Source organism: Rhinopithecus roxellana, chromosome 17 (assembly GCF_007565055.1).
Source record: "Rhinopithecus roxellana isolate Shanxi Qingling chromosome 17, ASM756505v1, whole genome shotgun sequence".
NCBI classification, from domain to species: Eukaryota; Metazoa; Chordata; class Mammalia; order Primates; family Cercopithecidae; genus Rhinopithecus; species Rhinopithecus roxellana.
The window spans coordinates 19,994,393-20,055,340 of NC_044565.1; the positions used below are offsets into that span (position 1 = coordinate 19,994,393).

A 60,948-nucleotide genomic window follows, 5' to 3' on the forward strand; every position below is an offset into this window, starting at 1 on the left:
CTCTCGTTCTAAAGTCTGCATTTTCCCCATATTTTAACATTTAACATCTAATTTTAACACTTTAACATCTAATGTGGTCATGTTTTTTGCTTCTCTAAAAAAGAAAAAGTTATATATCCTTAAATCTATGGTGCTGTTGCAGTGACAGCACTTTGGGACTAAGCAAATAAACCAATCACACAAATCGCTTTAAATGGAAATATAAGTCATTTAAAAGATAGTTTTTAATGATAAAACTTGCCAGGAGGCACTAAAAAGCAGAAGGTGAAAGGCCTGTGAACTTTTAAGAAAATGAAAGAGAGGTCAAAAAACAATGCTTTCCTATGTGGGCCACTGCATATCACACCCTGGCCTGAGTCCCTTCCCTCTCCCTTGCCCTTGGCCATGCTGCAGGGAAGAAGTCCAAGGATGGCTGCCTGACACCACCACCTGGGATTCACCTACCCAGAGGGAGACTGCCTGGGAAAAAAAATTAATGGCCGGTTGCAGTGGCTCACGCCTGTAATCCCAGCACTTTGGGAGGCCGAGGTGGGCAGATCACCTGAGGTCAGGAGTTTGAGACCAGCCTGGACAACATGGTGAAACCCCATCTCTACTAAAAATACAAAAATTAACCAGGCGTGGTGCCGGGCACCTGTAATCCCAGCTACTCAGGAGGCTGAGACAGGAGAATCACTTGAACCTGGGAGGTGGAAGTTGCAGTGAGCCGAGATTGCGCCACTGCACTCCAGCCTGGGCAACAAGAGTGAAACTCCGTCTCAGAAAATAATAATAATAATAATAAATTAAAGATTGGCAAGGCAGGGGTGTCCCACGTGACACAGGAACCTCATGGCCCTTTGGTGACACACCTGTGTCCACAATGCCTGTGGGGTGAGCACAAGTGAAGACCACCAGGCTGCTGGGGGCAAATGGAGTACTGCAGCCATGCCTGCCCTTCCCCTTCCAACTCCACTCCCCTCTGGGCCAATCTCGGGTGAGGACAGAGCTTCAGGGACCACACAGGTTGTCAGCCAAAAATGAGTCCACTTTGTCAAGGAGTTACCTCACCCAGCCAGACTCACTTCAAACTTTTGCAGGAAAAATATGGCTAGGAGGAGAGCTGGAATCCCACTGGAATAATCCTGGCTGGTATAAGCCTGAGACCCTCAGTCCATGTCTTTAAAGAAGGACGCATCTGAGCTGGTGCAAGCTCTCTTGTCACTCTTGGGGACAAAGGGTCGTGGCAGCTGTGGGCCCAGCCCAGAGTGGGTAGGCAAAGCTGGCTCTCATGCCATCTGGCTTTGCCAGGTCCTGAGCCCACCGACCCTCACTCTGGACCTCATAACGACCTCTTAACCCCACCATCTCTCACCGTCTTCCTGAGCCCAGGTTGGGCCTGCCTCAGCTATCCCAGCCCACACCCTGCCTGGGACTCAGAGGCAAACCTCATAATTTCGAGAACATTTGACATTACTTCAGCATCTAATATTTTTCAGCCTGGGACCGTTTACCCAACATCCCTCTAGACCAAACTTCTCAGCCTCTTCCTGTGCCTCAGCTCACATGAAGGATGGCATTTGCAGACAGCTGCACACCTTGGGCCACCTCTAAGCCAAACCCCCGGCTTCTAATGCTGCCCCACTTTCTCCCACTTGGTGCTGCCTCCGAATCTCAGATACCGTCTATTTATTGCACTTTGCACCGCGTACTTCGGTTGCTTATTTAGGTGCCAGTCTCCGTTGGGGGCAAGTCCTGGGTTTTCTAGAGGATTTTTTTTTTTTTTAATCCCCGTGGCCCCAGTGACCAGCCCAGCATCTAACACACTGCCCGCAGGAAGCCTGTGTCCCTGAACCCCTTCTCCCGGGCCAGGATAGGACCTGTTTGAGGAAGACGGAAAAAGTGCTCCATGAGCAGGATTATGAAACGACAGGGATGACGTGAGGGACTTTCGAAACCCTGGGAAGGAAGATGCCCACGTGAATGACAGCCCCTTGCTATTCTCGGCCACCAGAGGTTCAGGTTTTAACTCAGGACAGCTGCCCGGAGCCTGCAGTCAGCCGGGGACAGAGCCTCCCGCCAGCGCAGCAGACTTCTGCTGCCCCCTAGTGGTCCCGGGGCCTCAGCCAAGTGGGGTCTCCAAGGGCTCCAGCTTCTGTTCTCTGGGAAACTTCTCAGCCGCAAGGCTGAAGACAGAGATGTCCACCTCGCAGCTGCCTGGGGAACGCCTCTTTGCAACCGGGAACCAGGAGGAGCTAAGAGCAGGGCCTTAGGGGGTTTTCCATTTACAGCTTTGCAGTTGAACTCACAGTGTGACTTTCAGTGACCTCCTTCACCGTTCTAAGCCTCAGTTTTCTCATCTGTAAAACAGAGATTTTAATATGAATCCTCCCTCTTATGGGTTTTGTACAGATCAAGGGAGATAATAAATGAAAATTGTTTAACACATAGTAAAAACCTGGCACATACAAGGACCCAGAGGGGTAGCTATTGCTATTATTATAACGAGGAGAATCTGGGTGACCCTCTCGTCCACCCTTCTATTCCCAGGACCTGGGGGCTGCTCTAAGTGTCTGCTGAATGAGTGAATGTATTACAGGTGCTTTTGACTTTCTTCTTTCTACTTTCCTGTATATTCTAAAATTTCTACCATAAACATCTTTATTTTTACAATCACAATAAATTGAAAAGCTTTAAACAAGGAAACGTGTAAAGAAAAGGGAAAATGGAAGGAGTACAGAAGGTTTATGCTCATACTTACCTGGCAGAGGAGATACCATGATCACAAAGGTGGTTTTCCCAGGGTGAAGCTCACAATTGCACCCCGGAGGTGCAGACCCCTGTGTTTTCCCCAAATGAAAAAAAGAAAAGAAAGAAAAGTTTGTCCTCCCTTGGATTGACTCCATTCTCCTCCTCCAGGTGGTGATGGCAACGAGCAACAGGAACACACTCCTTCCCCAAACACCTCACCCTCCACCTTCTCAAATTGGCCCAAGTTTGGGCGGAAATGTTAGGCCACCCCAGGCGCAAAGCCCTGGCACCAGGCTGATTTCCTGGAGTGGGTGGATCTGGTTTGGTGGGGACTGTGACAGTTCCATTCTGCCACCCTGGGCCAGGTTTGGAGCATTGTGCTTGTCACAGACTTTGGTCTTGCGGGTGTCGAGGCCACCATGGGCCTCATAATTATTTCCTTGAGTGCAGATTCTTTGCCAGCACAGAGAGGTGGTAGCAGGCCTGGGGTGGGGTTGGGGAGATGGACTGATGCAGACAGGGTCACTCACAGCCACCATCAGGAGGAGGGGAGTGGAGTCAATTCAGAGGAGGATACATTTTTTTGCACCCTCCCACTTTCCCATATTTTCCCTTTTCTTTACCCATTTCCTCATTTAAAGTTTTAAAAGTTATTATGATTATAAAAGCAAACATGTTTATGGTAGAAATTTTGGAATATACAGGAAAGTCAAAAGAAGAAAGTCAAAAGCATCTGTAATACATTCACTCATTCAAGAGCTACTTAGAGCAGCCCCCAGGTCCTGGGAATAGAATGGTGAACGAGAGACCCCATCTCAACCCTCCCAGAAATCATGCTTAGGTAGGGGAATCCCATTCCCCTGAGACAACCACTTACAATAGTTTCATCAATAGTTTCATATGCTTCCTTTAAGATTTTTTCCATAAATATATCTAACCTATATTTAGTTATTTCAGAGCTCACTGAGCTCATACTTATCTGCACCAATATATGCTATTTATCAAAAATATTCTATCACATGTATTGTTTTAATGACTGAGTGTTCCAACATAGAAATGTAAAATAATCCATTTAACGCATCTCGGGCTTTCAGTTACTAGCTTGCTTGCTTGTTTCCAATCGTTTTGTGATTCTAAATTACCATGTGATTAAAACATTTTAGATAATTTATCTGATCTGCTTTGATTATTTTTCTACAGAATAAAATAAATAAATAAAAATTTATTTTCCTAGAAAATAAATTATTAAATCAAATGGAATAAATATTAGAAGCAACACAAAAAAACCACTGAATGCTGATTATAAAGTAATACAAGCATTCTGGAAAATATTTAACAAAATAGAGAAAAGTACAAAGAACAAAATAATGCTCACCTAGAATTCCACTACCTCCAGGTAACTACTATTAATATTCTTTATACATAGTTTTCTCGTTTTTTTTATCTGCATATAAGGGCACTAAAATACAGTCTGGGCCTGGCACGATGGCTCATGCCTATAATCCCAGCACGTTGGGAGGCTGAGGCAGGTGGATCACCTGAGGTCAGGAGACCAGCCTGGCCAACATGGTGAAATCCCGTCTGTACTAAAACTACAAAAAAATTCGCCAGGCATGGTGGCAGGGGCCTGTAATCCTAGCTTCTAGGAAAGCTGAGGCAGGAGAATCGTTTGAACCTGGGAGGTGGAGGTTGCAGTGAGCCGAGATCGCACCATTGCACATGGGCGACAAGAGCAAAACTCCATCTCAAAAAACAAAATAAAATCCAGTCTGACAGTCTTTGTATTTTAATTGGAGTTGTACATTTTTCTATGCATATTTTTCCAAAATGAGATTTTACTATAAATATTTTAATTCTGTACTCTAATTTTTGATGATAAACTGTAATTTTCTATTATTATTATTATTATTATTATTTTTATTATTATTATTTTGAGACAGAGTCTCACTCAGTCACCCAGGTTGGAGTACAGTGGTGCAGTCATGGCTCACTGCAGCCTCGATCTCCCAGGCTCAAGTGATTCTCCAGCCTCAGCTTCCTAAGTAGCTAGAACTACAGGTGTATGCCACCATGCCCAACTAATTTTTTTTTTTCAGTAGAGACAAGGTCTCACTATGTTGCCCAAGCTGGTCTCAAACTCCTGGGCTCAAGAAATCCTTCCACCTCAGCCTCCCAAAGTGCTGAAACTATAGGCGTGAGCCACCACACCCGGCCCCATTTGTATACATTCATTTCTATCACCTCTTTTTTTTAAGCAATAGGGTCTGGCTCTGTTGCCCAGGCTGGTCTCAAACTCCTGGGCCCAAGCAATCCTCCTGCCTCAGCCTCCAAAGTAGCTGGCACTACAATCCAGCTATGGGCACACACCACCACACCCAGCTTCTACCACCTCGCTTTGAATGACTGCACGGTATTCCACTGTACTTATATACTATAATTTATTCAAGTGTTCCTTTATTCTTAGACTTCTCAGTTGTATACATCTTCTACTATTAGAAGCCATGTTGTGATAAACATTCTTGTATGTGCATCTTTATGTGTCTTTGCTTTTTTAAAAGATTACTTGTCCCTCCAGTTCTCTGGTTATCCATTTCCAGAATAAAACCATATGTACTGACCATCCCATAAATAAGTTGTTGGTACTGTACATGTTTGAAGTGTTCCTCTAGTTCCCTGCTTTTATTTCCCTGGAGCTTGTTCTGCTTTTGTTTGGCTTGGCTTTTTCTCTTGATGTTCACATACATGCTTTCCTCAATCATTCACTGATCTTTGGCTGTTATCTTCTATTTAAGGGGATAATACTAAAAAGCTAATTGGGAGTTTCCAGGTCAAGATGCCAGGTTGAGCCTACACATTCAACTTTTCTCCCTTCTGAAACCCCACCAGCATTATAGTAAAGAGATTGAGAAAATGCACATATAAACAAAAGGATGGGGAAAACATGAGAGAGGCCATTGCAGCCAAACTTTGGAAGCTGGAAAACAGATGAACGCATGGGGACTAATTTAACAGAACCCGGGAAGAGCTGATGCTGAGGTGGGGAAAGCTGAGAAGCATACAGATCCGCACTGCAGAATCCTCAGGAGCTCAGGAACTGGCAGCCCCTGGAACTTCTAAGGTCAAGGCAAAGGGGGCCTGAACGGAGGAGGGTGAGGGAAAGCTGTGTGGCAGGCCTCCAGCACCCCAGACGCTCTCCCTTCCCCAGCAACACCAGGCAGCTGTCCTCCCCACCCAGCTGAGACCCAACCTGTCTTCTCTGGGAAGGAGGAAATTGAGAGTCTCCACGGCTGGAGGTCAGCTGGCACAGGTAAGGGTGTGAGCTACAGAATAGAAACAAGGGGTTTTGCTGCTTGCTGCCTGCTGAGCCACCCAGGGCAACAGCAGCCAGGTCCTTGCCTCCAGGCAGGAGATGAGGAAGCTCTGGGAAAGCCCAGCATACTGGAAAGTGCGCTTGGACAAACCGAAGTGTAGCTTAACCCAAAGCATCCGGCTTACACCCCTGAGAAGCCCAAGAAGAAAGCTCTAAAGCCCTTGACATCTGGCTTTCCTGCAGTAAGCGGCCCAGTGGCCCAGCATTGCCCTGCCTTGGACTTGAAGCTAACAACCCCCCTCCTCAGGCTCAGAGGCTGATCCTCACTCTAATTGCCAGCAGATGGCCGAGGGCTACCTAGCACCAGTGGAATACCTCTCGTCAGAGCCAGAGACACCAACGAACAGAACGAGAAACACCCAGGAGCAGACAATATGTATGAGAGAGACAGGAGGACGGTTACTAATGTTGATAATATTTATTTACTATCAACAGAGATAGGAGAAAAGCTACTGTCTCCACCAAATAGGAGCAAGATGCTCTTTTTAAAGGCTCACTGAGAGAATGTCTTCAACCTTTTAACAGTGGCGGGGGTGGGGGGGGAATGACAGCAGCAATGAAAAACTCGACAGCAAGTGTGGAAGGTAAAATTGAGTAAATTTCCCTGAAGATGTATAGCAAAAAGACAAAAAGATGGAAAATCAGAGAAACCGAAATAGGAAGTCCAACATCCAAATTGCTCTTTCTGAAGAGCGATTTCGGGGAGATCAGAAAAAGAAAAAGGAAGGAACTAATAAACAATTTAAGAAAATTCCTCAGAACTGAAAGATGTACATTTCCAGATTGAAAGGGCCTGCATGTGCCCAGAAGAACAGATGAAATCCCTACAGCAAGGAACATCATTGTGAAATGTCATTGAGAGCACTGAGGAGCAAGCGGGTGGGCCTGTGTGTGTCAAGGTTCATGGCTGAAGACAACAGAATCCAAAAGAGAAAGGGATATAGTTAAAATTATTAGAAAGCTCAGGAAACCAGGAGGCTGAGGCAGGAAGATCACTTAAGGCCAAGAGTTGGAGACCAGCCTGGGCAAGAAAGTGAGACCCCCATCTCCACTTTAAAGTAGTCAGGTGTGGTTGTGCACACCTGTAGTCTCAGCTACTCAGGAGGGAGGTGGGAGGATTGCTTGAGCCCAGGAGTTTGAGGCTGCAGTGAACTGTGATCACACCACTGCATGCCAGCCTAGCCAATAGAGTGAGACCCTGTCTCATAAAAGCAAACAAAGAAACAAAGAAAGTGAGCTCAAAAATCATTAGACAGCTGGAGAAATAGGCTTTAGGTAGGCTTCCAGGAGCCTCCTATGACCCCACTGAACTGGCCTGATATAGAGCTGGTCTTGCTGGCACCCCAAAATCTCAGTTACCCTGGCTTCCCCATGTTAGCAAAATCACCACCCCAAGCCCCATCTCTGCTTCATACCCACTCTTGAGTCAAAATCTCAAACATGAATGAACATAAACCTAAACCCTGTGAGTAGCCAGAGAAACTGGGAAACGTAGATTTCTAGATTCTACACAAAGAAGGCAACAGTCACAATGTGGGAAGTTACATGGGGTGTTCAACAGGTTTGGCTGGCCGCAGATGAAAATGGCTTCCCAAAGCTATGCACATACTCTATGGCTCTGTCTCCTTTGAGATGTGACACAGTCTGTGGCAATCAGATTCCCCCTCCAAGACTGTGGAATATTGACCTGAGAGCAAAGACTTGGAGGTGAGCTTGCTTTTAGCAATGCTCTAGGGTGAACAGTGCTGCCCCAAGTGTTGTCTCAAGCTGGGGAAGATGCTGAAGTGTTTGTCGTCATCGTTCAACCAGGTAAGCACAGAAATTGAGTAAGCTTTTAGAAACTCTCACAGCAATTTGACAAAGTAACTTTATGTCTGTTAGACTCAATAATTAAAAATGGGGTCTTGTGTATGTTTCTTAATTTCTTGTTTCTAGTCATTGAACTTTATGGCATCTCCAAAAGCACTAGAATGCAACATTTGAAGTTTTTAAAGACTTGGTCCTTCAACCACAGAATCTGAGCAACCCAGCTCTGCAGGGGAAACCCATGAATCTGCTGCTGACCGCCTGGATCTGGCCTTTCGGGACCTGCTGAAGTTAGGTGGCCCTGCCCTGCCTCAGAAGCCATGAGCTACCCCCAGGCCCTTCTAATAAAGGCCCAGTAAGCTAGCCAGAGGTCATTCTGGTAATTGCCGCTAAAAAGACTTTAATTAATACAATCATGACCCCACTCTGCAGCTATGGAAAACAAGGCTCACAGAGGCTAGGTAACTTGCACACTAGAAGGCCCAAAACTAGAAACAAGCAGAAGCCAGGATTGCAGCCAAAGTCAGCCTGCTTCCGAGTCTCTGCCCTTCCACTGTGCTGCACTGCACTTTAGAGCACTAGCCACAAGGATTCAGAAATATTTTTCTTTTCTTTTTTTTTTTTTTTTTTTTTTGAGATGGAGTCTTCCTCTGCCACCAAGGCTGGGGTACAGTAGCATGATCTAGGCTCACTCCAGCCTCCACCTTCCAGGTTCAAGTGATTCTCCTGCCTCAGCCTCCCAAGAAGCTGGGATTACAGGTATGCACCACCATGCCACATTAATTTTTGTATCTTTAGTAGAGGAGGGCTTTCGCCATGTTGGTCAGGCTGGTCTCAAATGCCTGTCCTTGGGTGATCCACTTGCCTTGGCCTCCCACGCCCAGCCAGAAAGATTTTTCAGGATTAGTGAAGGATGGGAAAATAGGACTCTTAAATATTGTTGGTGGAAATGCATAGTGGTAAAAAAAAAAAAAAAAGTTTTGGGAGGAAATATTGTATTAGTCAGGGTTCTCCAGAGAAACAGAATCAACAGGACACACACATATATTACATACATGTAAGGAAATTTATTATAGGAAGAGGCTCATGTGATTATGGAGGCCAAAGAGTCCCACCATCTGCTGTCCATAAGCTGGAGAGCCAGAAAAGTCAGTGGTGTAATTCAGCCCGAGTTCAAAGGATGGACAACCAGGGAAGCCCGTGGTGTAAGTTTCAGTCTGAATTCTAAGGCCCAATTCCTAAAGCGCTCATCACTATCTCTATTTGATGACACCCAAATTTGTACCTCCAGCCCAAACCCCCTTTCCCAAACTCCAGATTTGTATAATCCAGTTGCCACACTGGAGTATGTCCAGCTCCACGCTTTTCATTCCAGTCCCTGCTCTAGCAAATGGGACCACCAAGCAGCAGGCCCTGAGGAACCTGGAATCATCAGACTCTCCTAGCTCCTCCCCTGGCTCTACATACAACTCATCAGGAAGGCCTGTCACTTTTACTTCTGAGAAATAAAAATGAAATCCAGCCCCAAACTAAGTGAATAGATCCCTTCTTGGTCTAAAGGACCTCAGAGAAACCTTGGAAACTGAATTCCCACCCACGATGCAATCAGAGGTGAGACAGGCTTCCTTATCTGCCCTTCTTCACTAACCACCACGAGGCTTTCCTCCCTAAGGACTAAACAGTAACCAGCCCTTTCAAAAGACTTGCCATGCCCCTAAATTCAACCAGCCTAGTTGAAACCAACCTGTGAGGATACACAGTGAGGGTTTTCATGTCCTCTGCTTTACCTTTTGACACCAGAGAACCGAAAACTCTACCCTTGGATCATGCTAATGCTACCATTTTTTTTAAACATGAGACCCACAGAGCAGCATGATGCTCAGTTGCACATGACATGCTTATATTTGGCCATCCCACTCAGCATAAATCCCTGTCTTAGTCTTCCCACTCTCAAAGTGCCTGTTCTCAGCTTCTGACCCAAGGCTATGCTTCCCAGCTTGTCAGAATGGACACACTGCAAGCTACAATTCTTTAGGAGAAATAAGGTTATCCTCTCTAAATGTATGACCCTTGTAATTCTTCAGCTGACACTTCCAAAATGTGCCTTGGATTCATTTGCTTCTCTCCGTCTTCACTCTCCTGGCCTGTGGCGGTCATTAGTGTGATACAGTTTTTCTGGGTTTGTGGCATGATGGCACTCTCCCACTTCATCTGAAGTTAGGCTTGCCTCTGTGACCTGCTTGGTCAATGACATGTGAAGAGACATCTGTGACTTCTGGTGGGAATTTAAAGAACTAATATACTTCCTGTCTCCTTTCATGGGGATTATGGACATCATGTCCATATGAGACCAACACCTGGATTTCTGAGTGATTAAGATCAACAGAGCCCTTCTGCTGACGCATGACAGAGAAATAAATCTTTGCTATGTTAAGGCATTGAGATGGGGGCTGCCTGTTACTGCAGCACAACCTAGCCTATCCTGTCTGCCACATTACCATAGTATAAGTCACCCAAACTACTTCAGGGGCTTCCTACTTCTATTCTTCTGTTTTTCCACAGAGCAAAGTAACCTTTCACTGCAAATTAGATGCCATCACTCTCTCCTTAAAACCCTTTACCATTTCCCATTGTACTTGGAAGACAATCCCAGCTCCTTCCCCTGGCCTAAAAGGCCCTGCCCTATTTGACTCCTGCCTGTCTCTCTGACTGGTCTCGACACTCTGTCTTCTTCACTCATTACAGTGCAGTCCCCCTCACCTCCTTGGTATCTCTGAGCCCCCTCCTACCTTGAAGCTTTTGCATGTGTTGTTCCCTCTGCCTGGAACACCTTCTCATCCCCCTGCTGTTCACTTAACTGGCCCCTTCTTATCCTTCGAGCCTCAGTTTCAATGATATCTCTCCAGAGAGCCCCTTCCCTGACCACCTGACCACATTGCACCCAGTTCACTTCCTTATGAGCTCTTACCACAAGTCAGAATTATATATTTTTTTATGTTTATTTACTTGTTGATGCACTAAGTTGTAAGCTCCATGAGGGCCACATCGGCCCTTACTACGAATTTGTTGAATGGAGAAGTGACTTGATGAGAAGGCTATTGCAAAGGGTAATTAATGCCTGAAGCAATTGTAAAGTTGTGGTGGTGATGGGGCTAGGAAATATTGACCAATTCAGACTCCCCAGTGAGACGGCTTCTTCCAGGCTACTGTGGACTAAACTTGCAAGGCTTTCTCCTCCCTTCAGAAGCTAAAGTGCCTCTGAGATACTGCGGGTTCTCCAGCGGGCTCAGCCTGGGTTCTGTCCTACCTTGGCTCTGAAAGCTCACCCGGTGACAGCTCAGCCTGGAGCGGGTCCAGCCAGAGCCAAGGAGCAGGCAGCCAGCCCCAAAGGAGAGACAGCCAGCTGCTGCCATCATGAGAGAGGCCTGGCCAGCTCTCTAGAAATAGCCCAAGGTCAAGGCGGGGTTCTTCTGACCCCTACAGATGGCAAAACCTGGAGATACTCTGTTCTCAAATCTCTCCCCCACTCCACTGCCAGGATCCCTACCCCTGGCCTGGAGCATCCCGATTTTCAACCACCCCTTCATAGACCCCTCCATTCATCACTGCTCACAAGGAACCCCCAGGACTCTAACCCTTTCTCCTCTCAACACACTTCCGGGGTGCTGAGGATGGGTGTTATCCTCAACTTGCAGTAAAGGGCTCTGTGGCTCAGGGAGGTGCAGGGTCTCTTCCAAGGTCATGTGGTGAGTTTACTGCTGAACTGAAATTCAAATTTAGAGCCCCATTCCAGGTTCAGTGTTTCACCCCGTCAATATCTGCCACACGTGGGATGTGCCTAAGTCCCACAGCCCCACTCGAGTATCTGACCTAATCTATGTGTCACTTGCTGGGAGGGTGGGGGCAAGGTCCTTGCTTTGTGGACTTTGATCCCCTTCCCTGGACTTAGGAGAACCTTTTAGTCTCTTAAGCTGCCAGCCCTAGCTGATTTTCCTAGGAGCCAGCTCTTGTGTGCCCAAATCCATGGCTTTCATCTTCACCTCTGGTTACTCTGCCTGCTTGACCAGCTCACTCACCAGACTTCACTGCTGACCCTACTCCTGAGCCCACTGTCCCCACACCCACAGGACACCCCCTCCATGAACAAGGAAGGCCGAGGATGCTGGGGACCCAGCCACAGCTTCATAGGCCACTTTTTCTGAGCAGGGCTCTCCGTCTCCCTTCTCTTGGAGGTTCCCACAGCCTGGGGAGAAAGGAGGAGAGATGCAAATCAGGGGACCATAAGGACTGTCCAGGAGCAGATTTGGGGAGGAAAGCCACCTCAAGGGACCAGGACAGGGCAGGCAGCTGGGAGAGGAAGAAGAGAAGTCCACAGATGTAGGTGGCTGTCCCTATGAATAAGACAGGACAGGCAGCTAGTAGGATTTCTACCAATCAGATGATGACAGCAGACAGAGGAGAGAAAGGAATTAAGAGAGAATAAAAAGTGGAAATTTTTTGGAGAATAGTGTTTGTCATTAAAGGACATTCAATAGATCGAAATAAAAGCTGATAGAATGTCAATCATCAGACAACCCCCAGAACATGAACCACCCGTGGTATGTCTTTCAAAATACGGAGATGCCCGTAGGTGTCACAAGTGCACTGCAAGCTCTAGCAGCCCCTTCACATGGTCGTGATGGGGAATTTGAACATCTATGACTGTTCTCTGGCAAGTGGTGGTCGGGTGTCTAAAGCGGGAAGGGTATCTTTTCTGAATCTGTTGGGCTACTGACAGGGCTTCAAACAGGTACTTCTAGGAAGTTTGAAATCAATGTTTGCTCTTCCAAAGTGAAAAGACTTCTAGTGCACACTGGCCTGCTGGACTCATTTGCATGGCAGCCCTTTCTTCCTAGAGCATGGAAAGTTTGAAATGGATTCACATCTGTTCTTAATTACAGAGGCCAAGACAGATGTTATCTTACATGCTGGGGAGGGGTACTCACCAACACTGTGCTGTCAACAGCAATGATAACTCCCAGGCCTTTTGTCCAATATATTAATTTGGAAATTATTGACAACTCCTATCTTGCATGACATAATGTGGTGAGTGTACTCAACTTCTTCTTGAGTTGTTTTCTTTACTAGCCAGCCTCATGGCTCCTTTCTCCCTGTGTCTATACTTCCCAAGACAGCATCTCTGCTCCTCCCATTGAATTGCACATTGGCATTGAAGAAGCCATTCACCTCCAACACTGCAGGCTGTCATAGACATGCTCTGAAAAAACGTGTTTTTAGAGTCTTTAATATACTCATGTACACCACAAATCACCAAAAACAAAGGAGGCAATGTTTCCTGTATCTATTTGACCACTGGTAAGATAAGGGCCTACCATGAGCTGAAGGGAAGCTTTCTATATAACAGGGATTAAAGCATTAAACAAAAGAGTGACTGAGGAGGGCTCAGAGCCATGAGGGAGGCTGCCGGGGGAGCCCTGTGACACCACCCATGGAGACTTTCTGATTCCTGACCAGCAGTTTTAAAATGTGTATGTATATGTAGTGTGCATGCATGTGTGTACTGTATTTTTAATTGACAAATGAGAAATGATATATTTATAGTTCACAAAATGATACTTTGATATATGTATACACTGTGGAATGAGTAAACCAAACATATTTGTCATCCCACATACTTAACCATTTTTTGTGGTGAGAACATTTAAAATCTACTGTCTTTGACTAGCTTATTAAAGTGGGGTGAAAACACTAAGAAAATAAATAAATAAATAAATAATAATGTTTAGAATCTACTCTCAGCAATTTTCACATATATGATATATTATTATTAACTACAGTCTCCATGCCGTACAAGAAAACTCCAGAACTTATCCTCTGACCAGCAGTTTCTGGTTGACACAAAGACCTATTTCCAGAAGTTTCTTGAAGATATCTTCTGGAAAGTAAATAGCAAATAGGATGCTTTGCTCTGTCATCATAGAAAGTAAAGATTGAACATCTCTCGGATGACCCAGCCATCAGCTGTAGTTCCTTGGCCTTATTCATTGGGAAGTCCGAAGCGGAGCCCCCATGTGTCAACACGTCACCACTACCACGTCTACCTAGGGCTGGAAACTGCTCCCCCCCATCCTCTTCCTCATGCTCCCAGGTTAGAGTTTGCCAACAGGAGGATCTTGCACAGGACTTGGAAGGCAGAAGGGAAGCAGAAGTCATTGTTCTCAGGGGTTAGTAAGAACGGACATGGCGCTTCATCAGATGGAAGTACATGGCTGATTTCTAAGAACTCCCATGCCTGTCACTTCTTCCCTCACACCCAGGCTTCAGGCTGAGGCCGTCAAGATGCAGAATGGCTTCTGTGTCCTGACATCCTCTGACCCATGCGGCTGCATAGGAGCTCTCTGCTCTCTCTGGCCCTGAGCTCCAGCTTCCACTCAGCCCCCAGCCTCACATGGGCCTCTCCTTACTCAATCCCCACCACCTGCTCAGCACGGAACCATGCTGGAAAACTGACCCCCTTTTTAGGGCTCCTTAAGGCTTTTGTGTGTTCAGTGGACTTCACAGGAGGCTTAGAAGTTACCAGAAGAGTTTTGTCACACACCAACACAAATGATATGATTACACGTTAGACACATGATTCTTAAAAGCTGCTCAGTCCTGTTTCTCCACCATTCCTCAGTATCAGGCCTGCTTCCTGAGCTCTGCTAAAACAAAAGCCATCTGCTCTAGGCTGTAAGCACCAGCGGAGTGAAGCACTGCCAGGCGCCTTGAAGCTTGCATCTTTCCTTTCTCCATTCCCCACCAGTCTCCATAAACAGAAACAATTAGTAGGGAGTAATTTTCCTACCCCTCCAAACTTACTCTTCCTTAGAAGGAAAATGTTGCTACACCTTCTATTCTTTTCATTCATATTCTCCCACTATACTTGAGTTTGTGGATGTCATTGACTCTGAAAGATTATCTTTTAGGCTGAGTGTAGTGGCTCACGCCTGTAATCCCAGCACTTTGGGAGGCCGAGGCAGGCAGATCATGAGGTCAGGAGATCAAGACCATCCTGGCTAACATGGCGAAACCCCATCTCTACTAAAAATACAAAAAATTAACGTGGCGTGGCGGGAGCCTGTAGTCCCAGCTATTTGGGAGGCTGAGGCAGGAGAATGACATGAACCCGGGAGGTGGAGCTTTCAGTGAGCCAAGATCGCACCACTGCACTCCAGCCTGGGCGACAGAACGAGACTCCGTTTCAAAAAAAAAAAAAAAAATTGTATTTTAGGGTGGTGTGTGTATTCATTATCAATTGCTGTGTAACAAACTGCCCCAAAACTTAGCTGCCTAAAACAATAAACTATTATTTTTTTTTCTCTGTTTCTGTGGGTCAAGAATTATAATTAAGAGTGACTTAGTTGAATGATTCTGGCTCAGGGATTCCCATGAGATTGCAGTCAAGACGTCAGCCAAGACTGCAGTCCTCCAAAGGCCTGCCTGGGTTGAAAGGGTCTGCTTCCAAGATGGTGCCCCCTCGAAGCTGCTGGAGAGAGGCCTGAGCTCATCACCACATGAGCCTCTCCACAAGTCCACGAGTGTCAGCTGACTTTCCCCAGAGTGAATGACACAAGAGAGAAAACAAGGCAGAAGCTACAATGCCATTTAGGATTTAATCTCTGAAGTCACATACCATCACTTCCCTTGTATTCTGTCTTTAGAAGTGAGTCACTGGCCAGGCACAATGGCTCACACCTGTAAGCCAAGCAACTTGGGAGGCTGAGGCAGGAGAATTGCTTGAGGTCAGGAGCTCAAGACCAGCCTGGGCAGCATAGCAAGATTTCACCTCTACAAAAAATTTTAAAATTAGCCAGACATGGTGGTGAGTGCCTGTAGTCCCAGCTGCTCAGGAGGCTGAGGCAGGAGGATCACTTAAACCTAGGAGGTCGAGGCTGTAGTGAGCTATGATTGCACCACTGCACTCCAGCCCAGATGACAGACCAAGACACTGACTCTAAAATGAATGAATGCCGGCCAGGCGCGGTGGCTCAAGCCTGTAATCCCAGCACTTTGGGAGGCCGAGACAGGCGGATCACGAGGTCAGGAGATCGAGACCATCCTGGCTAACCCAGTGAAACCCCATCTCTACTAAAAAAATAAAAATAAAATTAGCCGGGCGAGGTGGCGGGCGCCTGTAGTCCCAGCTACTTGGGAGGCTGAGGCAGGAGAATGGCGTAAACCCGGGAGGCGGAGCTTGCAGTGAGCTGAGATCCGGCCACTGCACTCCAGGCTGGGCGACAGAGCGAGACTCCGTCTCAAAATAAATAAATAAATAAAATGAATGGATGAATGAATGAATAAATAAATAAATAAATAAATAAATATTTTTTAAAAAATGAGTCACTAAGTCCAGACCAAACTCAAGGGGAGGGGAATTAAGCTTCACCTTTTGAAGGGAGGAGTATCAAAGAATTTTGGGCAAAGTTTAAAACCACCACAATGAGAAAATAGTACAGGAAGTTCTTACTTAACTTTGTCCATAGGTTCTTGGAAACTGCAACTTGAAGCAAAAGAACGTATAGTGAAACTAATTTTTTTTCTTATTAACGTTATAACAAAATGATAGTGAATGAAATGACACTACTTGAGTTCACTTGAAGTTGCAGTTTCCAAGAGCCTATGGACAATGTTAAGTAAGGACTTACCACCATACAGGACAAGGAATCAAAATACCTAGTTTTGTTTTGTTTTGGTTTGGTTTTAGTTTTTTGAGACAGGATCTCACTCTGTCACCCAGGCTGGAGTGCAGTGGTGTGATCATGGCTCACTGCAGCCTTGACCTCCCGGGCTTAAGTGATCCTCCCACCTCAGCCTCCTGAGTAGCTGGGACTACAGGCATGCGCCACCATGCCCAGCTAATTTTTGTATTTTTTTGTAGAGACGGGGTTTCGCTGTGTTGGCCAGGCTGGTCTTGAACTCCGGGGCTCAAGGGATCCACCTGCCTCGGCCTCCCAAAGTGCTGGGATTACAGGCATGAGCCACCGCATTCGGCCTACCTATGTTTTAACTTTCCTTCTAAACACTGGGGGACTTGGGCATATCCCTTCACCTCTCTAGATCTATTTCCCTATCTGCTAAATGACAGGATTGACTTGGATGACTGCTAAGGATTCATTTTCAGTTAGTATGTGTCTCCATGTTCCAGCACTCAAGACCCTAGGCCTAGACCCCTGAGCTCAGGCAGCTTTTCCTCCACGCCCCTCCTTCCCAGCAGATCTTGCTGGCTCTCACCCCCAGGTAGAGCCACCACCCATCAGCTCCTCCAGATGCTTCTTCCAGGCTTTGTACCTCCTCTCTCCCGTCGGTGCTCTGCCCTGGCAGCACATCGGGATCACTCATGGAGCTTTGAAAACTCCCTGTGTCCAAGCCACACTGCAGTTCATCAGCTTATCCAGCGTTGGGACCAAGCGCCAGCAGGTGCAACAGCTCCCGTGACTCCAAGGCCCAGCCAAGGTTGACAACCACCACTCTAGTTTGAGTGGCCCTTCACATGCGGAATCGTTTCAACAAATAAAATAACACTGCCTGTGGCTGAGCACTGATTTGCTCTTTTCCTTTGATGTATATGCACTTTGAGAGCACTCACACTGCCAAGGGTAGAGGTTTTAATTTACGGTTAATTATGTTTGGGGGCTGATTTCTCTAGGAGACCATTTTGCCTAGTATTAACCTAAGAGAGATATTTAGAGGGGTTTAGGGAAATTTTTTTGTGACCAGGACAGAACTTTTTATAGACTTCTTTCCCTGGCTCAGGATTTCTCATCAAGGTATTGTTTCTGTGGGAAAATGGATTCAATTTTTATCTTTTTGACTTACACCACCTTTTCCTAGAATATAACCTGCTATAAGTCTGAACAATGCCTGCATTTCTTTTTCCTTCTTGCTTGTGCATGTGTACATGTGGGTGTGAGAAAAGTCAACATTCTCCAGGACAAGGGAGAGCCCAGCGCCGAGAACGACGCTGGGCTTGGAGCTCCCAGGCCAGGAGCGGCTGTGGAGCGTGGGCGTGGGGTGTGTCAGGGCTGAAAGACGTCAGCTGGGCTCTCCTGACCCTCAGCTGAGTGCCACTGTGTGACCAATGCCCCAGTTTACTCAGACTGTAGGATTCCTGGGACACAGGACATTCAGTACTGAAACTGGGAAAGTTCCAGAAAACCAGGATGGTTGTGGCTCTGTGAGTACCACCCACATCTTTACTGCCAGAACACCCAGTGGGGATAGGACAGAGCGGCTCTACTAAGGGTGCTGGGTGCTTCGCCAATGCGAACAGGGGTAGCTCCACAGCTCCTCTGGGCCCTGAGGCTCTGAGATGCCAGTTCCCAGAGCCCACGGCCCAGGAAACAGGGCAAGCTCTGCAACATTGACTTATATTGGCAATCTCCAAATTTCTGAGCTCCTGTCATGGAGAAAAGGTGAATGACCTGTCAGCTGTTCCTAGGCCAGTGATTTGAAATCCTGGGTGCATGTGGGAATCACCTGGCCAGTCCCAACCTTGGAGATTCTGATTTCACTGGGGTGTGGTGGGGTCCAAGCTCACACACATATGCACTTCTGGACTTTTTCCTTATGGCCTCTTTCTAGGCTGGACATTTCCATCTTGGCCGTGAAGACTTTGTCACTCCTAAACCTATTTCTCTCCCTGAGGTTATCTTGAGCTAAATGGCTTCCTAGAGAAGCCAGACTTTTTCACTGTATCAATGGCAGTTGGGTTATAGATTCTCTTCATGGGAAATTTTAGTTTATTAAAGCCCAAACCTCTCATCATTATCTAGGAATGAACTGTGCAGCTCATGGGTGTGGGTCCTTGTGTTGTCCCTAATCTGATCCCCCTCCTTCCAGCTCTCCCCTGAAATCCCTGCAGGCCCAGCTTCAGGAAGTCTCCACGGCCCCATCCTCCACTTCTAGTTCCACCCAAACTCCTGCCTCCCATATTTCCCTTGTTTCTTTAGGTTCCCTCTTTGGGATGCAAGAACTGCCCTTGCCCACAGCTGGAGAGGAAGTGGAGGGCTCCTGCATTGTTCCTGTGGGCCTGCCACATGGCCAAACCCACAAAACTAGGGGGTGAATCCCCGGCCAGTCTGGAACAATCACATGCTCTTTCTAGGGTCTGGGGCTGAGACACAGGGTCTCTGGTTAGCTGGCTGCATGAGCTCTATATCCAGAAGATCACAAGGCTCAGGGCCTGGGGCCACCATCTGAGGAAATACATTTTGAAACCATGAGCAGCAATGATCAGACAGGGTCTGCAGACTCACAGCGGAGACGGGCAACCAGACAGGCTGGTGAGAAGGTCTGAAACAGTGACTGAGAGCCCAACTTTGTCCCCAAGGAATGTCCCCATTCTTGTCCTCCTGGAGGCTGGGCTCTGAATCCTGCCCTTAGGCTCTGTGAGATCCTCACCCTCAGTCCCTCTAAAGCTAAGCCAGCATTCACAGATTCCTGTTGCCTTCCACCAGCCAACCCCTAGGAGCGTCTCCAATGCTCACCGCTCTCGTAGGCACAATTTCGGATCCTAAATCTGGGCCCTTCTGGCTCCCATGAGATCCCCTGAGTCCCTTCCTTTTCTATTCCCTCTAAGCTTCAAAGAGGGCTAGCACCCTCGGCTTCTGCGGTCTGTTCCCCTGGGAGTTAAAGGAGAGATGGCCTCTTCCCTCTTGCGGGTTTCCTCCCACCACTTCCAGAGAACCCAGAGTTCTGGCCAGCATCTCCGGCTCTGTTTCCCATGGCAGAGCCACTTCAGCACCACCCCCGTCATCCTCCTTCTGGAAACATCTCGGGACACACTTCAGTGGAACACCCTCGAAAACAGAGTAAACAGTGGTTTCCTCACATTCCTGTCAGCCTTTGTTTTTCGAGACTGAAGAGTCTAAACTGGAGAGTCCCCCACACCGCCCTCCCCACACTTCTTGGCACTGGCCTTGACCTTTGCGGGTTGTGGGCCGGGGAGCGGTCAGGGTTGCTGGGCTTGTACAGCAGTTTGAGGTCACCTGTTAGGATCTCATGTCCTCCTCCATGGTCCCCCACTTGACCCCACTGTGGCCCTGAGGGGAGAATCAACGTCAAGTGACAAAGCCAGAAAACTCAACAGAGGCAGAGCAGCCGCCTCCCAACCACTGCACCACCCTGCCTCCTCCTGCCACAGCCCAGACGGCCTCCCAGGGCGTCTCCTGCAGCTGTGCCCCGACTGTCCCAGCCCTGGTAGGGCCGAGGGACCTGGCTTCTCTTCTAGGATGTGGTGTGGGCCTCAGGGGAGAGCTAGAACAATGCCGGGCCCCTTATCAACAGCTAATCCCATCCTGGTCAGCTCCTGGACTTCCCTTCTCAGAAACACCAACTCTTATTTTAACACATGGCGTGCTTACTTCTGAGTCACCTCAGCCGTAATTGTGTGTGGACAGAGCAGTGGCAAGCCCTCCCTAATGCTGTGGCCACACTCTTCCAGGGAACAAAGAGCTAACACCTTCAAGTCCACCAGGAATGGGCCTGGCTTCCTTCTGCTCTTGTCACAAGCCCTGGGTGCCATAACGTGAAGGCACTGGAAGCAGAGACACTAGAAATCATAAACTCCTACCCCTCACTCACAGCTGAGTTCACCTAAGCCTAGAGAGGGCCCAGGCAAGGTCAGGACTCCTGGCCCACACACTTTTCAGAGGATGTGAGGAGACAGGAGGAAAACCCCAAGAAGTTTGCTTTTGTTGGAGTTTATTTCTATTTAAGTTTCTATTCTATACTTGCCCAGGGGGTGTTTGTCCTACCTCAGGGCTCAGCACTGGGGCTCAGCTCAGCAGCAGGAGGGGTTTCAGACACCCCAGGCATCAGGATTGACTTTACCCAGAAGGGAGACTATCAGGAACTCCCATGTCAGAACCTCCAAGTGTCCCAAAGCATGGCACTTCCAAGAGAAAGCGCTAAGTAGCTAGATAAATGGCTAATAACAGGAGCTGGTACGGTGTGGGGTGGTGGGGAGACCCTAGGTGCTGGCCCCATCCGGGGACATCTACAGCCCTGGAAACTGAGAACTGGGTCCAAAATGGCCTCCCACAGGTCCCAGGTGGTGCTTTACCACCACTCTGTTCCGAGAGTTTCTCAGAAGGATTTCTATCAAAGCCAAAAGGGGTTGAGGCTAATCCCCAACTAACCTTGCGTGTGCCCTATGACTCAGCCCACCGCCCCATGTGCATTCTCATTCATCAGAAGGTGGGCTTCAGAGGCGGTCTGCGTGGGGTCAGAGCCCAGCTCCGCTACTCACTGGCCATGTAGAGAAGCGAGAGAGGCTGAGCAATGCACTCACTCTGTAAATGTGTGCAGTAACAGACCCTTCCTCCCAGGGATGGTTTAAGCATTAAAGCATTTGGAAAAGTGCCTGGCATGTGAGAGCTTAGATATCATCAATCAATCATCATTATCAATCATCATCACTATTATTATTTCAAGCACTCAACAGATACAATCTGCTTCCTCTGGGCCCCTAAGTATATTCCTCAAGGGCCAGCACTGTGGAAGCAGGAAATGCTAAGTCCTGTGATCCTCAGGACCACAGAGGGTGCAGCTTTGGGGATCATTATAAGATAGACATAAGCCAGCAGTTGTGATCAGAACATTCCAGAACAGGAACAGAGGGTTTAGACAGTCTACTGTGTTCTACAATTCAGCCAAAACATCGAATGAGCGTTTGCTATGTGTGTTTTGCTCAACATTTGCCTAAACACTTCCCTTCTTTCTACTTCTGTGTCATGATAAAGGTAGAAGGCAGACAGAAGTTTTCATTTGATAGAGACTGAAAACAAGAGAATTTGAGCTCTAGCCCCAGAGGGTTCCTAGCTTTTGATAATCAAATATCTGACACACTTTGTCATGTCTTTTTAAAGCATTTTTACTTACATATTTTTATTGTAAGCTTGTCTTAGTTTTTAGCTTTGAAATAATATTAGACTTTGAAAACACTGCAAAAGTGGTGCAAAGAATACTGTATACCCTTCACTCAGCTTTCCAAAAAAAGCTGCACCCACTGCACCGCATAATTACCATAATTCTCACAACCAGGATAGGAACACTGATACAATACTGGGAACTGATCTCCAGACTTTATTCAAACTTTATCAACTGTCCCACAAAGGTTTCTTTTTTTTTTCTGTTCCAGGATCCCACATTGCACTGAGTTGCCTCATTCAATCTGGGACAGCTTTCTCCGTCTTTTCTTTCATGATGATGGCACTTTTGAAGAGTAGTGGCCAATTATTTTGTAGAATGTTCCTCACTTTGGGTGTGTATAGTGTTTACTCATTATTAGATTGTAGTTATGCATTTTTGGCAAGAACACCACAGAGGGGACAGTGAGTCCTTCTCAGGGCATCACAGCAGGAGGCACAGGATGCTGATACATCTTCTTCCTGGTGATCTTAACTTTGATCACTTGGAAAAGGTGGTACCTACCAGACTGGTCCATTGCACAGTTATTACACTGTTGCTCCCTTTGCAATTAATAAGTCTCTTGTGAAGAGGCTTTGAGACTATGTAAATGTTTTGTTTCTCATCACATTTTCAGCAATTAACTTTAGTGTTCATTGATGGTTCTTGCCGGCCACAGTTATTACTGTAATGTTAGCCAAATGGTGATTTTCCACTTCCATCCTTCCCTCTACATTTATTAACTGGAATTCTACTGCAAAGAAGAGCTTTCCTTTCTTTTTCACTTATTCAGTTATTTATTTGTATCAATGTGGAGTCATGGCTATCTGCTTCATTCTATGGGTTATAATCTATTGCTATCATTATTTACTTTGTTACTGAAATTGTCTCAAATTTGACCATCAGGAGCTCCTTCAATGTTGCTCCTGTGTCCTTTGTAGTGTCCTCATCATTTTCAAGCAGTTTTTCTAGCACTGCAAAATCTTCCAAGGCATTTCTACTTTCTCTGTGAAAGCCTTAAAATCAGACATTTCTCCAAAGAGCCCTGATTCCTTTTATTAAAGAATGGTCCTTAGAGATCAAGATCCATGGGGCCCAAAGCTACTAGGGTATCATTACTTCTAGTCTTTCTCAGAGAACAAAGCTGGGAAATATATATATACAGACACACACACATATATATATACACATAAATACATATAGATATAGAAATTGTTATAGGTATATATAGGTGTGATATATATATATATATATATAAATATAAATGGAACACATCTATTCCAATTAATAAATGTAGAGGGAAGGATGGAAATGGAAAATCACCATTTGGCTAACATCACAGTAATAATTGTGGCTGGCAAGAACCATCTATGAACACTGAAGTTAATGGCTGATATATATATATACACCTAATATATATACCTATAATACATATAGTAGATAAACTGTTATAATTATATATGTATATGTATGTGCATAGTTATATACATATAACTATAACTGTTTTTACATCTACCTAATATATACATCTATAACAGTTTCTATATCTACCTATGAATATAAACCATCCATTCACACCAATTCCTCTGATTCTAATCCAGCCCCACCAGGTGTATTCTAACCTTCCCCCTTTCCATATTTGTTATGCTTTTTCAACAGTGAAAAACCTGGTACTCACTATCTGCCATATATTTACTTATTTGATTAACTATGGAATGTGCTTGAGATAGTTTCAGGATTTTGGATGCCTTTTTTATGTTTGTGTAATTTTAGTCAATAAATGTTGTTAAGGTTAAAGCTGAAGAAAGACAGACTAGTGGTTAAGTGTGTGAACTCTGGAAGCTGGAAGTTATTTAATCTTTCTGAATCTACAAAATAGGATTAATAACAATGTGTAGCTCATAGGAGTGCAGTGAGGATTGAGGGAACATATGTAAAGTGTTTAGCACATAGGAAACCCTAGATAAATGGTATACATTTTTATAAGCTATTAATTAGGAAATAAAGGGAAATTTTCTATGACCACCCAATTGTTTTAATAAAAAGTTGACCCGTATATCAGTTGATGTGAGGGAAACAAGAAAGAGGTTAGAAGCACTGAAGCTTTCTGCACAATTTCTCTTTCCACATAGTTGTGTGCCACACAACGACGTTTCAGTCAAAGATGGACTTCATATATGACAGTGGTTTCATAAGATTATGATACCATATTTTTACTGTACCTTTTCTATGTTTAGACACAAATACTGGCATGTTACAAATGCCTATGGTATCAGTACAGTAACATCCTGTAAGGAGTTGTAGCTTCGGTGAAATAAGCTATACCATATAGCCTAGGTGTGTAGTAGACTATACCATCTAGGTTTGTGTGTGTACACTCTATGATGTTTGCACAACGATGAAATCACCTAAAGACGCGTTTCTCAGAGCGTATCTGTATTTCTGTGGTTAAGTGATTCATGACTTCACGCAGTTGTAGAAACAGATCATTTTTCTCCACTAGGTGGCAGCATATGTGTCGTTGTCTTTGAGGCGCTTTCCTTATGAGACGACCCAAGCAAGCTGGAGAAAGAAAACAACTTCAGAATTAGGATCCTCATACAAAATGTGAGAAATAATCCACAACTTTAAAAAAAAAAAAAAAAAGAAAGAAAAGAAATGCCCTATCCCTAAGCACACTTGTGAAATACCCACAGTGAATTCAAGCAAATCTGCCCAAACCTGGCCCAGGCCACAGGACACCTGCTCCTGGTGGGTGGGTCTCAGGTGCCCCAGGACTTGGAATGTCATCCCTGGGGTGGAAGGTGGACAGAGCTTATTGAGGTCCCAAGCCAGGCAAGGAGCTGGATAGGTTCTCGGGCTCTGCCCCTTCACACTCTGGGATCCCCCCAGCCCAGGGCCTGGGTGGGGCTTACAAAGACACACAAAGTCATGTGTGCAGGCTCTCTGTCTGGGGCTGGAGAAACAAGAGGCTCCATTTGAAGCAAGAAACAGAGGCCCACTCAACATGGCTAAAAAGGGGGTGATGGGGGGCAATAGGGCCCCAATGTGGGACCTTGTGTCCATCTAACCACAGAATAAGAGGCTCAGATACAGGAACCTCTCCTGTCGGTGTCCTTGCATTACCAGTCCTGCTGCCATGAGTGGCAGGAGAGAGCAAGAGGCACCCATGGGGGGTGTGCTGGAAGTCTGTTGCAAGAACTCCAAGGTTCACTCCACAGTGACAGTACCCACCTGCCAGCACAAGCTGTGCTGGAAATTTGGCACTGCCTATTTCTCTTCCTATCTTCTTTTGGAGAATTATCTGGCACCTACTCTGTAGAGTAAACCCAGCATCCACCATCCCATTCCTAAGACAAAAGGGTCTTCCAGGTGCCCTGCTCCTGCCTGACTTTCCTCTTTTTTTTTTTTTTTTTTTTTTTTTTTTGAGACAGAGTCCTGCTCTGTGGCCCGTGCTGGAGTGCAGTGGCCGGATCTCAGCTCACTGCAAGCTCTGCCTCCCGGGTTCATGCCATTCTCCTGCCTCAGCCTCCGAGTAGCTGGGACTACAGGCGCCCGCCACCTCACCCGGCTAGTTTTTTGTATTTTTTTTTTTTAGTAGAGACGGGGTTTCACCATGTTAGCCAGGATGGTCTCGATCTCCTGACCTCGTGATCCGCCCGCCTCGGCCTCCCAAAGTGCTGGGATTACAGGCTTGAGCCACCGTGCCCGGCCTCCTCTCGCCATCTTACAGCAACCAAAGGCAGGCATGAGAACTAAGCTTGGGCTTGCTTTCCTCGGAATGTGGCTATGGAGTACGAAACACAAGGACAGAAGGCGTGGTGGAAGCTCATTCATCCCAGTGATGGCACCTGGGCAAGATCATGGAACTGTTCCTGCTTCCAAGACCATTTGAGCTGCCTGGCCTCTGTCTGTTTAAGCTCTGTTCTAGTCCTTCCCTTCTATCCTGTGGCAGCGGTGGCTGCCCTGTCACTTCCCTTGTCTTAATTTAGCCTGAGTCCATTTCTGCTTCTTATCCTCAGTGAGCCTGGCCTTACACCAGCTCATCCTGAGGAAGAAAGAATTCCTATTTCCCTTCCTGAGGGAAGTCCAAAGTGGAGCCTAAAGAACAAATATGACCTTCCTACCCTGAGGGAATAAACTTGCTAAGATTCTTAGACAAAAAGAAGTCTATGTAATTTGCTAGCCCTAACCAACAGCCAGTTGGTAACTTCTGAGCAGAATATGGAAAACCGAGTGTGCTTGGCAAAAAGTTAGGACATCTGTTATGAAAAGGGAAGGGAGGAGTGGAATTTCAAGTAGTTACCCAACTCACCTACTCTCTATTGCATCACTCCTCAGACTTGTGCTGGGAACATTGCAGGGTCAAGCCCATTGCCTCACAGGATGAAGGAAATGGTCAACATGGTCAGGGACTTGGTTTTCCGACCCCCAGCCATTTCCAGTCCTGTGCAGAGCATTCTGGTCCTGCTGTTCCTCGAGGATAAGTACCCAGATTATTTACCCCAAGTTACAAGGGAGCTCAAGCCTCCATTCTTTGGAGAAAGGTGGCTTTGTGTGGTGGTTCACAGCTAAGACTGCCGGAATTCAAATCCCAAATCTGCCAAGGCAGTTATGGGGACTGAGCCCCCAACCTGTGGGATCTGACACTGTCTCTAGATAAATACTGTCAGAATTGAGTTGGAGGACACCTAGCTGGTGTCCACAGCGGAACTGACTGCTTGCTTGCTGGTGGGGAGAAACCCCCACATATTTGGGAGTTACAGAAGTCTTCTGTGTGGATTGTTGTTGTGTTGGTGTAAGAGCAGAGGGAAAACATGATTTGTTTTTCCATAAAAGGCATTGTTGAAAACAACAGAGCAATCAGCCAGGAATTAGGTAGTTTAACAGATAGCTGTGGTCAGAGAAAGAACAGATAAGAGAGCCCTGCCAAAACCACTGTCATTACAGGATGACTGTGGGTACACTCAAGGCAACACTTCCTAAGGTGCATCATCAGAGGCTTCACACTGTGTGGGGTGGGGGAATTCACTAAAATAATCCAACTAGTCACCAAACAACTAAATAAGGAAATAATAGTATTATGCTTGGATAGGGGCAGGGGGATGACCAGTAGCCAGATATGCGACAACATAATATCTAAAATGCCCGGTTTCCCAGAGAAACTTTTGAGCTATAAAAAGAAATAAGAAACAGTGATCCATACACAGACAAAAAAAAAACAAAAAACAAAAAACAGAAACTGCCTGTGAAAGCAACCAAATATCAGATTTAAGAAAGATTTCCTAGCAGCCATTATAAATATGTTCAGAAATAACTAAAGAAAACTGTGATTGAAGAAGTAAAGAAAGATATGACGATAATGTCTCATCAAATAGAAATATTAATACAGAGATAGAATTATTCTTAAAAAGAACCAAATGGAAAGCCTGGAGTTGAAAAGTACAATAACTAACGGGGCGCTATGGCTCACGTCTGTAATCCCAGCACATTGGGAGGTCGAGGCAGTCTGATCACCTGAGGTCAGGAGTTCGAGACCAGCCTGGCCAACATGGCAAAACCCCATCTCTACTAAAAATACAAAAATTAGACTTGGTGGTGCGCACCTGTAATCCCAGCTACTTGGGAGGCTGAGGCAGGAGAATCGCTTGAACCCAGGAGGCAGAGGTTGCAGTGAGTCAAACTTGTGCCACTGCACTCCAGCCTGGGCGACCAGAGCAAAACTCCATCTCAAAAAAAAAAAAAAGAAGAAGTACAATAACTAAAATACAAAATTCCCTAGTGGAGCTCAACAGTAGATTTGAACAATCAGAATAAAGAATTAGCCAACTTGAAGATATTAATAAATCAATAGAGATTATGCAATCCAAAGAACAGAGAGAAAATAGAATGAAGAAAAATAAACAGGGCCTCAGAGGACTGGTACACCATAAGCATGCCAACAGATGCACAGCAGAATACAGAAGAGAAGGAGACAGAGAACACAACAGAAAAAAGTAGTCGAAGAAAAAATGGCTGAAAATGTCACGAATTTATTGAAAAACGATCTACATACCCAGCAAGCTCAATAAACTCTAAATAGGATACATGCAAAGAGATCCACAAATAAATATATCACATGCTGAAAGCCGCCAGGCCTAGTGGCTCAAGCCTGTAATCCCAGCACTTTGGGAGTTCGAGGTGGGTGGATCACCTGAGGTTAGGAGTTTAAGAGCAGCCTGGCCAGCATGATGAAACCCTATCTCTACTAAAAATACAAAAAATCATTAGCTGGGCATGATGGTGGGGGCCTGTAATCCCAGCTACTTGGGAGGCTGAAGCAGGAGAATAGCTTGAACCCAGGAGGTGGAGGTTGCAGTGAGCTGAGATGGTGCCACTGCACTCCAGCCTAGGTGAGCAAGACTCTGTGGGAAGGGGAGGGGAGGGGAGGGGAGGGAGAAGAGAGAGAAAGAAAGAGAAAGAGGAAAGAAGGAAGGAAGGAAAAGAGAGAGAGAAAGAAAAGAAAGAGAGAGAGAGAAAGAAAGAAAGAAAGAAAGGAAGGAAGGAAGGAAGGAAGGAAGGAAGGAAGGAAGGAAGGAAGGAAGGAAGGAAGGAAGGAAGGAAGGAAGGAAGGAAGGAAGGAAGGAAAAGAAAGAAAGAGAAAGAGATGGCAGAAGAAAAACAATTCATCACTTAAAAGGGAACTCACAATTATTAACAGGTGCCTTCTCATCATAAACTGTGGAGTGCAGATGAGTCCAGATAGCAGTGGAGAAACACACCTCCAGGATAGACTGTGTGCTAGCCCATAAAACAAACCTCAATAAATTAAATAGGATATAAATAATACAAAATATGTTCCCTGACCACAACAGAATAAAACTAGTAATCAATAATAGAAACAAATTTGGGGAACTCACAAATATGTGGAAATTAAACAACACACTCCTAAATAACCAATGGATTAAAGGAAAAATCAAGAGGGAAATTAGAAAATACCTTGAGGTGAAAGAAAATGAAGCCACAGCACACCGAAACTTATGGAATATAGCTTAAGGCATGCCAAAAGGGAAATTTGTAGCTGTAAATGCCTATATTGAAAAAGAGGAAGATTTGAAATCTTCCTCTCAGAAATCTCACTTTAAGACACCAGAAAAAGGCTCACATCTGTAGTCTCAGCACTTTGGGAGGCCAATGCAGGAAGATCGTTTGATGCCAGGAGTTCAAACCCAGTTTGGGCAACATAGCAAGATCTATCTCTAAAAAAAAAAAGTAAATTAGCTGAGCATGGTGGCCTCTGCCTGTAGTCCTAGCTACTTGGGAGTCTGAGGCAGGAAGATTACTTGAGCCCAGTTCAAGGTTACAATGGAAAGAAAAAAAAAAAAGACATGAAAAAGAAGTACAAATTAAGCCTAAAGCAAGCAGTAAAAAAGGGAAATTTGAAAAATTAGAGTGGAAGTGTGGAAATTATTAAAATGGAGACTAGAAACAATATTTGAGAATACAAAATGAAACCAAAAGTTGGTTCTTTGAAAAAGCAAGTCTGGCCGGGCGCGGTGGCTCAAGCCTGTAATCCCAGCACTTTGGGAGGCCGAGACGGGCGGATCACGAGGTCAGGAGATCGAGACCATCCTGGCTAACATGGTGAAACCCCGTCTCTACCAAAAATACAAAAAACTAGCCGGGCGACGTGGCGGGCGCCTGTAGTCCCAGCTACTTGGGAGGCTGAGGCAGGAGAATGGCGTGAACCCGGGAGGCGGAGCTTGCAGTGAGCTGAGATCCGGCCACCGCACTCCAGCCTGGGTGACAGAGCCAGAGCCAGACTCCATCTCAAAAAAAAAAAAAGAAAAAGAAAAAGCAAGTCTTTAGCTAGACTGACCACAATAAAAAGAGAGAAGCTGCAAATTACTAGAATCAGAAATGAAGGAGGGGAAATTACAACTGACCTTACAGAGAGAAAAAGGATTATACTATTTTGCTAATTAATTATGCTAATACATTAGACAACTTAGAATGAAATGGGCACATTCCTACAAAAACACAAATGACTGAAACTGATGCAAGAATAACAGAAAATTTGAATGGACCTATAATAAATAGGTTGAATTAGTCATCAAAACAATGACCCACAAAGAAACTACCAAGCCAGATGTCTTCATTGGTGAATTTTGCCAAATATTTAAAGAATTAATACCAGTTCTTCAAAAACTCTTCCAAAAAACAGAAGAGGATGCCCTGATGCCAAAACCAGGTGAAACCAGATGAAGACATCAAAAGAAAACAAACAAAAAAAAAACTGCAAACTAGTATCTCTTTTGAGTATGGATGCAAACATTTTCAAAACAAATTCTAGCAAGCTGAATCCTGCAACCCATAAAAACAATTATATACCATGACCAAGTAAGATTTATCCAGACATGCAAGGCAAATCAGCAACCAAAAGTCAATTAATAAAATTCATCGTATCAATAAAATAAAAAATGAAAAACACATGATCCTCTCAACAGCCCAGAAACATCATTACAAAATTTAACATCTCTTCATGACAATACTCTCCACATACTAGGAATAGAAGGGATCTTCCTCAATCTAATAAAGTGCATCTATGAAAAACCCAGAACTGACTTTGTACTTAATAGTGAAAGACTAAATGCTTTCCCCTGAAGATAAGAACAAGACAAGGACTGCTGCTCTTATAACTTCTGTGCAACATTGTACTGAAGATTCTAGCGAGGAAAATTAGGCAAGAAGATGAAATAAAATTCAAATTGGAAAGAAGTACTATGATCTCTATGTGCAGATGACATGATCCCATACACTAAGGAATTCATTAAAATAATGAATTAAAATTGAGATGTGTCTCAATGCCATAGACTTTTTGTCTCAAAAATGACTCAAACTGTCCAACACTAGAGTTCACTGATCAAAATGAACTGTGGCTGGAAGTAGGCCTCTAACTCACTCACTCCTAGATGGCCTCATCCAGGCTTCAGATGTGTACTTTGGGCCAAACTCCCCCACTTGCTATCTCACCTTGGATATTTAACACTTAACCTTCACATGGCCAAAGCAGAGCTGTTCATTATTCCCTCCAAATCTAACCATCCAAGTGTCTCCTCGATCTCAGTAAACGTCACCACCATCCATCCATTTGCTAAGCCAAAATGTTACAAGTCACTTACTTTGATTTTGAAATAATTTCAAATCTAGAGAAAAGTTGTGTCTTAGTCTATTTGTGTTGCTATAAAGAGACACCTGATGCTGGGTAATTTATAAAGAAAGAGCTTTGCTTGGCTCACAGTTCCATAAGCTATACCAGAGGCATGGCTCCAGCATCTGCATCTGGTGATGGCCTCAAGATGCTTCCACTCATGGTCATGCACAGTGGCTCATGCCTGTAAACCCAACGCTTTGGGAGGCTGAGCCGAGCAGATCACTTGAGGCCTGGAGTTCAAGACCAGCCTGGCCAACACAGAGAAATCCCATCTCTACTAAAAATATAAAAACTAGCTAGGTGTGGTGGTGGGCACCTGTAGTCCCAGCTACTGGGGAGGCTGAGGCAGAGGAATCACTTGGACCCAGGAACCTGGGAGGTAGAGGTTGCAGCTGCCACTGCACTCCAGCCTGGGTGACAGAGCGAGATTCCGTCTCAAAAAAAGGTGTTTCTACTTACAGCAGAAGAGAAAGGGAGAAAGTGTGTGCAGAGATCACATAGTGAGGAAAAAAGAGAGAAAGGAGGTTTAACAAGCAGCTCTCACAGAAACTAATAGAGCAAGAACTCACTCATTACAGCAAGAATGGCACCAAGCCATTCATGAGAGATCCACCTTCCTGACTCAAACACCTCCCACTAGGTCCCACCTCCAATATTGGGGATCACATGTCTTTTTATTTATTTATTTATTTTTCCCCAAGACGGAGTTTTATCCTTGTTGCCCAGGCTGGAGTGCAATGGCACAATCTTGGCTCACCACAACCTCTGCCTCCCAGGTTCAAGCTATTCTCCTGCCTCAGCCTCCCTAGTAGCTGGGATTACAGGCACGTGCTGCCACGCCCAGCTACCTTTTTGTATTTTTAGTAGAGACGGGGTTTCTCCATGTTGGTAAGGCTGGTCTTGAACTCCCTACCTCAGGTGACTCACCCACCTCAGCCTCCCAAAATGCTGGGCTTACAGGCGTGAGCCACCACGCGCGGCCAGGGATCACATTTCAACATGAAGTTTGAAAGTTGCTTTCTTGCAACTTGCCATTGAGTTTGGAGATTACACCTTCCAAACCTCCCAATGTAAACAGGAACACCTATTTACCCTTAAACAGGATTCCCCACTGTTAACACTTTACCACATCCCATGTATGTGGTATATACCTTATCACACTCATTCTTTGCATATGTATTGCCTTTTTTTCTGAATCATTTCACTGTAATTGCCGATATGATGACCTATTACTCTTTGAATACTTTAGTGTATATGTTCTAACAAAGACACTGCCATACGTAACCATAGTACAACCATCAAAATCAGGAATTAACATTAACAGAATATTACCATCGCAGATTCCAGTCACATTTTGTAAGTTGCCCCAATTATGTTCTTTATAGGTCTGGATCCAAATCAGGATCATGTGTTGCAGTTAGTTGTCATGTCTCTTTAGTTTCCTTCTATCTGGAACGGTTCTTCAATCTTTACTTGTCTTTCAAGACCTTGGCATTTTTGAAGAGGACAGGCTAGAGTGCAGTGGCTCCTGTCTGTAATCCCAGCACTTTGAGAGGCCAAGGCAGGCAGATTACTTGGGGTCAGGAGTTTAAGACCAGCCTGGCCAACATGGTGAAACCCCTTCTCTACTAAAAAATACAAAATTAGCTAGGTATGGTGGTACATACCTGTAATCCCAGCTACTTGGAAGGCTGAGGCAGGAGAATCACTTGAACCCAGGAGGCAGAGGCTGCAGTGAGTCCAGATCGTGCCACTGCACTCCAGCCTGGGTGACAGAGCCAGACTCAGTCTAAAATAAATTTTTTTTTTTTTTTTTTTTTTTTTTTTTTGAGACAGAGTCTCACTCAGTCGCCCAGGCTGGAGTGCAGTGGCAGATCTCGGCTCACTGCAAGCTCCGCCTCCCGGGTTCACGCCATTCTCCTGCCTCAGCCTCCCAAGTAGCTGGGACTATAGGCGCCCACTGCCACGCCCGGCTAATTTTTTGCATTTTTAGTAGAGACGGGGTTTCACCATGTTAGCCAGAATGGTCTCGATCTCCTGACCTCGTGATCCGCCCACCTCGGCCTCCCAAAGTGCTGGGATTACAGGTGTGAGCCACCGAGCCAGGCCTAAAATAAAATTAAAAAAAAAAAAAATTTTTTTAAAGGACAGGCTAAGTTCTTTGTAAAATGTCAGTTTGGGTTTGCTCTGATGTTTCCTCATGATTTTTGCATTTTCGGCAGTAATAATGGAAAAATAGTATTCTATTTCTCTCAGAGCATTATATTCTGAGGTCCATGATATTGACTTGCCCCATGTGAGGTGGCATTAACTTTCATCAGCTGACAGGCTTCTCCACTGTCAGATTAACTAATAATGGAATGTATTAAATAATATCAAATTAGTGAGCCAGGAGCAGTTCTGCACACCTGTAGTCCCAGCTACTCTGGAGGCTGAGGTGGGATCCCTTGAGGCCAGGAGTTTGAGGCTACAGTGTGCTAAGATCATGCCTGAGAAGGGCCACTGCACTCCAGCCTGGGAGACAAAGTGAGACTCTGTCTCTAAAAGAATAAATACATACATACATACATACATACATACATACATACATACATACATACTTTTAAAAAATCAAGTTAGTATTTGATATACTCACTATACCAAATATGTTAGTAGGATATACTCTGCAACTAGGTCTACGTTTATTAACTGTAATTGTATCGTAAGGTAGCACGTTTCCTTTTCCCTTGTTTATTGATTCATGTATTATTTGTATTTATATGAACTCATGGATTCTACTTTAATCAATGGATTACAATCTGTTCTTGTCATTATCTATTCTGAGGCTCAAATAGCCCCAGATTTGGCCATACGTAGTCCCCTTGAACAGCTTCTTTGATTGAATCCAGAATAACACACCATACTCCTTGGGTGTCCAGCATCCATTTTTCCCTCTTCCCACCAACAGCAGCCCAGATTTTAATGTTTATTGTCAACCAAGTGATTGGGTTGAGATGGACCCCACCTCAGCCCCAGGGGTATGCCCTGCTTAGTGTGAGCCAATCAGTGTACCCCATTATTCTCCAGGACACAGTGATTGGTCTGAGGGTGGGCAAATGACGTATGAGAACTGGCCAATGAGAACTGAAGAGACAGCTGATAGGCCTTCTGGGAAAGAAGCTTCCTATCACAAGGGAGCTCTCTCTCCCTCTGATGGATGCGCTGTAAAGATGGTGAAGTGTGGACCTGATGAAGCCATTTCTGCTGCCAAGAGAGAAGCGAACCTGAACACAATATACAGAGGTGGGGAGAACGAAAAATTGCAATAAAACAGGACTGGGGCTCTGGTGACGCCACACATTTCTGGATCATTCTGTGCCTGAACATATCTGTGGACTGGTTAATTATTTGAACCAGTAAATTACCTTTTTTAATTAGGCCAGAATGGGCTGAGGCTTCTGTTGCTTGCAACCAAAAGGGCCCTAAATGATACACTCCCCCGAAACAGCAAAGGAAGGCTGCCTGTGGCAAGAAGCAAAAAGATGGGTTTCTGTTCCTTTTCACCAAAAACAAAACAAAAAAATCTCTAACGTTGCTGGTCTCCCCCACTGGTCTGAGAGCTTCTGGGGACATAGCCACTGTGTGCCCCGGCCTCTCAGAATAACGCATGGCTGTGGTGAGTGCCCAGTAAGCATTAACTGTGTGAATGCTGTTAAGGTTGTCTCGTTCATGGCTAAATCCGTAGCATCTACAACAGTGTATGGGACACACGACAGACATTTATTGAAGGACTACACAGCTCACCCCAGCATGCCACTGACACCCACCCCTCAAATCCACCAAAGGAGAAGAAGCTGCAACTAAAATCTTGCTTGACACTTTATTCTCCTGAGAGGGGAGCGCAGCAGAGGGAGTCGGGGAAGGGAGACTGGAGAGTGGATTCTGGACGGAGGAAGCGAGGAGCCGGTGGAGGTTGCTGAGGTTCCCGGGATCTGAGGACAGGAGCCTATGCTTCTTCCACAGGACAGGGTGAGAGGGCTCAGAGGGAACCTGGAGCAGAGAGAACAGCCAGCTGTGGGCAGATGTGGTGGGTCCCCATGGGGAAGCAGACACTCAGAATGTTACTTGCTTAAGGTCTCGCAGCCACCCGTCCCTACTGAACACACCCAGTGGCACATCCTGGAAGCCAGTCGGCAGCCTGAGCAGGTTGTGGGGCCTTGAATAGAAAAGTCACAAGCTCCCATGACAGGAAATGGTGGGGACCCCCGATCTGCTACCATAGAATCCCAGAGCATTGGCAAGCGCCAGCTGAGCTGCCAAAGCCCCTTTCTGGCCCCACTTCCTACAGCCGAGTCCTGTTCTCTCCAGGCACAGCCTGGGCAGCCATGGAGGGAAAGGCCTCAGGCTCACCTGCCTGAAGGGTTCCCTAGCCCAGCTCTCAGGACCCAGAATTGTGGGGGAGGATGTGGCCCCAGTTCCCGACCCCAGAGGCCCATGCTGGGCTGGGGATTGGAGTTTGACTGAGGGTCTGATGACCTTGAATAGCCTCAGTCTGAGGACATTTCTCCAGGGTCAGGTCTACACACACGGTGACCTCCTTCAATTCTCATTCCAATCTCAAAAATCAGGATTGCTATCTCCCCTTCACAGATGAAGAAACTGAAGCTCAGAGAGGTCAAGTTATTTGCTTAAGGTCACACAGCCAGGGAGAGATGGAGACCAGATTTTACTCCACGACTACCTGTGTCTGAAGCCCAAGCTCTACTCAGTATTTCTCAAACATTTCTAGCTAAAGTCCATCTGCTCAGTTCTCCACACTTTCCCGTGCTGGGAGATGGCGGGAGTAATGTGTCCTAAGAAGGCAGCTTTGATGTATCCTGGGGGAAACTGTCTCCACCCCTCAGGAGGCATCCCTGCTGTCACCTCTGCACTCACCCATAGAAGGTTCACACAACCTGAGGTCCACACAGATCTCCTGGGCAGTTTCTCCCTCCAAGAGGCCCTGGGTAATTCTAGGCTGATACCTCCTCATGAAATTTTTGCAGACGTCACGCCATTGTGAGCTCACCTTCCTACACACGCGGGTCTCAGCATTGGAAATGCTTCGCTGCAGCAGCAGAACCACAGAGGACATGGTTATAGGGTGAGTCCTGCGCAGCTCTGCCACCCTGCAGGTTTCAGCAGCCCTAGCAATGGGAGTACTGGGTGCGAGGAACTGGCGCCTGGTGCCCATGGAGCCAGAGACTGTAGACACGGGGCTGGGCCCCTACTCCCACTCTCCAAGGCCTGGCCCAAGCCTGGTCAGGTAGGGCTCCTGAGACAAGGACAGTTAGCCCTGCTGAGGTCTCAGCCTCTTGTGCACCTGTCCCCTGCATTCTGTGTGGAGAATGGTGCCTATGGCTGCCAGGCACACATTAAATGCTCTGCCATGTAGCTACCTGGCTCCAGAACCTGGCTGGGGGCTACAGCCAGAGGGGGTGCATAGAGAAGACTAGTGGGGGTGGGAGGTGTGGTCAGAGCTTGGAGTCTTGGCTCATTTGGTTTTAAAGTCTCTTCTATGCCATCCCAGCGGGGAGGATGAATCTGGGTGTCCAGGGCTAAGTGTGAGCCTGCAGTGCCAGGATGCTGAGTAGTTTGGGGGAGCAGAGGAGAGGGAAGGAGGGAGAGTGAAACAGTAATTCTTGGTCGTAACACAGTCATTTGTTAAGCATTTACTCAGTGCTGGATGTGGAGCTAAGCACATCCGAGCCCTCAGCTCTTTTAAAAAGCTTCAGCAGCCAGGTGCAGTGGCTCACACCTGTAATCCCACACTTTGGGAGGCCAAGGCAGGTGGATTGCTTCAGCTCAGAAGTTGGAGACCAGCCTGGGCAACACAGTGAGACCCTGTTTCTACAAAAGTACCAAAATTAGCTGGGCATGGTGGCGCACACCTGGAGTCCCAGCTACTTGGGAGGTTCAGGCAGGAGAATTGCTTGGGCCAGGGAGGCAGAGGTTGCAGTGAGCCAAGATCATACCACTGCACTCCAGCCTGGGTTTCAGAGTAAGAGCATATCTCAAGGAAAAAAAAAAAAAAGAGCTTTGACAACTTGCGAGATGGGGACTATTTTTTTTTTTTTTTTTTTTTTTTTTTGAGACGGAGTCTGGCGAACCATCCTGGCTAATACGGTGAAACCCCGTCTCTACTAAAGAATACAAAAAACTAGCCGGGCGTCGAGGTGGGCGCCTGTAGTCCCAGCTACTCGGGAGGCTGAGGCAGGAGATAGGGACTATTATCCATCTCATTTCAAAGATAAGATAACTGAGGCTCAGCAAGTGGAAGTGACTTGCCCAAGGCCATGCAGCTTCCAAGTAGCAGATCTGGGATTTATCAGTCCTGACCCAGGTCTCTTAGGGAACCAGCTTCTCAAAGCTCTGCCTTGGACACAAATGTTAGGGCTTTAGGGGAAGATTCCTAACTTCTCTGGGACAAGCCCTCTTTGAGGATACATTATGAAAACCATGTTTACTCCCTCTGACTTACACAGTTCCAGAGAGTCACAAACAATTTCACAAGTTCTCTGAAATTCATCCACAGACACATGGGGACTCACAGATTCCCTTCTAGGAAGCCCTCCCCCAGGACCACTGTGCAAGGTGACCCCAGGGTCCCTGATCCCCAACCTGGTCACAGGCCGGCCCCTCCATTGAGCAGCAGACAGGAGGCTCTGTAGCCCCTCGGCCTCACCTGGGTGGGCTGTTTCACCATAACCTTCAGTGTCTGGATTATCCTTAGACAGGTCTTGCAGTCGAAGGCCAGCTCCTGCATTTTGATCAACAGGTCACCCTGTCAGGAAAGAAAGCCCCTATCATGGTCTCTCAGACATTCTGGGAGTGCGTGAAAGTGCCCAAAAAAGGGGCCCTTGGTGTTTCTGAGGCTGGCAGCAATGTCCGTGATCTCTTCCCAGAGCATGGATACACTGAAGACCTGAACAGGCTGCCTGGACCCTGCCTGCCTTTTTGCTTGTCTTGGAGGCTCTGAGACACCCCAGAAACAGCCTCCCACACCCCCAGTACTTTCCCAGCCCTGCACTTGCCCCTCTCCTATTGAGGAACTCCCAGGGAAGTCTACCTATTTGGGTTCTGCAGCCCCAGGCTCTTTGGAGGGTGAGACCCCGGAGGATCCTCTTGGGGCAGTCTACCAGGTATCTGCAGCCCTCCTGGCCAAACATGAATTCAACAAAACCAGCATCGTCAGAAACAGCCCAGCCTCCACTCCCACCTCCTGACCATTAGAGAGCTCCAGCCCTCACCCCAGAAGCCACCCAGGGAGGAGGGAAAGGAGAGGGACTGTGGCAGGTGAGCAGAGAGCCAACATGTACCTGGGGGCCCTCCTGGGCCAGGCACAGGCAGGATTGCTCCTTGTCACACGGGTGGGCTGTCGCCACTTCAAAGTACTCAGGGCTCAGACGAGAGAAGACCAAACCTGAGGAAGAAGGCACTTCAGCTTCCCCTCCGCAGGTGGAAGGAGAGGGAAAGCCCGTTCTCCTGGCTGGTGAGAGTCCAGGAGGTGGCCAGGGCCTCGGACGGGGGCTGGGTCTTGCAGGGGGCCAGGATATCTGTCCACATGCTTTGCCCTGGAGCCACTCTGACCCACTCTCAGCACAAACACATGTTCTCACTTTCCTTCTAGAAAGCCAGGAGGGCGAGACTTTCTCTTCTCCTCTGTTCTGCCAGCAACACAGATTTGGGGGTCAGTTTGTCTAGAAACTTCCCTCAATCTCCTTTCAAGAGATTTTCTTTTTTTACCTTCCATCCAGATGGCCCAGCCAAATCCACTCTCCCTTCCAGAAGTGTCTTTGCCCTTGGGGCTCACACTGACCCCAAGGCCTGGGAGAGAGCAGGGTGCAGGGGACAGGAAGTCTGCCTTGAACAAGGAAGAGACCCCGTTCTCTCACCAGCCCTGCACAATCCTAGACAGTGTAGGCCTGAGAAATCGCAGACCCACCGATGAAGGCCAGTGGCCTTCACCACACAGATGTGGAGGCAGGGGCTTGGGAGGGAAAGGGGGGGTCTCAGGCCACACAGGGTGGCCAGCAGAGGTAGGACCAGAATCCCTGGCCTGTCTCTCCTCCTTGGCCAGGCCACTGACAGGCTGGGCAGCACACTGGGCTAAGCCTACCTCTGAGGGGAGGGCCAGGCCTCCATGATGTGGGAGAAGGCTGGGGAGAGGCAGGGGCACCTGGGTGCCCACAGAGTCCATGCTCCGGGTTCAGCCAGCCTGAGAGTGCGAGGCTGGGAGGGCCATCAGGATCGATCCCGAGGGGAAGGCCTTACCTGGGTTGCCCAGGAGCATGGCTGCAAGGAGAAGGAGGGCCCAGGTAGCCATGGTGGGGCAGCTGCTCAGATGCCTTTCACACCCTGTTTTATGGGCAGGGAGCCTGCAGCTTAACCTTTCTCAGGTCCTGCCCTTTTTGTATGTCATCTTTCCTGTGTCACTGGGTTTACCACAAATACAAATACTAATTTGTGAAGAAGCAGGTTAGTGCAGTGGAAGCCCACAGGGTTCATGCCACACCCCACTCCCACACAACTAGAATGCCGGGTTGCTGGAGGCCAGCAGCTGCCTGGATGCTTGGGATGTGTTAATGGAGGGAGAAACCGCTTAGTACAAGTATGTTCCAAATATTGCGTGGGACATATTTATACTAAAAGTATAAGTGAGTCATCTCACTTGACCAAAACCTATTTTTAAACAGCTTTTTACATTTAACAATATACCACGAACATCTTTCCACATCTGTAAATATAGATCTTCTTCATCATTTCCACTGGTTACCTAATGGTTCCCTTTACACATGAACCATAGCTGGGGTCCTGTAACTCTGGGACTCATGCCCCCTGTAGTACTTTGGCTTGAAGAGCAGAGGCTGGGAAGCCTCCGCAAGGGCTCACCCGGTAGTCGAGTTGAGTGATGTGAAGGCCTTCTTCAGACAGGGTGCCTCAGCATCTCAAAATGGCAGCTGTAGCTCCTCCAGGCTACAAGGCCTGTTCGTGTGGAAAATGGAAAGAGTGAAGCAGAAAGAGATGGTACCTGTATAGGAAAAACGTCTTTCCCAGGGACCCTCAACCTCCATGTAATTGATCTGAACTGTGTCACATGATGACCCTGGCTGCAAAGGGCAATAGGAAGGGAGTCTTTTGCTGGACCTTCACTGACACTTCGTTTTTTGTTGTTGTTTGTTTGGTTTGGTTTGGTTTTTCTTTTTTGAGATGGAGTTTCACTCTCGTCACCCAGGCTGGAGTGCAATGGTTTGATCTTGGCTTGCTGCAACCTCCACCTCTGGGTTCAAGTGATTCTCCTGTCTCAGCCTCCCGAGTAGCTGGGATTACAGGCGCATGCCACCATGCCCTGCTAATTTGTGTGTTTTTAGTAGAGACAGGGTTTCACCACGTTGGCCAGGCTGGTCTCGAACTCCTGACCTCGGGTGATCCGCCCGCCTCAGCCTCCCGAAGTGCTAGGATTACAGGCGTGAGCCATCGCACACGGCCTTCATTGACACTTTGAACAAAATTGGTATTCTGTTAGGGAGGATGAGGGAATGGGAATCGTATAGGCAATGGCAGTGTCAGTTACTGCATGACTTTTTTTTTTTTTTTTTTTTTGATACAAGGTCTTGCTCTGTCGTTCAGGCTAGAGTGCAGTGGTGCAATCACAGATCACTGCAGCCTCAACCGCCCAGGCTCCAACAATCCCCCCACCTCAGCCTCCCTAGTAGATGAGACCATAGGTGCTTGCCACTATCACCCCTGCTGATTTTAAAATTTTTGGAAGAGATGGGTCTCCATATGTTGCCCAGGCTAGTCTCGAACTCCTGGACTCAAGCGATCCTCCCCGCCTCCAAAGTGCTGAGATTATAGGCATGAGCAACCATGCCTGGTTTTGCAGGACTTTTTGATAAGGAAACATATTTCAGGAAGAATTGGTAGGACTTTGTAGCTATATGATTACAAGAAAGAAACAAGAGAGAGGAGGCAAAGGTTTCGCTAATATTTGGGGCCCAGGAGGCTGAGGGGCTGGCTGTGCAAATTAGAAAAAGGAGCTTGTTGGTGAGAAGTTGAGTCTGAGGTATTGCATTTGTGGCTGGCTTGTTTCCCCAGCCGTAAATCAACTGCTTGAGGGCAGGACTGCCTCTGCCTGTCAGGGTCTCCCCACCATGCCTAGAACAGCTCTCAGACCAACCGGCAAACTCGTTTTACCTCAGATGAGGAAAGCAGGACTCAGAGAGATCCAGTGAATTACCCACCAACACACAGCTAGGAAGGGAATGGTCTGTGGATATGAACCCAGACCCTATGACTCCAAAGCCCAAGTTTTCCCCCAGCCCTACCCTATCTCAGTCTCCAGGTTTTCAGTGCAGGGCCACTTAACCCTCTTGAGACCAGCTCAGGCACTACTCCCCCGTCTCAGCAGGCTCCCTCTCTCCTGACCACTTGTAGACCTTGGTCTCATGTGTGAAGACCATATTAATGGGCAGGAAAGGTCTTGAAAGGTGACTCATGTCTCTTTATTGTGGGAAACTTGGTGAGACCAAATATTGCAGTGAGTCCTTTTCTGAGGTGTTGAGGTGTACGTGACAAAGCTCATGTAGTTAGTCACAAGTCTCCACCCAGGCCTCTCGGGTCCCATGTGATAAGAACCTGGGGTCTTACCCAGTTCCCACCCATGGTACCCCGGGAACTGGCCCATTGCAAGTCAGGACCAGGCCCCAGAAAAATTCCTGTGTGAAATACTGCCTTCTGTATCTTCTTCAGAAAATCTTCAGTTACGCTAAAGTCATAAAAATAGCCACTATGTTTTTTCTAGAACTTTTATAATTTTAACTTTGACATTTGGGTCTATGACTCATGTCAAATGAATGTATAGCGTGAGCTGGGTTGAGGTTCTGTTTTTCAATATCAATTTCTTGAAAAGATTTTTCTTTTCCCATTAAATTGTTTTGGCATGTTGGTTGAATATCAATTGACTATGGGTCTGTTTGCGGACTCATTATATCAACTACTACTGCAATAATAATAATATAATAATAATAATAAAGCAATCCAATTTTTTAAATGGGCAAAATATTTGAACAGGTAATTCGCAAAGGAAGATAAGAATGACCAAAACATTTGAAAACCTGCTCAACATCGTAAATCACAAAGAAATTCCTTTTTTGAGCTGTAGCCTCACTCTGCCGCCCAGGCTGGAGAGCAGTGGCATGATCTTGGCTCACTGCCACCTGTGTCTCCTGGGTTCAAGCAATTCTCCTGCCTCAGCCTCCTAAGTAGCTGGGATTACAGGCACACACCACCATGCCTGGCTAATTTTTGTATTTTTAGTAGAGATGGGGTTTCACCATCTTGGTCCATGCTGGTCTTGAACTGCTAATATCAAGTGATCCACCCACCTCGGCCTCCCAAAGTGTTGGGATTACAGGCTTGAGCCACCGCGCCTGGCCAAGAAATTCTGTATTAAAACTATACTGAGATGATGGCATCAACATGACTAAAATTAAAAAGACAGAAAACCCAAATGCTGATGTGTATGGGGAGCACTGTTACTCTTAAGCATTGTTGGTGGGAATATAAAACACTAATAACTGAAAATTGGATTGACCATTTTTCAGAAAGTTGAGCATACACCTGCCCTGTGACACAACAATTTCACTTCTACGTATTTACCCAAACTAAACAAAAACACCTCTACATACACAGATTTACACAGGAGTGTTCACAGACATGTCACCCAGCAGTTCCACTCCTAGGTATACACCCAAAAGAAATAAAAGCAGATTGAAACAGATACTTGTACATCAATGTTCATAGAAGCATTATTCACAGTAGCCAAAAGCTGGAAACAGCCCAGGCGTCCATTGACAAATAAATGGATAAACAAGCCAGTCATTGTGGCTCAACCTCTAATCCCAGCACTTTGGGAGGTCAAGGTGGGAAGATGGCTTGAGGCCAGGAGTTTGAGGCCACCCTGAGCAACATAGTAGACCCCAGTTCTACAGAAAAATTTAAGAATTAGCTGGGCATAATGGCATGTGTCTATAGTCCCAGCTACTCAGGAGGCTGAGGTGAGAGGATTGCTTGAGCCCAGGAGGTCGAGGCTGCAGTGAGCCAAGGTCATGCCACTGCACTCCAGCCTGGGTGACAGAGTGAGAGCCTATCTCTAAGAAAAATAAAAATTGAAATTTTTAAAAATGGATAAACAAAATCTGCTGTACATATACAATGGAGTACGATTCAGACAAAAAAGGGAACACAGCTCTAATACATACTACAACACGAATGAACCTTGAAATAATTATGCCAACTGAAATAAGTCAAACACAAAAGGATAAACATTGTATGATTCCACTTACATAAAATTTCTAGAATAAGCAAATTCATAGGGACAGAAAGTAGATTAGAGGTTACCCAGGGCTGGAAGGAGTGGGAAATGAGGGACTTAGTGCCCATAGGTTACAGACTTTCCATTTGGTATGATGAGAATGGTTTTGGAAATAGATAGTTCCAAATAGATGATTCCACAACTTTGTGAGTGTAATTAATGCCACTGTATTGTACATCTAAAATGGTTAAAATGGTTAATTTTGTTATTTATTTTTATTAATATTATTTTTAATTGACAAATCATAATTTTATATATTTATGGAGTACCATGTGATGTTTTGATATATGAATACCAATTAGAATGATTAAATCAAGGTAATTAATATATCTATCACCTCCCCTATCATTTTTTGTGGTACACATTTTATGTTATATGTATTTTACCACAATAGAAAAAAAATTGTTTTAAAAGGTTGTTCAAAGAAAATGAAAGAAGGAAGAATAAATAAGTAAATAAAAGATTGTTTGCAGAAGCCTTTTCATAAGAGCCAAAAATTAGACATAACCCAAATGTCCATCAACAGGTCAATGGATGAAGAAATTAAGGTAGAGCCACGCAATATTGTATACAACTTGGCAATAAAAAGGAATGAACTACTAATACATGCAATAAAATGAATAAATCTTAAAAAAAAAAAAAAGGAAGAAAAAGAAGCCAGACATGAAAGACTTCATTCTGTATGATTCCATTTGTATGAAGTTCTTGAACAAGCAAAATTCATCTATGGCAAAAGAAATCAGAGAAATGGTAGGAGGTGAAGGAGGATGTGAGGGTTATTGGGCTGGCACCGGGATTTTCTTAGGTAGTGAAAGTGTTCTATATCTTAATTAGCTTGTGAATTGTGTGGGTGTGCATCTATCAAAACTCTTCAAACTGGACATTTAAGATTTAAGTATTTAGCTACATGTAAATTATATCTCAATTTTAAAATTATCCAAAATTTTCTTTTTCTTTTTCTTTTTTTTGAGATGGAGTTTTCCTCTTTTTGCCCAGTCTGGAGTGCAATGGCACGATCTTGGCTCACCAAAACCTCCACCTCTGGGATTCAAGCCATTCTCCTGCCTCAGCCTCCCGGGTAGCTGGGATTATAGGCATGCGCCACTACGCCCGGCTAATTTTGTATTTTTAGTAGAAATGGGGTTTCTCCATGTTGGTCAGGCTGGTCTAGAACTCCCCACCTCAGGTGATCCGCCCACCTCAGCCTCCCAAAGTGCTGGGATTACAAGCGTGAGCCACCGGGCTCAGACAAAAAAGAACTCTTAAGTTACAATTTTATGGTTCCCAATGAACAATATCAAATACTTCCCCGAAGAATTGTATCCATTTACAACACTGCCAACATTGTATGAGAGCTCCCTGAACTCTCACCAGCATTCAATATTATCACACTCTTTATTTTACAAATGTAATGAGTGAAAATCACACCTATTTTTATTTTCATTTCAATTACTACAAATTAAGTTTAATATTTTCCCAGGTATTTGTTTACATTTACATTTATTTTGAAATTGTCTTTTTATGTCCCTTGCCCAGTATCTATTGGACTCTACTATGTTTTTTAATTTGTGAGAATTCTTTATTAATAAATACATTAATGTTTTGATATATTTGCTACAAATATTTTGTCACTTCTTGATTGACCTTTAAATTTCCATAAGATTCTTACCCATAGAAAGTTTTCATTTTCTATAATCAAATATGTATATTTATTTGTGACATCTTTTCTCAGTTTAGAAAGTTGTGATTGCCTCTTTTTCCCTAGAAAATAATTATATTTTTGCTAATTTTTGCAGTTAGACATATTTTTTAATGTGACACTTTAATCCTCTGGAACTGATTTTAGGAAGGTATGAGGTGGGATGAAAATGTATTCTTTTCAAATTGCTATTCCCTTAATCTAAAGGTATTGATTATATAATTTCCCCTCCTCTCCATTGATTTGAAATTGCTCTTTTATTGTATATTCAATTATACATACCAAGATCAAATTCTGAGTTATCCATTCTAATTGACCTGGATATCTAGTGTTGTATAAACATTATCCAGTCCTGCTGTTTTCTTCTTGATTTTCCTTTGATATTCCTTTACTTTTAAATTGTACTTTGGGTAATATTTTATATACTATAATACTTTATATGCTAAAAGTATATATAAGGTATAACATGTATATACTAAATATTAAATATCTACTAAATGCTAAATATAAATTATTTTGACCAATATAACAGATTGCAATTTTCACTTTAAATTTTATTATAACTAAAAACTAATATGTAAAAAATTCACTTCTTTATAGTCACTCTTTCAGCCATGATCATAGTATAACTTTCTTTTTTTTTTTTTTTTTTGAGACGAAGTCTCTCTCTGGAGTGCAGTGGCGCGATCTCAGCTCACTGCAAGCTCCGCCTCCCAGGTTCACACCATTCTCCTGCCTCAGCCTCCAGAGTAGCTAGGACTGCAGGCGCCTGCCACCACTCCCAGCTAATTTTTTATATTTTTAGTAGAGACGGGGTTTCACCATGTTAGCCAGGATGGTCTTGATCTCCTGACCTCGTGATCCACAGGCTTCAGCCTCCCAAAGTGCTGGGATTACAGGCGTGAGCCACCGTGCCCGGCTGTTTTTTGTTTGTTTGTTTGTTTGTTTTTTGAGATGGGTCTGGCTGTGTTGCCCAGGCTGGAGTGCAGTGGTGTGATCTCGGCTCACTGCAACTTCTGCCTCCCGCTTTCAACTCATTCTTCTGCCTCAGCCCCCTGAGTAGCTGGGATTACAGGCACCCACCACCACACCTCACTAATTTTTGTATTTTTAATAGAGACTGGTTTTCACCATGTTGGCCAGACTGGTCTTGAACTCCTGGCCTCAAGTGATCTGCCCACCTTGGCCTCCCAAAGTGCTGGGATTACAGGCGTGAGCCACTGCGCCCAGCAGATCATAGTATGAATTTCTGTTTTTTCCAAGTCATCTTTTTTCTCTCTCAATAAAGTTTTAGGAAGAGTTCTCCAGTGCAGGGGAGCTGAGCATCAGCCAAACTGGGACTCAGACCGTGACACTCCTGGGTGCCCAGGGAGTTGGCGGGGGTCGACGGGGGGGGGGGGGGGCATGAGACTTCAGAAGGATGTCCAGCTGGGAGCAGATCCCTCTCCTGCTTTCTTCCCAACTTGTGCAAATGACTCAGAGCTTATTCACGTGACATTGTGATATAACAAAACAAAACGCCGGGGACTCGAAATGAGATAATTAAAGGCAGTAAAACAGAAATAAAATAGGGAGAAAATCAGCCAAGAAAGACCCATGGGAGAAAGCAGATGATGGAAAATAAAGTGAAGCAGCATTTTACGGTGTGTGTTTCACCAGACTTTCTGAAATTTAAAACACGATGGCCCTTTATTTAGAGAACTGCTCTTCTCAGCACCAGTCACAGCAAACAAGCAGTCCTTAGATGTTAACTGTCTGATTGCACTTGGGAAAATATTATTAAATAGCCTCACCCTAAGAATGAGAAGAAAATATACCTATCAAATTTTATGGAACATTTTTACATTTCACCAGCATCCATCGATCTCTTACTTTTGGTAAACATTTCCATTATCTCCTATTTCAGGAATTCTGTACTTTCAGGCAGTAGGTTTACTAAATACCACATCTGCCTATTTACTCAAATAATATCCTTTACTTAAAGGCTTTTTGCATTATCCAGTTTTCCTGATAGTTTGTATAGATGATTGCCTGAATTTCTCGAAAACCACCAAGCTTCCCTTAAGCATCAAAGTTATTTTTATTTCTTTGCAGTAATTTCAATTTAGATTTCAGTCCTTGCTTACGTTTTGGGAGACCCAGCCATCTGCCAAAGCCTGAAGGCACAGAATGTTTATTCTCATCAATGGCCTTTCTACATCAGCATTCAGGGTTAGTGGCTGTCATTTTTCCTGATGATTTTATGGTTTTTATAACCTCTTTGTTACATGAGTTTAGGATAACTTTCTATATGAATGAGAGTATCCTATATCTTCTTCCCTTTCATCCCATTCTAGATATACTGTGAGCTCTAAAAAATTACACTTGCCCAAACTCACTGTTTTCTTGGTACCTGGTTGCCATTTGTACTACTTCAAGTAATCATCCTTTTTCTTAAGGTACAGATTCCAGCATTGAGATGAGTTCCCTGGTTGTACTTTGTCAATAGTTTTCTCATAGCAACAGTGTATTGGTTTAATCGTCACAAGCTTAATTTAGGAGACATCGAATTACCTGTGGATCCATTTGTCAACTGAAAATGCTGCTTCCTTCCATGTACAATTTATACTCTTGAAAATTTGCTCAATAAGAATCTGTTAATATGTTGCCATGTTAAAGTGAATTAAAATTTACAACTACAATAAGAATCATAATTTTATGATTGAAACACAATGATGAGTCAGGATATATAAAAAACAAGCCGAAGCCTGAGGCAGTGGCATGCACCTGTAGTCCCAGCTTCTCGGGAAGCCCTGGAGTTTAAGAGCAGCCTGGGCGACATATTGAGACCCAGTCTCAAACAAACAAACAAAAAAAGAAATGGAAGAAAGCCTTTCCCCTCCAACTTTCACATCTCTTCAGAATGTATCTTTTGGGGATATGGTATTATTTATTAAATAGTATTTTATTTTAAAAACAGAATAATTCCAGCCAATCATGGTGACTCATGCCTGTAATCCCAGCACTTTGGGAGGCTGAAGTGGGACGATCACTCAAACCCTGGAGTTTGAGATCAGCCTGAGCAACATAGACTCCATCTCAAAAAAAGTTTTTAAATTTAAAAAATAACTCCAAGAACATGTGTTATGCCTGTTCAGGGACATTGTATATTATAAATGTGAATTTGTTATGTAAATATAAAATTTACTGCCAACTTTATGATATAAACTTAAATGAACATTTTAATCAAATTGAAAAACAGAAAACAACTCCTCAGAAGCAGCTTGCCACTCAAAATATAAACATGAGTGAGAAAAGCAACACAAAGAAAAGCCTTGGGCAACTCTCTCATGCTCCAATTTACCTTCCTTCTAGCTGGACTCCCTTAGGCTGAGAAATCACTTCCATTGTCCTTGACTGTATTAATTTTCTATTATTGTCACAGCAATAACCACAACCCTAATGGGTTAAAATAACACCCGTGTATTATCTGACAGTTCCGTCGGTCAGAAGACTGGGTGTGCTCAACTGGTGATCACAAGGCCAACGTCAAGATGTGGGCTGGCTGGGCTCTAACCTGAAGGATCTGAGAAGAATCTGTTTCTAGGTTCATGCCACATTGTTGGCAGACCTCAGTGCCGTGTGGTTGCAGGACTGAGATGCCCCTTTCTGTGCTGTTATCGGAGGGTCATTCTCAGCTCTAAAGGCTGCTGGTATCTCCAGGCTCATGGCCCTGTCCATCGCTTCGAAGCCAGCGATGGTGGCGTAAATCTTTCTCAGGCTTCCAGTCTCTCTGAAGGCCCCTCTGCCTCATTTTCCCAGCCCCCATTCCACTACACCCACACACACACTCTCTTACATATACACGCAGACACACACACACAGACACACTCACATAGACACACACTCATATAGACACACACATAGACACATACATAGGCACGCACACACACATATGCATGCACTCACACTCTCACATACACACATACACTCACATACACACTCGCAGACACTCACATAGACACACTCGCATAAATGCACACTCACATAGACACACTCTCACACAGAAACACATTCTCACATAAGACACATACACTCACATAGACACACATACACACTCTCACATAGACACACACACTCTCTCAGTAGACACACAAGCCATTGCCTCCTCTATCTTCTGCCTGGATCCCCAGTCCTTGCTTCAGTACCTACAGCTGGAGAGCCCCTTCTTTGCTTTCTCATTCATGCATTTATGATGAAAATTTGTGGGTTTTCCTTATGAACGTGTAAGGAAATATTTTACGTATTTTTGACATTTTTATGTACTTATGAAAAGCGTAAGGAAAAAGAATATAAGTCCCCACTAGTTCGTAGCCTCTCTCCTGAGAGGAAAGAAAAACTGTTAAAATTTTCTTTTTTTGTACCTTTCCATACAAGCATGTGTATATATGTTGCTCCATTTTAAATTACACAATGTAAAAATATTCAGAAATGCACACGAAACAAAATGTACAGCTCAACGGTTTATTATCAAACACACATCCACGTAACCACCCAGGTCAAGACGCTGCCAGCTCCCCAGAAGCCCTATCATCTTCCCTCCCAGGAACCACCCCTTCCTCCTTCCCTAGGGAGGACTTCATGGTAATTGTGTTCTTGTTTTTCTTTATAGTTTTACGACCTGAGCACATACTCTTAAACGCCATAACTCTGTTTTCTCTGGTTGGTTGGTTGGTTGTTTGGTTGGTTGGTTGGTTTGTTAGTTGGTTTTGAGCTGGAGTTTCGCTCTTGTTTCCCAGGCTGGAGTGCAATGGTGCGATCTCAGCTCACTGCAACCTCCACCTCCCGGGTTCAAGCGATTCTCTCGCCTCAGTCTCCTGACTAGCTGGGATTACAGGCGCACACCGCCACACCCAGCTAATTTTTGTATTTTTAGTGGAGACAGAGTTTCACCATGTTGGTCAGGCTGGCCTAGAACTCCTGACCTCGGGTGATCCACCCGCCTCAGCCTCCCAAAGTGCTAGAATTATAGGCATAAGCCACCATGCCAGGCCTGTTTTCTCTGTTTTTGAAGTGTATATAAATGGAATCATACAGAATGATTGTTGCATCTGACATCTTTTGATCAGCATTCATGTGTGAGATGGTCCATGTTGTCGTAATCTTTGAGCAGTCTGCTCCTTTCTACTGCTGAGCAGTATTCTATCATATGGATATTCCACAGCTTATCCATTGTCTTATCCATGGATATGTGGAGTGTTATCAGTTTTGACCTACTTACCTTCCTTTTTTCCAACTTTATTGAGATATAATTAAGGTACACTCACATGCACACATTTAAAGTGTATCACTTTACCAGTTCTGACACATGCACACACCCATAAAACCATCATAGCAGTCAAGACAGTGAACACATCCATCAGCCCTACAAGTGTCCTTGTGCCCCTTTGGATAGATGGATGGGTAAGTGGATGGATGGATGATTGAATGGACAGAAGGATGAGGTCAGTCTGCAAGGAAGAAACAAGAAAGAAAATCTAGATGATGGGTGAATGGATGGATGATTGGAAACAGCCCCCACATGCCATAGTTTTTGCTCATCACTTTGGATACACCCCCCGGGTGGATACATCCCCCGGGATGCCCTTTATATTATTTTATTTTATTTTATTCAGAGACAGATTATCACTCTGTCGCCCAGGCTGCAGGGCAGTGGCGCGATCTCAGCTCACTGCAACCTCCACCTCCAATGTTCAAGCAATTCTCCTGACTCAGACTCCCGAGGAACTGGGATTACAGGCATGTGCCAGCACGCTCAGCCAATTTTTGTATTTTTAGTAGAGACAGGGTTTCACCACTTTGGCCAGGCTGGTCTCAAACTCCTGACCACCCGCCTCGGCCTCCCAAAGTGCTGGGATACAGGCATGAGCCACCACGTCCTGCCTGGATGCCCTTTAAAATGGATGTTACAGAGACAGTTATGCATCAGCTGACTCTAAGGGCCCATTCTGGGCCCAGGCAGCATACTCACCCTAGAAGCTTGCTGGATTATTCAGAAATGACAGGCCAGCCAGGCTTCGTGTCTTGGACAGAAGCTCCTGAATACAGCACTATGGTAAACTAAAAATAGATACAAGTGTGAGGGCTGACTTGTTAAAGTAAAAATTGCATATATTTAAGGCATACAACATGATATTTTGACAAACGTATACATAGTGAAGCATTAGTGGAAATGTAAATTAGTATAGCCATTATGGACAACGGTATAAAGGTTCCTTAAAAAATTAAAAATAGAATTACCATATGATTCAGCAATCCCTCTTCTGAGTATATACCCAAAAGAAATGAGGCTGGGCACAACAGTTCACATCTGTATTCCCAGCACTTTCGGAGGCCAAGGCAGGAGAATCACTTGAGGCCAGGAGTTCAAGGCCAGCCTGGGCAACATAGCGAGACCCCCCATCTCTACCACAAAAAAAAAAAAAAAAACACTCCTGACCACATGGCCACCACCATTTGTATCAGGCTTTGGAGTATGACACAAAGGAAAGTCAGTAGTTTCCCCAGGAGTTAGCAGACCTCATCTGAACTGTCCATAACTCATTTCTCAAGTTTCTAGGCTACAAGAGAGGCTCAACCTTCACCAAAACCTCTGGTTTCAGAAGTTAACCCTTTACATCACCCTTTCTTCCCTCATGCACAGGCTTTCTGCCACATAACTTCTCAAAACTCTCCTACCCCAGAACCTCCCCTACGTGGGTCCCTTCCTCTGGGAGGCTCCAAAGTCACTGGCAACTTCCCTGTCTGACTTTCATGGTTGATGACAGCTTGGATCCAGAGGTCTTAGAACTGAGGTTCATATACGCCCACTCTGAACCCTCACCTGGCTGTGAGCCCTACCCACCTGCCTTCCCCAGCCTCCCACCTATCAGCTTCCATCCCAGAATGACCCACATGACTCTGGCCTCCCCTGCAGCCTCACTTGGCTGCTGGCTTCTGTCGCTGGGTGTCCTGGTGCCTGACCTTTACCACAGCCCTGTCCTGGTGTTTGACTCGTTCCTGATGTGAAAAGACTGGGCACTCTGCTCTCAGCTTCCAGAACTGCATTCCTCAGCCTGACCCTCCATCTTCTGGGATTCCTGCTTCCTCCTCAGGACTGTGGATCCACACCAGCCCCTCATCCTCACAACCAAAACAGGACAAAATCTACACCAGTGAGAACTGTTTTATAAGAGCTTCTTGTTTGCTAGTATATTTGACTGGGAAAGGAAGGTTTTTTTTTTTTTTTCCTTTGGCTTAATTTTTTTTTCAAAGTACAAAGACAATGAGTAATGACCACACGTAATTCTACCAAGAAATACCATTATCAACAAGCTGGTACACATCCTGCTAGTAGTTCTCTGGTGTTTTGTTTTGTTTTTTGCTTTTTCATTATGAACCTAAGTTTCCTGAGGCATACCAACCTGTGTGTAAATTCCGAGTGGTGACATTTACCCTTATTTTACTGTCTCTTACCCTGTGGGCCATTGCTGTACTTTACATCCCCAACAAATTGCCCTTCGATTATGTCTGCAACTTATTCACCAAATCAGACCAGTTGTACTGTAGCAGTGCCTGGCACCACCATCTGGATAGGCACCAGCCTGTTTCCCAGGATAATTGGTCCCCAGGGTGCTGTTCTCTCTGCACTGCCACCAGGGTCTGCTGGATGTGGCCATCTCTGCCAGGGATGCAGAGCTGGGCTGTGTCCCCTAGTACCCTGGAGGCCCCAAGGCAGCTAGGGTCTATCCTGAAATGAGAATGTCTCCCTCTACTCTTGTTTCCCAGTCTGTTAGGCCATTTGAACCTACATGTCCTGGAGCTTTTAGCTGAAGCATCTCCTTCAGCATTTACTTGCAGACATCCTGTCACTGGGACTTGGACAAGAGCCCCTGGGGGCTGGGCTGGGGGCAGACCTCCCTGTCAATATTCAGAACTGCCCTACACGCTGCTCAGCCAGAACACTGGGGCTCTGCTACAAGTGGAGCTCCAGCCTGGTCGGAGTCTCTCTCAGCAGTTGCTCTGATAGCCTTCAGGATGGTGCTCCCAACCAGTCTGCAAAGCCTCCAGACCTCAGAATGCAGCCCTCGGTCATGTTCATTGATTCGGCAAATACTAAGTGAATACTACTCTGTGCCAGGTACTCCACCAGGCACTGAGAACACAAAGATGAGTAAACACGAACATGGGGCCTGCCCTCATGGAACTTACTTTCTAGTGGGAAAGAAGACAATGATCAAATTACAAATAAGTGGGCCCAGCATGGTGACTTACACCTGTAATCCCAGCACTTTGGGATGCCAAGGCCAGCTGATTACTTGAGGTCAAGAGTTCGAGACCAGCCTGACCAACATGGTGAAACCCCACCTCTACTAAAAATGCAAAAATTAGGGGGGCGGAGCAAGATGGCCGAATAGGAACAGCTCCAGTCTCCAACTCCCAGCGCGAGCGACACAGAAGACCGGTGATTTCTGCATTTTCAACTGAGGTACTGGGGTCATCTCACTAGGGAGTGCCGGACAATCAGTGCTGGTCAGCTGCTGCAGCCTGACCAGCGAGAGCTGAAGCAGGGCGAGGCATCGCCTCACCTGGAAGCGCAAGGGGGAAGGGGATCCGTTTTCCTAGCCAGGGGAACTGAGACACACAACACCTGGAAAATCGGGTAACTCCCACCCCAATACTGCGCTGTAAGCATACAGGCACACCAGGAGAATATATCCCAATCCTGGCCGGGAGGGTCCCACGCCCACGAAGCCTCCTTCACTGCTAACACAGCAGTCTGCCGCGATCTATCCGCAAGGCAGCAGCGAGGCTGGGGGAGGGGCGCCCGCCATTGCTGAGGCTTAAGTAGGTAAACAAAGCCGCTGGGAAGCTCGAACTGGGTGGAGCTCACAGCAGCTCAAGGAAGCCTGCCTGTCTCTGTAGTCTCCACCTCTGGGGACAGCGCACAGCTGAAGACCAACAGGGGAAGTAGCGGGAGCCGGTGCAGACGCGAACGACTCTGTCTGACAGCTTTGGGGAGAGCCGTGGATCTCCCAACGCGGAGGTTGAGATCTGAGAACGGACAGACTGCCTGCTCAGGTGTGTCTCTGACCCCTGAGTAGCCTAGCTGGGAGAAATCCCCCACTAGGGGCAGTCTGACACCCCACACCTCACAGGGTGGAGTACACCCCTGAGAGGAAACTTCCAAAGGAAGAATCAGACAGGTACACTCGCTGTTCAGCAATATTCTATCTTCGGCAACCTCTGCTGCTGATACCCAGGCAAACAGGGTCTGAAGTGGACCTCAAGCAATCTCCAACAGACCAACAGACAGTCCTTCTGACTGTCAGAAGGAAAACTATCAAACAGGAAGGACACCTATACCAAAACCCCATCAGTACGTCACCACCATCAAAGACCAGAGACAGATAAAACCACAAAGATGGGGAAGAAGCAGGGCAGAAAAGCTGGAAATTTAAAAAATAAGAGCGCATCTCCCCCTGCAAAGGAGCGCAGCCCATCGCCAGCAACGGATCAAAGCTGGTCAGAGAATGACTTGGACGAGAGGAGAGAAGAAGGCTTCAGTCCATCAAACTTATCAGAGCTAAAGGAGGAATTACGTACCCAGCGCAAAGAAACTAAAAATCTTGAAAAAAGAGTGGAAGAATTGACAGCTAGACTCATTAATGCAGAGAAGATCATAAACGAAATGACAGAGATGAAAACCATGACACGAGAAATACGTGACAAATGCACAAGCTTCAGTAACCGACTCGATCAACTGGAAGAAAGAGTATCAGCGATTGAAGATCAAATGAATGAAATGAAGCGAGAAGAGAAACCAAAAGAAAAAAGAAGAAAAAGAAATGAGCAAAGCCTGCAAGAAGTATGGGATTACGTAAAAAGACCAAATCTACGTCTGATTGGGGTGCCTGAAAGTGAGGGGGAAAATGGAACCAAGTTGGAAAACACTCTTCAGGATATCATCCAGGAGAACTTCCCCAACCTAGTAGGGCAGGACAACATTCAAATTCAGGAAATACAGAGAACGCCACAAAGATACTCCTCCAGAAGAGCAACTCCAAGACACATCATTGCCAGATTCACCAAAGTTGAAATGAAGGAAAAAATCTTAAGGGCAGCCAGAGAGAAAGGTCGGGTTACCCACAAAGGGAAGCCCATCAGACTAACAGCAGATCTCTCAGCAGAAACTCTACAAGCCAGAAGAGAGTGGGGGCCAATATTCAACGTTCTTAAAGAAAAGAATTTTAAACCCAGAATTTCATATCCAGCCAAACTAAGTTTCATAAGTGAGGGAGAAATAAAATCCTTTACAGATAAGCAAATGCTTAGAGATTTTGTCACCACCAGGCCTGCCTTACAAGAGACCCTGAAGGAAGCCCTAAACATGGAAAGGAACAACCGGTACCAGCCATCACAAAAACATGCCAAAATGTAAAGACTATCGAGGCTAGGAAGAAACTGCATCAACTAACGAGCAAAATAACCAGTTAATATCATAATGGCAGGATCAAGTTCACACATAACAATATTAACCTTAAATGTTAATGGACTAAATGCTCCAATGAAAAGACACAGACTGGCAAACTGGATAAAGAGTCAAGACCCATCAGTCTGCTGTATTCAGGAGACCCATCTCACAGGCAGAGACATACATAGGCTCAAAATAAAGGGATGGAGGAAGATCTACCAAGCAAATGGAGAACAAAAAAAAGCAGGGGTTGCAATCCTTGTCTCTGATAAAACAGACTTTAAACCATCAAAGATCAAAAGAGACAAAGAAGGCCATTACATAATGGTAAAGGGATCAATTCAACAGGAAGAGCTAACTATCCTAAATATATATGCACCCAATACAGGAGCACCCAGATTCATCAAGCAAGTCCTTAGAGACTTACAAAGAGACTTAGACTCCCATACAATAATAATGGGAGACTTCAACACTCCGCTGTCAACATTAGACAGATCAACGAGACAGAAAGTTAACAAGGATATCCAGGAATTGAACTCATCTCTGCACCAAGCGGACCTAATAGACATCTATAGAACTCTCCACCCCAAATCAACAGAATATACATTCTTCTCAGCACCACATCGCACTTATTCCAAAATTGACCACATAATTGGAAGTAAAGCACTCCTCAGCAAATGTAAAAGAACAGAAATTATAACAAACTGTCTCTCAGACCACAGTGCAATCAAACTAGAACTCAGGACTAAGAAACTCAATCAAAACCGCTCAACTACATGGAAACTGAACAACCTGCTCCTGAATGACTACTGGGTACATAACGAAATGAAAGCGGAAATAAAGATGTTCTTTGAAACCAATGAGAACAAAGATACAACATAACAGAATCTCTGGGACACATTTAAAGCAGTGTGTAGAGGGAAATTTATAGCACTAAACGCCCACAAGAGAAAGCAGGAAAGATCTAAAATTGACACTCTAACATCACAATTAAAAGAACTAGAGAGGCAAGAGCAAACACATTCAAAAGCTAGCAGAAGGCAAGAAATAACTAAGATCAGAGCCGAACTGAAGGAGAGAGAGACACAAAAAACCCTCCAAAAAATCAATGAATCCAGGAGTTGGTTTTTTGAAAAGATCAACAAAATTGACAGACCGCTAGCAAGGCTAATAAAGAAGAAAAGAGAGAGGAATCAAATAGATGCAATAAAAAATGATAAAGGGGATATCACCACTGACCCCACAGAAATACAAACTACCATCAGAGAATACTATAAACGCCTCTACGCAAATCAACTAGAAAATCTAGAAGAAATGGATAATTTCCTGGACACTTACACTCTCCCAAGGCTAAACCAGGAAGAAGTTGAATCCCTGAATAGACCAATAGCAGGCTCTGAAATTGAGGCAACAATTAATAGCCTACCCACCAAAAAAAGTCCAGGACCAGATGGATTCACAGCTGAATTCTACCAGAGGTACAAGGAGGAGCTGGTACCATTCCTTCTGAAACTATTCCAATCAATAGAAAAAGAGGGAATCCTCCCTAACTCATTTTATGAGGCCAACATCATCCTGATACCAAAGCCTGGCAGAGACACAACAAAAAAAGAGAATTTTAGACCAATATCCCTGATGAACATTGATGCAAAAATTCTCAATAAAATACTGGCAAACTGGATTCAGCAGCACATCAAAAAGCTTATCCACCATGATCAAGTGGGCTTCATCCCTGGGATGCAAGGCTGGTTCAACATTCGCAAATCAATAAACGTAATCCAGCATATAAACAGAACCAAAGACAAGAACCACATGATTGTCTCAATAGATGCAGAAAAGGCTTTTGACAAAATTCAACAGCCCTTCATGCTAAAAACGCTCAATAAATTCGGTATTGATGGAACGTACCTCAAAATAATAAGAGCTATTTATGACAAACCCACAGCTAATATCATACTGAATGGGCAAAAACTGGAAAAATTCCCTTTGAAAACTGGCACAAGACAGGGATGCCCTCTCTCACCACTCCTATTCAACATAGTGTTGGAAGTTCTGGCTAGGGCAATTAGGCAAGAGAAAGAAATCAAGGGTATCCAGTTAGGAAAAGAAGAAGTCAAATTGTCCCTGTTTGCAGATGACATGATTGTATATTTAGAAAACCCCATCGTCTCAACCCAAAATCTCCTTAAGCTGATAAGCAACTTCAGCAAAGTCTCAGGATACAAAATTAATGTGCAAAAATCACAAGCATTCTTATACACCAGTAACAGACAAGCAGAGAGCCAAATCAGGAATGAATTTCCATTCACAATTGCTTCAAAGAGAATAAAATACCTAGGAATCCAGCTTACAAGGGATGTAAAGGACCTCTTCAAGGAAAACTACAAACCACTGCTCAGTGAAATAAAAGAGGACACAAACAAATGGAAGAACATACCATGCTCATGGATAGGAAGAATCAATATGGTGAAAATGGCCATACTCCCCAAGGTTATTTATAGATTCAATGCCATCCCCATCAAGCTACCAATGAGTTTCTTCACAGAATTGGAAAAAACTGCTTTAAAGTTCATATGGAACCAAAAAAGAGCCCGCATTGCCAAGACAATCCTAAGTCAAAAGGACAAAGCTGGAGGCGTCACGCTACCTGACTTCAAACTATACTACAAGGCTACAGTAACCAAAACAGCATGGTACTGGTACCAAAACAGAGATATAGATCAATGGAACAGAACAGAGTCCTCAGAAATAATACCGCACATCTACAGCCATCTGATCTTTGACAAACCTGAGAGAAACAAGAAATGGGGAAAGGATTCCCTATTTAATAAATGGTGCTGGGAACATTGGCTAGCCATAAGTAGAAAGCTGAAACTGGATCCTTTCCTTACTCCTTATACGAAGATTAATTCAAGATGGATTAGAGACTTAAATGTTAGACCTAATACCATAAAAACCCTAGAAGAAAATCTAGGTAGTACCATTCAGGACATAGGCATGGGCAAGGACTTCATGTCTAAAACACCAAAAGCAACGGCAGCAAAAGCAAAAATTTACAAATGGGATCTAATTAAACTAAAGAGCTTTTGCACAGCAAAAGAAACTACCATCAGAGTGAACAGGCAACCTACAGAATGGGAGAAAATTTTTGCAACCTACTCATCTGACAAAGGGCTAATATCCAGAATCTACAAAGAACTCAAACAAATATACGAGAAAAAAACAAACAACCCCATCAAAAAGTGGGGAAAGGATATGAACAGACATTTCTCAAAAGAAGATATTCATACAGCCAACAGACACATGAAAAAATGCTCATCGTCACTCGCCATCAGAGAAATGCAAATCAAAACCACAATGAGATACCATCTCACACCAGTTAGAATGGCAATCATTAAGAAGTCAGGAAACAACAGGTGTTGGAGAGGATGTGGAGAAATAGGAACACTTTTACACTGTTGGTGGGATTGTAAACTAGTTCAACCATTATGGAAAACAGTATGGCAATTCCTCAAGGATCTAGAACTAGATGTACCATATGACCCAGCCATCCCACTACTGGGTATATACCCAAAGGATTATAAATTATTCTACTACAAAGACACATGTACACGTATGTTTATTGCAGCACTATTCACAGTAGCAAAGACTTGGAATCAACCCAAATGTCCATCTGTGACAGACTGGATTAAGAAAATGTGGCACATATACACCATGGAATACTATGCAGCCATAAAAAAGGATGAGTTTGCGTCCTTTGTAGGGACATGGATGCAGTTGGAAACCATCATTCTTAGCAAACTATCACAAGAAGAGAAAACCAAACACCGCATGTTCTCACTCATAGGTGGGAACTGAACAATGAGATCACTTGGACTCAGGAAGGGGAACATCACGCACTGGGGCCTATCATGGGGAGGGGGGAGGGGAGAGGAGGGAGGGATTGCATTGGGGAGTTATACATGATATAAATGATGAAGTGATGGGTGCTGACGAGTTGATGGGTGCAGCACACCAACATGGCATAAGTATACATATGTAACAAACCTGCACGTTATGCACATGTACCCTAGAACTTAAAGTATAAAAAAAAAAAAAAAAAAAATGCAAAAATTAGTCAGGTGTTGTGGTGGGCACCTATAATCCCAGCTACTTGGGAGGCTGAGGCAGGAGAATCGCTTGAACTTGGAAGGCAGATGTTGGGGAGCTGAGATTGTGCTACTGTACTCCAGCCTGGGTAACAAAGCGAAACTCCATCTCAAAAAAAAAAAAAAATTACAAATGAGTGTAAACAGTAAGAAAGAACAGCTTGTCCGGACACGGTGGCTCATGCCTGTAATCCTAGCACTTTGGGAGGCCGAGGCAGGCGGATCACCTGAGGTCAGGAGTTCGAGACCAGCCTGGCCAACATGGTGAAACCCGGTCTCTACTAAAAATACAGAACTCAGCCGGGTGTGGTGGCTTATGCCTGTAATTCCAGCTACTCGGGAGGCTGAGGCAGGAGAATCGCTTGAACCCAGAAGGCAGAGGTTGCAGTGAGCCGAGATCGTGCCATTGCACTCCAGCCTGGCCTACAGACCTATAGAGCGAGATTCTGTCAAAAAAAGAAAAAAAAAAAAAAAGAAAAGAAAGAAAAATTAGGGGAGGGGAGGAGAGGGGGAGGAGAGGGGAAGGGAGGGGAGGGGAGGAGAGGGGAGATTAAAAATTAAAATGTTGTAAAGCCCGGATACACTGTGCCGCTGCCTGTAATGAAGGAGCGCCTTCCTCAACAGGTAGATGGGCCCTGGGGTGTCGAGAGACTGGACCCTCTGGTGTTCCTTTAGTTCAGCAGAAAAAGTTGCCCCAACTTCTTGGGGTGCAGCGAAGTCCGCGAGGGGCAAGGTGTGGGGATCGCGCTGCCCAGGGCGGTGCATCGCCACCTGGCTCCCGGGCGCCACCTTCCGGTCCTGCTCGGAATTGCACTCTCTGGCAGCCTTGTATTTGGGTGTGAGGGTTGGGAAGGCGAGGGTGGCGCCCTGCCAGGGTACTTCCTGAGCAGAAGTTAAGCTTGTTCCTTCCCAACTGGAACATTTAACAGCCAGGGAGAGACCCCAGATTTCTCTTTTCTTCTGGCATGATGATGGGCAGTGTTCAAGACGACCACTGCAAGTCAGCCTGCGCCCCAGGGTGACTGTGATGAGCAGAGTCCCTGGCCATACATGATGGGCCTGAGCCTGGGCATGGGACGAAGCTTTGTGGCCCTGAGCCACTATACTTAGGGGTTTCGTGGTAATTTCCTGGAGACAGAGGCTCCTGGTGGCTGAAGGAATGCCTTTGT

General features: G+C 45.3%; 1 protein-coding gene and 2 pseudogenes across 3 annotated transcripts; 2 read left to right on the plus strand and 1 right to left on the minus strand.

The window, feature by feature from the left end:
• The first annotated feature begins 2,732 nt into the window (after positions 1–2,732).
• Positions 2,733–2,886, plus strand: LOC115894479 (annotated as a pseudogene).
• A 31,904-nt stretch (positions 2,887–34,790) lies between these two features.
• On the minus strand, positions 34,791–39,502 carry GNLY (granulysin). Of its 3 annotated transcripts, none has more exons than XM_030921350.1 (5): positions 39,339–39,502; positions 38,384–38,487; positions 37,750–37,848; positions 36,094–36,132; positions 34,791–35,075 (listed from the first exon to the last, which is right to left on the minus strand). In XM_030921350.1, the coding sequence occupies exons 1-5, from the start codon at positions 39,388–39,390 to the stop codon at positions 34,806–34,808; spliced, it is 564 nt and encodes a 187-aa protein (XP_030777210.1). In that variant the 5' UTR covers positions 39,391–39,502; the 3' UTR covers positions 34,791–34,805. The 3 variants fall into 3 exon arrangements, with proteins under 3 accessions (XP_030777210.1, XP_030777211.1, XP_010380290.1); XM_010381988.2 differs by having other exon boundaries at positions 34,892–35,075; positions 35,961–36,132; XM_030921351.1 differs by lacking the exon at positions 36,094–36,132.
• Positions 39,503–46,820: 7,318 nt separating this feature from the next.
• On the plus strand, positions 46,821–47,805 carry LOC104677071 (annotated as a pseudogene).
• Positions 47,806–60,948: the final 13,143 nt, after the last annotated feature.

Bases quoted from the DNA above. Each gene is read 5' to 3' on its own strand.
- GNLY (XM_030921350.1), bottom strand. From the start codon at position 39,390: ATGGCTACCTGGGCCCTCCTTCTCCTTGCAGCCATGCTCCTGGGCAAC. The intron at 38,488-39,338 runs GTAAGGCCTTCC...CTTCTTCCTCAG, and splicing joins CATGCTCCTGGGCAACCCAG to GTTTGGTCTTCTCTCGTCTG. The intron at 36,133-37,749 runs GTGAGGCCGAGG...CTGCTGCTGCAG, and splicing joins TGGTGAAACAGCCCACCCAG to CGAAGCATTTCCAATGCTGA.